Source organism: Dioscorea cayenensis, chromosome 3 (assembly GCF_009730915.1).
Source record: "Dioscorea cayenensis subsp. rotundata cultivar TDr96_F1 chromosome 3, TDr96_F1_v2_PseudoChromosome.rev07_lg8_w22 25.fasta, whole genome shotgun sequence".
In the NCBI taxonomy this organism is placed as follows: Eukaryota; Viridiplantae; Streptophyta; class Magnoliopsida; order Dioscoreales; family Dioscoreaceae; genus Dioscorea; species Dioscorea cayenensis.
The window spans coordinates 9,681,015-9,737,068 of record NC_052473.1 but is presented as its reverse complement, the minus strand read 5'-3'; the positions used below and the strand labels follow the sequence as shown (position 1 = coordinate 9,737,068).

The window sequence follows — 56,054 nt, the reverse complement described above, 5'->3', positions numbered from 1 at the left end:
AACAATCAAAGAAAGAAGAGAGAGAGCTTAAGAAGGGTTTGTTATTTTCGGTTTCATGTGCACAGTTTTTTATCAACTCTACGATTGGAGGTGCTCTCGTGGTCCGATTATGCTCAAACTTGGCCAACTTGTTCCTTACATCAAGGGCTTCATTTTGAACGGTCGAATTGTCCAGAGGTGCTCCGGTTTGGTCAAATACACTGCTTTAACAGACATGTAGTTTTTGGGTGATTTCTACACCTTTTTGCTCTATCTTCATCTCTTATTGTTCTTGGAGTTTGTTGGTGGGTTGTGAATCCTGTATTGACTGTTTTGGGGTTCCTTTGATCTCAATTTATCAATAAGAGAAGTAAAGGGTGGACTCCTTGAACGGTCCCATGGTTTTTATCCTTCACATCGAAGGGGTTTTCCACGTATAAATTGTGTGTGATGTTTGTGATTTATTTCTGCTTGTTATTGCTGTTTTTATACTGCAATATTGCTGATTCTACTTGGTAATTTGGTTGAGTGGCAATTTTGAGTTGATTGGATTGTTTAATTGGTTGGTTGTCTTGATTGTGTGACATTGTGAGTATTGTAGAAACCTCTTCCGATCTTTGCAACTTGGTATCAAAGCTGAGGTTTAACTTGTCACATTATGGAGTCGAGTAGTAGCAATTCGATGGTAAAATTGACATCAACTAATTATTCTATTTGGAGACCTATGATGGAAGACTTGTTATATTGCAAGGACTTGTATGACCCAATTGAAACTGTCACCAATTCTGATAGTAGTGTTTCTAAACCATCTAAACCGGATAAAATGGAAGAGAAAGAATGGATAAAGTTGAAAAGAAAGGCTTTAGGGACTATTAGGCAATGGGTTGATATCAGTATTTTCAACCATGTGTCACAAGAGTCTGACCCATATGATTTGTGGAAGAAATTGGAAGGTCTTTATGAGCGGAAGACTGCTCATATAAAGCTTCTTTGATTAAGAAACTTGTTAATTTGAAATTGAAAGATGGGAAGTCTGTTTCTGAGCATCTTAGTGACTTCCGGGATATATTAACATGTTGACTACCATGAAAATTTGTCTTGATGATGAGTTGCAGGCTTTGTTTCCATTGAGTTTTTTGCCAGACAGTTGGGAAACCTTGGTTATAACTATTACTAACTCTACTCCGGATGGTGTTCTATCTTTGGATGTCATCAAAGAAAGCATGTTTACTGAGGAAATTAGAATAAAGGAGATGGGAGTTGATAATTCACAGGCTCTTGTTGTTGAGAACAGAGGAAGAAGCAAAAGTAGGGGTCTCAAAGGCCACAATAACTCAAGGAGCATGTCCAAGTCCAATGATGGGAAGAATGTGCCTACATGCCATTATTGCAAGAAGCCTGGCCATATCAAGAAGTATTGTTTCCATCTGAAAAGGAAACAGAGGAAGAAGAATGACTCACATAAAGAGGGAGATGACAAAAACACTGCAGCAATAGCTTCTAAGAGTGATGATGATGTTACTTTGATTTGTGTAACTATTGAGTGTTATCATGTTGATAGTTCAGACTCAGAGTGGCTTGTAGATACAGGTGCTTCATATCATTGTGTTCCTAGAAGGGAGTACTTCATGAACTACCAAGCTGGTGATTTTGGTAGTGTTAAGATGGGTAACTAGAGCTCAGCAAGCATTGTTGGTTTAGGTGATATTCGTGTGAAGACTAGTCTTGGATGCATACTTACATTGAAAGGTGTGCGCCACATTCCTGATCTACGCCTTAATTTGCTGTCTGCTAATATGCTTGATCAAGAAGGCTTCTGACACACCTTTGGAAATGGCAAGTGGAAACTGTCCAAGGGTTCTATGACAGTTGCACGAGGCGAGTTGTGTTGCTCTTTGTACAAGACATATTTGAGTGTATGTTCTAGTGAAATTAATGCAGTGGAAGATAAGAATTCTCCTAATTTGTGGCACTGAAGATTGGGACACATGAGTGACAAGGGTTTGAAATGTCTAGCAGGTAAATCTCTCATTCCTATTAATACAACAGTTGCTCTTGACTCTTGTGATCATTGTCTGGCAGGAAAGCAGCATAGAGCTTCTTTTGCTAGGAAGTCTACTAGGAGGCAAGCTAAGCTGGAGCTTGTGCACTCCGATGTTTGTGGTCCCATTGAGGTGGAGTCAAATGGTGGCAACAAATATTTTGTTACCTTCATTGATGATGCTACTAGAAAAACTTGGGTTTACATGTTGAAGACCAAGAGCCAAGTGTTTGAGATATTCCAGAAATTTCATGCTATGGTGGAAAGGGAGACGGAAAGAAAATTGAAGTGCCTTCGTTCTGACAATGGTGATGAGTATACTTCACATGAGTTCGGGAATTATTGTTCACAGCATGGTATTCGACATGTGAAGACAGTTCCTGGCACCCCACAACATAATAGTGTCGCAGAGAGGATGAATAGAACCATTGTGGAGAAAGTGAGGTGTATGTTGAAGATGTCTGATCTACCTAAATCATTTTGGGCAGAGGCAGTGAAAACTGCAGTTTATTTGATCAACCATTCTCCATCTATTCCTTTGGGTCTTGACATTCCCGAGAGAGCATGGAAGGGATGTGATCCCACATATTCACATCTTAGAGTCCTTGGATGCAAGACATACATGCATGTGCCGAAAGATTAGAGATTGAAGCTTGATTCCAAGACTACTCCATGTGTGTTTGTTAGCTATGGTGATGAAGAGTATGGGTTCAGGCTCTATGATCCTGAGAAGCAGAAGGTAACGAGAAACAAAAGGTAACAAGAAGCAGAGATATAGTGTTCTTTAAGCACGAGATGGGAGCAGAACTTTTGAGGGCAAGGTATCATTCTAACTCAGATTCGTTTATTGATACTACTCATGTTTCTTCTGTTCCTACTTCTGTTTCTATTGAACATCCAACACATGATGATCTTGATGCAACAAATGATGGTGTCGAGGAGGTACAACCTGATTTTGATGATGATGTACCACAGTTTGATGATGCTCCTAATGATGCTCAACCAGATGATGAAGAGATTCATGAGCAGGGGGAAGAACCTATTTCGCCAGTGGATGATGTTCAGATTAGGAGGTCAACCAGAGATCGTAAACCTTCTACAAAGTGTCCAAGCACAGATTACATCTTAGTCACTAATGAAGGGTAGCCCGAGAGTTTCCAAGAAGTGTTATCTAGTGAAAATAAAGATCTTTGGCTCAAGGCTATGAAAGAAGAGATGGATTCTTTGAAGAATAATTAGACTTATGAGTTAGTGAATCTTCCTAGAGGCAAGAAAGTCATGAAAAATAGATGGGTTTTCAAGAACAAGAAAGATGGTGAGAAGATAGTGAAGCGAAAAGCTCGATTGGTGGTCAAAGGATACAACCAGAAAAAGGGCGTTGAGTATGATGAAATCTTCTCTCTTGTTGTCAAGATGACTTCTATCAGAACTGTTTTAGGGTATGTTGCAAGTCTTGATCTTGAGTTTGAGCAGCTTGATGTAAAGACTGCTTTTCTACATAGTGACTTGCATGAACAAATCTACATGGAGGAACCCGAAGGCTTTAAAGAAAAAGGGAAGGAAAAACTTGTTTGCAAGTTGAAGAAGAGTCTTTATGGGATTAAACAGGCACCAAGGCAGTGGTATCGGAAATTTGATTCGTTTATGATAAGTAATAGTTATAAGCGGACTTCTGCAGATCCTTGTGTGTATTTCAGAAAGTTCCCTGGTGACAACTTCATTATCCTTCTTTTGTATGTAGATGATATGCTGATAGTTGGGCAAGATTCAGTGATGATTAGCAACTTGAAGAAAGATTTGTCCAAGTCATTTGACATGAAAGATTTGGGTCCTGCAAAGCAAATCTTAGGCATGGAAATTGCTCGTGACCGCAAGGCTAGGAAGTTATGGCTATCTTAACCAAAGTATATTGAATGTGTGCTTGAAAGGTTCAATATGAAGTATGCTAAGCCTGTTAGCACACCACTCGCATCACATTTTAACCCAAGTAAGAGAGCTTGTCCTACAACAGAGAAGGAGAAAGCAAGTATGTCCTCTATTCCTTATTCTTTCTGTGTTGGCTCCTTGATGTATGCTATGGTATGTACAAGGCCCAATATTGCACATTCTGTCGGTTTGGTGAGCAGATACTTATCCAATCTAGGTAAGACTCACTGAATGCAGTGAAGTGAATCTTCAGATACTTGCATGGCACTTCCAAACTTTGTTTGTGTTATGGAGGTGGCAAACCTGTTCTTGAGGGATATACAGATGCAAACATGGCCAGTGATCTTGATAGTAGAAAGTCTACCTCATGTTATGTGTTCACACTTTCAGGGGGAGCCATTTCTTGGCAATCTAAGTTACAAAAGTGTGTGGCCTTATCGACTACTAAGGCATAGTATATAGCAGCTGTGGAAGCAAGTAAAAAAATGCTTTGGTTGAAGAGGTTCCTTCAAGAGTTGGGTTTGGAACAAGGTGAGTATGTAGTATTCTGTGATACTCATAGTGCTATAGATTTGAGCAAGAATTCGATGTATCACGCCTGCACCAAGCATATTGATGTTCGATATCATTGGCTGCGGAATATAATTGAAGAAAAGATGATGAAACTAAAGAAAGTTCATACAAATAAGAATGGTGCAGACATGTTAACCAAAGTGGTTCCAGGAAGCAAGCTTGATGTTTGTGTCAAGCTTGCGGAAATGAGCTTCAAGTGGTGATTGAAGAGTGTTCATCTTCCCCGTGTTGGGCTAGAGGGAGAGATTGTTATGGGTCCAGCCCATATTTGCAATATTTCATATTGCTTTTGTTGTTTATGTTGGGCCTTTATGTTGGACTCGTCATGTCTTATTTCTTGGGTCCACTTGGCATTGATATTTGGGCTTCCAAGATAAACTTTTTGGAGATGGTGTTCTTTTTTCTTTTGGCTGTACAACATTAGGCAGGTTACAGCAATCAAAGAAAGAAGAGATTACAGCAATCAAAGAAAGAAGAGAGAGCTTAAGAAGGGTTTGTTATTCTCAGTTTTATGTGCACAGTTTTTTATCAACTCTACGATCGGAGGTGCTCCCGTGGTCCGATTCTACTCAAACTTGGCCAACTTGTTCCTGACATCAAGGGCTTCATTTTGAACGGTCAAATTGTCCAGAGGTGCTCCGGTTTGGTCAAATACACTGCTTTAACAGACATGTAGTTTTGGGTGATTTCTACACCTTTTTGCTCTATCTTCATCTCTTATTGTTCTTGGAGTTTGTTGGTGGGTTGTGAATCCTTTATTGACTGTTTTGGGGTTCCTTTGCTCTCAATTTATCAATAAGAGAAGTAAAAGGTGGACTCCTTGAACGGTCCTGTGGTTTTTATCCTTCACATCGAAGGGGTTTTCCACGTATAAATTGCAAGGTTGTCAGACTCGGACCGGCCCGGCCGGTTCAACCGAAAAAACCGGGAACCGGCCATATGGTCGGCCCGGGTATACCCATTGACCCGGGTATTAAAAAACCCGGTGTTAACCCGGTGACCCGGGCAGTTCAACCGGGAACCGGTTGACCCGGCCGGGTCAATCGGGTCACAATGTTTAATTTTTTTTTTACAATATTTAATAATTTATTATTATTTTCTCATTAGAAACCACAAAATCGTGTATATTTATTAATATTAATTTATAATTTATAATTAATAAATAGAATTACAATATATATATATATATATCATAAACATCCCACCAAAAATTAACATTTAAAAACAAAATATATTAATGTATTATGTAAATACTTTCTAAAAATTTAATTTATTAAAAAAATAAAACAATAAATGAGTGTAATTTTATTATAAAAATATAAAATTAAAGTATTCTAATTAAATAAAAAATATAAGAAAATTTAAAACAAAATAAAAACTCAATTGAGATATAAGAATTAGTAAATTAAATTTCTTATTTATTTTAACAAAATCAACCAATAAACAAACAAATAAATAAATAAATAACACCAAGAGAAGTTTGATAATTATATATTAATAAATTAAATTTGTAAATTTTTAAAAAATGTAAAAATAAATGACAAAATTAGAAAACTCTACTGTATATAAGGTCATTTATCAATTTAAATATCAAATTTGAGTAGGTTTTTATAATATAATTATAGGTTTAATAATATATTTGGTAATTATTAATTATTATAATATTTTTTTTATATTTAATTATTGACTCCGGTTCAACCCCGGTTCGACCCGGTTGAACCCATTGACCCCTGAGCTTAGCCAGGTCATTGCCCAGGCCGGGTCTGACAACTTTGATAAATTGTATGTTATTTGTAATTTATTTTCACTCGTTATTGCTCTTTTCATACTGCAATATTGCTGATTCTACTTGGTAATTTGGTTGAGTGGCAATTTTAGGTTGATTGGATTGTTTAATTGGTTAATTGTCTTCATTATGTGACATTGTGAGTGTCATAGAGACCTCTTCGGATTTTTGCATAAAGCAACTTAATTTATAAACGTAATATCATTAGTGCACTGTCTGCTGCGGAAGTTCGTAAATGAAATGGCCTCATATATAAATCTATATATATAGCAACTTAATTTACCATTAAAAGATTGCCTCCTTATAAAAGAGCCATTTAAGAGGAATCAGAATCAAGACTAAACTATCAGAGTGTATGAGATAACATCCTAATAACGACATCGATGTTATAGAATTATTCTTTTATCTCTCTGAAGCACTCCAAATGACTCAAAAAATTAAAAGAACGATTATGATATAATTATTATGAAAAATCTGCATATTACATCAGTCAAATTGAAAATCTCTAAATTCAATTTGTATCTATACATCTTCAAACACAGAATTGAAATAGATTCAATTTCACATATTTTCACAATTAGTCGAAACAAAATATAATTCTACATTATAAAAATTCCAATGGCAATGGAGATTTCAAAATGCAGATCAAATTTACCATAAGAGAAGCACTTCCTGTCTGTAATTTATATTCACTATAATAAGACATCAGTCCTCACAAACCTTGAAGATTATATATATATATATATTTATAGCATAGAAAATGTTCGCTAAAGTTAACCGAAGTAGAAGACAAAAACGATATATACACGAGATTGTGTCATTAGTTCTTACAGATTTCGCTCATGAGGTTCGAGCCAAGGGAATCCAAGAGCATCAAAGACCTCCTTCTCAGTTGAGCAGCTCACACTCACCCTTGATTTCGGCCCCTGAGATTGAAAACAATGGCATTTAATTACCATGAACAAGCTCCGGAAAAATGGTCACTGCTTGCAGAAAAAAAAAAAGATAGATAAAATGCACACCCGTTTTCCGGCTGAACCCTGAGCAGCCAGAAACAGACCTGTGTCATCAAGTCGATATCCTTTTGATTCTGCTAATAACCTCAACCTGTAGTCAACAAACTTTCAGCATTTATAACCATGTGATAAAAAGAGTAATATGAGTGCAGAGTGGAGATAAGGTGATCTAAGGTGATCTAGACATAATGCACAAGGAATGCAAAAAGGTTTTGAAAAAAGAGCACTTGCAGTGTTATGTGACTGTAAAGAAAACAGAGAAGTTCAGTATACATGAGCAAAGCGAGTTTCTGATGCATAGAACTAGAACGCAAATCTTGTTCGTTTGATTCCATGTGTTATTAACATATACATATATGCATATTGTAAGTCTATATTATTATCTGTCATGACACATTCCCACTGTGCTTGAGGATTCCATGCGCAATTGGGAACTCTATATGGTTGACTCGATGTGTTCATGTGCTTTTTTTTAGACTGTTCATGGGTTCCCGGTCTGTGGATGTATACAAGCTTAACTTTTTAGCAGTAGTTGGTAGGAGTTTTTGCATGTATAACACTCAATAAACATGAAATCGGATGCATATCCCCCCATAAATTTCATATTTGTGTGTATTCCCCATGTTTTACCAATGTTGCATATATATTAATGGGATGGAATTCAAACTAAATATGGTTTTAAAAAAAATAACAAAAATGTCATAATCTTCAATATTTGTTTCTTTCCTCTAACTCCTTTACCCTCTTCTTTTCTTTCTCCTATATACTGCTTTGTTAAGAATTTTTTTCATGCAATAAAATAAGGAAAGATCCACCATCCCTCTCCTCGAAAATGGGAAGAGAAATAAGGGCAATTATGTCATTTTTAAAAGTATGTCTATGACTTTGAACCAAGGGCATATATGCAAAACCCATTGGGGATATATACTCAAGTTCATGCTTTTGACTTTTTTTTTTCTGGTTGGGGGGTGTACAAGCTAACTAATAAGCAGCAGCCAAGATTATAAGCATGACAAACAAAGCAATATACTGGCTAAATATGATTCACAACAAAAACTCATGAGACTAATATGCTGCCAGAAAGAAAAAAAAAACCATGCATACCGCCTATTCAATACGTCATTCCCTGTCCATGCTATCAGTCCAAAAGCGTATATACTTCTCGGATACACCTGCCATCATTGATATGTGAGACAGAATTATACTGATAATTTAAAATAAAAGGAGGTGGTCACTTAAAAAGAAAAATTAGCCTAAATTCATTCATTGAACTACTGAGTCTGGCTTTAAGAATGTGGCATACTTATTGCTACAATAGGATCTTGTTTTATAATTAAATATTTTAAATTATTTTTCCAGTAACAAAAACCATGGCTGCCCAAATGCGCATCATGTACCTTTAAATCAATGCGATGTCGCTGCTCTCGACCAGGGTAAGTGCATAGACCAAAGTAAGTGTCAACTCCAGAATCAGTTCCCTGAAAACCTCCTCTGGTTATATGAAGAAACCAAATTAAAAACAATCATGCAAAACAGTTGTCATACACTAATTCAAGAATCTCGAGGAAAATTTTGATTGTTTCTTCTAGAATGGGAACAAATTTATCAATCCATGATAATTAAGCAATAATCTACAGTAGGCGCACAAAAGCAAAAAAGCAGCAGCAAAACTGTCTAAAATATTAAATGACTAGAAAATTTATTCCTTTTACTTGGTGCAAAATCCAAGGAGATGACACTGAACGGTGATTAAGACATTTTCCTTTCACGGTTTCTCATTAAAATATATTGCTCAATTCAGTTTATCCGATGAGTTATTTTTATATTGTGAAAACATCAATGTAAGTTTTAGCAGCAAACTAAATGAGAACATTATCATAAAGATTTCAATGAAAGCAAGAAAAAAACCATATTAAACTGATAGAGATTATTGATGATGAAAAATGAACAATCTTTGCCTTGTTTTAAAGTCTTTGTCATCATTTAGGAGAAGGTAATTTCCAGATTACCTCCATTCTACCCAAAAAACAAAAAGCAATAAAACGATCAACAACTGACAACAATTATATCTAAAAATTTATAATCAAACTAAGAATCTTCAAGTTGCATTCACTGACGAAGTGCAAGAATGAACTAAACCTATACCATATCTACCTAAATTGTATGGTTAAGTGTTTGTGCATTCCCAATACAAACTGGAAGTTTAAGCAACCTAGGTACGTAATGCCTATACTGTCAAAGCATGGAGTAGTGCAAAAAGCATTTTCATATACATATGCTTCACATGAATTTGATGCATAAAAAACACTAAAAGAAAAAAATAAATAAAGATTTTTTTTTTTTTTAATAACAATGTGCAGGTGTGGAGGAAGAAAATGGAACAAAAGTAAAGCATACCATTACCTCTGTGCTGTGGGTAGTAAAAATCAGGTCCTCCCTCAAAAAGTTCATATCCTTTAAATGTTGAACATATCTAGGTAGAAAGCCTTTATGGCTAGACCACAGAAAAGCTAAAATGTAAGATGTCAACAAACATACCTAGAAAAAGAATTCACCAAATTATTAAAAAGTAATAAAGGGTTGTGTTTGTGGCAGGGAATCAACAATACAAAAAAGATTTCATGCACGACATATGCACCCATACCTTCTTGCAGTGCTACAAACCAAGTTTCTTCATTTCTACTCTAAATCATTCCCATATTAAATTTTACATGAAATCATTTATAGATTCATTAATAATATTAGTTTTTTCACCAGAATTTTCTACTGCTGAATTTTTACTCGCTTCCAATTTATGTAAATTCTTTCGAAAGTGAAAAAACTAAAAGAAAAGAGTTTGGCAGCAGTACCCATCTTAGTAATATTGCCATACCAAAGTTTAATACGCATTGCTTATTTTTCTGGTCATTCAGGTGTTCATTTATCAAAAATAACCACACAGCATATGGCCACCATGAAATTCATAAATTACTATGCAAAAATTTAAAAGGGACCAAGGACAAATATTGCATGGTCAATATAGCAGCAAGTGGGCATGCTAGCATTTTCCTATAAAAAATTATCAGATCTCTCTCTTGCTTAGTATTCAGGATCTCCTAACCACACACTTGGTCAAGAATATAAATATTGTATTTATCCACTTTGTGTTTTGTTCTTTTAACAAATTTGAATATCTTCAATGACATCTTGAGTAAATTCTACCGTAACAGAAATAGAAAGTGGCTCTGGATGCATTATCTGCACATAAAGAATAATTTGCAAGCTATACTCTTTTCTGGTGTATAGCAACTAAAATTTCACAATGAAAAATTTTCCCACATGCCCAATCATAGATGCAACACAGTCAAATATGTAAATTTGAATAAGCTTCTACCTGTCTCCATCAGGATGAGTGATTATTATGTCCAGGTCCCCACAGGAACTTTTACCACGCCTATATGATCCTCCACAAACAATCATTACCTTGAAAATCAGAAGGGATCAAAACAATCATGCTTAAGGAAAGACTTATAAAAGTGCTCTCTTTATGAAGGATTTCGACCATGCAAATAAAAAGGACACAGGATTTCATTGCTACAACTTAGATAAAAAAAATTTAGTGGTATACATCTTATGGTTACACTGAAAAGCCAATCTGTGTGCAAAACTTTTTGAAGGAATAGAGCAATTCAACAATTTTAAGAGGCTGTTACCATTACATTAGGTCAGTTATCAACTAGAATAATATATTCAGCATGAGTCCATCATTCACACAACAAATGGGGAATGCAAGCCACCATACCCAGCCTGATAACTGCCCACGAGCATACCAGATCACAGAATCCTAAGCGCCATTATCAAACCATAATATGGTGGTTTTCCCAGAAACTTGTTTTTGAAAATTTTGTGGCATAAACATCAAACAGAGGTTTTCCCATAAAATTGACAAGATAAAGTTCATTTGAATCTGCCAGGTCTCTTGCCAGAAACAAAAGATACCAAATTATTGCAGCAGCCAGCCTAGTCTGTATTACTTTAGAAAAGTTTTGGTACTAAAGTTACTTCAGCATTCACTATGTAATCAAAGCTTCCCACGAACTTGATTGTCAACAAATATGAGGTATTATTTTAGAGACAGACTATTATAACTTAGTCAAAATGATATGTTACCTCCATTCATATTTATAATAAAAGAAAAGCTCACCCCTGACAAAACCTGCTCTCCAGCCTTTTGCAAAAGCATCTCCATTTCTCTAACCTATACATATCACAAAAATCAAATGTTTGGACAAGGAAATCAGCATAAGAATACTCAGAAAAAATGCATCTAAAATGATGGCACCTCATGCCGTGGAATTCTTTTCTTGATGTCATGAAAGAATTGTAGTCCTATTCTCTGAGAATTGATTAATGAATCATCATTTTTCAGATCATCAAGAGTACGATGTCCTTTTTCATATAACTTTAGTGCAGTTGCTGGACCAATACCCCAGACTTCTCCAAATAGTGTGATAGCCCGCACCTCCAAAATTGCAATTTGCAGTCAGGGTTGTGTCCATAACATCATATGCATAAAAAAACCCCAAATTTATCTGAAATTGAAACCTAGTCTTTGAATCTATAAGAGTAGAAACTAAAAGCTTGAAAAATAGGTATAATTAAGTCACAGCAGAAATTTCAAGTTATGCTTCACCAAGATATAAAAGCTAAGGAAAGCAAGGTTTCTCCTTCCCGCAATATCTACTCCCTGTTTAAGTGGGAAACCAAATTAAAGTAAGTACAAAGGAACACAAATCTTGACGGTGCAGAACTTCCTACTCCAATTGAGAAAACAAATAGATCAAGCAAGAATAAGAAAATCTAGATGTTGTGGTAGATCTTACCTAAGTGACAACCAGATCAATCAAAGGAACCATTCTAGTGATCTATGCAGATCAGGACTTGTGTTAACATATAACACTGACAAAGCACTCGTGGAATTTATTTATGGAGTACAAATAGTTGAACTGAACATTTAAAAAGCTATAGAGCAAGCAAATACCTGTAGTCAAACCAGCTTTTTTAACTCAAAGGAGAATCTCCAAAAAGCCCCATCAAAAAGTACAGAAATTTTATAACAATAATCTATCCTGTGACAGTTGCTGCAAAAACTTCACCACAGGAAGCAAATGGAAGTCCAGAATAGGATGATATGAGCATCGGTTAAAACTGACATATGGATTTGCGGATGTAAATTCTCATTTTCACTTAATTTCCCCCATTAAACAAATTCCATGAAAATCAATCTAGAATTTCTTAGGTCATCCAAACAAGGAGATAAATAGCAACCCACAAAAGAATGAAAGAGCACATACATCATCCCTCAATCTTCACTAACCTAGCTAATTATAGATTAAAATTCATAAAATTTTGAATTTTCTGTCTTTGGTTCCTAATACAGAACAATCTAACTAACCCTAATGTCAGCATTTTGCGTTGAAGGATTGGCTAATTATTTTTCAAGCAAGCCTGTTAACAGACTATATAGACCAGAAAAAAGAAATGAATAATGCAAATACAATTCTTTGGCACTTATTTCTTTATGACCCTAATTATTTTAAGAAAGCCCATGTACCCAATTAAATTTTAATTTAACAGGGCATGGGAGATTTTCTTCACTTAGCAATAATCTATACCACACACTCTCAGCTTAGCCTCTTCACAATTAATAACAATAAACAGTTAGTTGGAGGATTCCTTATAGAAATTTATTTATCAACTCTACAGATATGCTAGGTACACTCAAACTCATTCATCTGCTCAGAACCTGAAACCTTGTTTTGGTCTTACTACAATCGACTTTAATTAATATGATTACAATACTCGAATCCCATAATAGGCTTACTAGAACCCAATTTGATCATTATTGTGTTGAGTTCAATTAGTTAAAAAAACTAACCCTTCAATTAAACCAAACTAAGATAACTCAGCATGTTCAAATAAAAACAAAAACTTAATTTATCAAAGTAAATAAACGTCCTTAAAATAAAAATAGTGGTCATAACATATGGTGAGAACACTGTGAAACATCAACATTCCTTAATTTGTTGTGCCTCAACTAACAACAAGGTACAATGATAAAAAAGCTATCTTTTGTAGTTTTTTACAATTATGTTCAATTAAAAGCCTTTACATTAAGAGCACCATCTTTCACAATGGCATGCTTGATTGGGATGTGATGCATATGTGGACCCCCTGCTAGTTACAACCTAAAATATGATAAGAATAAGCGTATACTTGTATAAAGTTAAAAATAATAAATAACAAATAAAAACATATCTCATTATTCTAAAACTATATAAAACAGAATTGACTAAATAATGGTCCACTGCATCACCTTTTCATCTTTCTCAAAATGCTCAAGCTTAGATAGCTTTCCAGTGGTCACAATTTCATTAATCTGCAAAAGGAGCAATTCAATTTATTTAGAAATCCAAAAAATTGCAGGGAGAGCTGAAGTACCATATTAAAAATAAAAATAAAAAGAATCATTCATATGCTTAAATTGATGAAAAAGGAATTGAAGCAGAAATTTTCACTAACTTATGGATGAATGATCACTAAGTATTTACTTTAAAACTTAATTCACTGAGTGTATACAACAATTGTTAATGCAATAAAACAAGTGAGTTGTTGAAAGAGCAAACATTAAATTCATAGACAAATTTAACAACCAAAAGAATAGTTTTTCCTCTAGATTACAATTGGTCAAAGTTTCCAAGTGAACCTAACAGACATTATCACCTTCGTACTCTAGAATCACATGTGTAATAAAACAGGACTCAAACATATAATACTGCACTACAAACATTTTCTTGAAAGAGAACACCAGATGTATGGTATATGTTATTACCGCAATGTATTGACACTTGCAAGCTTAGTGAATACCCAGAAAGGAAGTTCATACTAAACGCAAAAAACGAAACAGCAAAATGGTCAAAAATTATTGTCTAGAAACCTTTGTAATAAATTCTTATTTATCATTTATTAAATAAGTGATACTACAAAGGCTTGAAAGCAAGCATTTTACGAACAAATAGAATGCACCTTTTCCTTTTGTAAAGGAGCATAAAATGGAAAGAAGTGACTTACCAAACCTATAATCAGTTAAGTAACAAAAAAAAATGGAGCAATCACATCATGGTAAAAGGTTATAATTTGTACAAAATTAGATAGTCTATTGAATCAAGTAAGCCATAATACAAAGGCTCAAATGTAGGCATTGAAGCCACAATTACAATTTGGATGCAACTTTCCTTACAGAGAGGAGTTTTTTACTAAACCTGATCGACGAATTACAGAGAAACACAAACAATGAATCGATCACATCAAAGTAAAAAATTCATTATTTCTATGCAATTGAATATGATAGCTACCCACCCCCAATGATGGCCTATAGTCCAAAGAAAGGAGAAAGCCATTAAATAACAAATCACTGTGGAGCCAATTAAAAAGTTAGTATATGTCTTTTCAATAAATAGTTAGTTTTAGTGATAGCTACAGCGTCAATGACATACCTACAAAGTTCTACAAGCAGTTTTTGTCTCCTAAATTAATGCATAGAGCAGTGTTACTAGGACACGGATACGAGTGTCAAGTATCCAACTATCATAAAGTATTTGAAACTTGAATTTAATGAAAACTAGATATGTGGGCATAGTAAGTTGTTTTTAAAGAAATAGCACTTAAGACAAGTGCTTTAAATCATATTAAAGTTTAAATAAAATATAATAGAGTTTTCAAAATCATGAAAATCACTATTAAAAAATTTAAAAAATTTGAAACAATTCATCAATATAAAAAATAAAAAATAAATAAAAGGATAAAGTAATTAAAAAAACAAAAGACTGAGATTCAAAACTAAAAAGAACTAAGATGGGAGTAAAATGGAAAGGAGATGAAGGAAACCTGAACTCTTTTTTTTAAAATAAAGAGAAGTAAAATAAGATCATGTGGCAAACATGTGATAAAACATGCCTGCCAACTTATCATAATGTATCTTTAAAAAAGTTAAGTAACCCCCATATGGATATGTACTTTTTCCCTAAATAAGCCATATTTGAATAAAAAAAAACATAGAAAAAATAAGGCAAATTTATCTTATGAAAAAGTGTGCTAATATCAAATAAGCTTCAAAATTTCCCGCTAATTACATCAAGCTTCATGGATTTCTCAATAACACAAAATTTTGCTATACAGATGGCTAAACCATTGATTAAACTCAGCTATATTCTTATAGCCACTGTGAGGAAAACCGTGAGTCAAAAAATCATTGTCTACTTCCAAGGAGTTGGTTGTCATTCATTTAATTCTATGTTGTTTTTTATATTTGTTTAATGTTTTGCTAAGTACCTAGAATATTAAATTCTCTATGTAATTTCCTATATACAAGCTGTGTCTAGCACCTTTGAAGGATTCAAAAAAAATAGAAAATCTAATTCTTCTTTCAAAAAGTGCAGCAACACTCTATAAAATTTAAGTAATTCTACTTCTACCATTTTTGAAAGAGAAAACTATGGATATTAGGCTGATCAGATGCGTTTCTTCCTCATTGCGTGAGACTTGTGGAAGATTGTTGAAGGACATAATGATTCTTCATCAACAAGAGATGATTCAGCCTCTACCAGCAGAAGTACAGAGATCTCATTTTAGGTTTTTGCTCAAAACAAAGAAAAGATCAAAAACAACACCCTTGCCTTGAGTTACCTCCATCAAGGAATCAGTAGGACCATCTATCCACGCATTTTTGGCATTAATAAAGCCAAAGATGCATGGGAAACTCTGTAGAGAGAACTTCAAGGGAACAATAAAGTTGTCTCTATTAGAGTTCAGTCACTTTGGAAAAACCTTGATTACTTGACAATGAAAGAATCAGAAAGCATCAAGATTTTTCCTCCAGGGTTACTGAAATTGTAAATGTAAATCAATTTAGAGCTATTGGCAATCTAATTGAAGAAAGAAGAGAAGACTCTCAAAAGCCTACCACAAAAATTTGATCATGTAGCTGCAGCAATTAAACAATCAAAAGATCTCTCAATTCTGAACATATATGACCTATGTGGTTCCTTAGAATCACATAAGGAAAGAATCATCCTCTGGTCAGTCTTTGGAGCTTGCTTTTCAATCAAAGGTCAATTTGGGATAGAAAAATCAAGAGAAGGGAAACTTCCAACATCAAGATCAATTTCAATGCTGAGCTTGGAAGAGACCGAGACAGAGGTAGAAATACTCAACTTCAAAGAACCAACAGTCAGGAAAAGAATTCCATTATATGCAAGAAGTACAATCACACTTCAGCTGAAAGCTATTTTAGGTGTAAGTGTTGGACTCCAAATCATTCAGACCGAGACAGCTAGCACAAGAAGAATGAAAGTTCAGAAGCTAATTTCAACAAAAAGAATGATATAGAATAAGTGTTTTTAACTTGTCTCAATGCTGAAAGCATAAAGGACCAGGTTTGGTACCTTAACAGTGGTTGCAGCAGCCATATGACAAATGACCACGAATTATTTGTTAAAATTGATGAAAATTTCTCAAATTCTGTCATTCTTGGTGATGGAAAATCTACAAGAGTTTAAGGAAAAGGAATGACTGCAGTTCAGTCCAGACCGGGTGAGCAAAAGTTCATTCATGATGTTCTTTACATCCCAACTCTTAGTCACAATCTCGTAAGTGTTTGATAACTAATTCAGAAAGGATATCAGGCAGTCTTTGAAGAAAATAAGTGCAAAGTTGTAGACAAGAAGAACCAACTGATGGCTAAGGTTGAGACGACTCACAATAAAGTTTTTACACTCCCCATCAACTAGGCAAGTCCAGTAGCCTTGAAGGGTGAAATTTCAGACAATTCTCGACTATGGCATCTCAGATATGCCCATTTAAATTATAAGGGACTACAGCTACTTAAACAAAAAGATATGATTCGTGGTCTTCCCCAAATAAATCAAATAGGAGTTTGTGAAGGTTGTGTCTACGGCAAGATGCACCACTTCCTTCCCAAAGACTCCTTGGAGAGCCAAAGCTCCTTTGGAGCTTGTTCATGCAGATATATTTAGTCCCACAAGAACTTCATCACTTGAGAATAAAAGGCACTTCATCCATTTTGTTGATGTTTATACTAGAATGGTATGGCTGTATTTTATTAAACAAAAATCAAATGTCTTCTCAAAACTTCTGGAATTCAAAACCCTTGTTGAAAGACAAAGTAGGTTGAAAATGAAGACCTTAAGAATTGATCATGGAGGTGAATTCATCTATCAACCATTCATGGATTATTGGAAGAAAGAAGGCATGCAAAGGTAATTAACTGTGAGAAGAAGCCCTCAACAAAACGGGGTTGCTGAAAAAAAGAACAAAACTATTGTTGAGCATCTTAAAAGGTTAAGAACTTCCTAATTCTCTTTGGGTTGAAGCTGTGCATACTACTATTTACATCTTAAATTGGTCTCCAACAAAATCAATGAAAAGCAAAACTCCATATGAAGCTTGGAGTAGGAGAAAGCCAGTAGTTGGCCATCTAAAAGTGTTTGGTTGTCCAGCCTGCTCCAAATAAAGATAAGTTTGATCAGAAGGGAGAGAAGCTTCTGTTCATTGGGTGTAGCAATGAATCTACGGGCTACAAGTTGCTAAATATTATTAATAATAAGCTAACAGTGGCAAAATGTGTCATCTTTAATGAAAGAGTAGTATAGCAGTGGAATTCCAGCAGCCAAAATTCATCAAATACTCAAGATTTTGCTCTAGCTGAAGCATCAAGAACCAAATCAGCTGCTGAAACTCAGAATCTAGCAACTTCAGAAGTTGGAATTACAGCTCAGAGCTCAAAACAAGTTCAGAATCTGAAAGTCCAGATAATGAAGGAACTTCATCTTCTTCACCTATTCTAAGATCTGAAAGAGTTAGAAAACCACCAAAAAGGTATGGTGATTTTAGAAGCTACTTCTAGTCTTCTCCAACGAAAATGCAGTTTTTGCTCTTTTCTCTTGTGAGCTACAGACTTTTGAAGAAGCTGAAAAGGATGAAAAATGGCAAAAGGCCATGGAAGAAGAGTTGAACATGATTGATAAGAACAATACCTGGAATCTTGTAGATCCTCCGAAAGGCAAAGACATTATTGGCCTTAAATGGGTTTACAAGACCAAGTAGAATAAGGATGGTTCCATTTAAAAGCACAAGGCCAAGTTAGTAGCACAAGGCCAGGTTAGTGGCCAAAGGCTATTCACAACAACCTAAAGTAGATTTCAATGAGACCATTGCACCAGTTGCAAGAATTGAAACAATCCAACTTGTTCTTGCAATTGCTGCCCAATTGGAGCTGAATGTGTATCAAATGGATGTCAATTCAGCTTTTCTTAATAGAGAACTGAAAAAGAAAGTGTATGTGGAGCAACCATGTGGATATGAAGTCAAAGGTGAAGAAGAGAAGGTGTACCGGCTGAAGAAGGCATTGTATCGACTCAAACAAACTCCAAGAGCCTAGAATAGTAAGATTGATTCTTACTTTCAAAATTAAGTTTTTCATAAGAGTTCTCATGAACCAGCACTTTATTTTACGAAGAATGAAGCTGATTTTATCATTATCTACTTGTATGTTGACAATTTGATTTACCTTGGGAGCAATCATCATTTACTTGCTAATTTTAAGTACTCAATGATGAGGAACTTTGAGATGGCAAACTTAGGAATCATGAAGTACTTCCCAAGGATACAAGTGAAGCAAGAAAGAGGAGAAATTTTCATTTCCTCAAGAAAAATATGCAACTGACATCTTGAAGAAATTCTACATAAAGGATTCTGAGGCTGTAAGTACTCTTATGGCTTTAAATGAAAATTGAAATCTAATGATGGAGCTAAGATTGATGAAAATCAGTACAACAGTTTAGTTGGATCCATCATTTACTTGACTCAAACTAGACCGGATATCACTCAAGCTGTTAGTATGTTGTCAAGATTCATGCACAACCCAAGTGTGATTCATTATACAACAGCAAAATGGATATTAAGATACCTAAAAGGCACATTGAAACTTGGATTGAAGTATGGCAAAGTTTCTGGGTTCACTTTGACAAGTTTTATCAGTAGTGATTGGGCTAGATCCATTGATGATAGAAGAAGCACGGCAGCCTATATGTTCTCCCTTGGAAACAACACCATTTCATGGTGTTCTAGAAAACAAAACACTATTGCTTTGTCACCTACAAAGGCTGAATATACTTCAGCAACAGAAGCTGCTTGTGAAGGAGTTTGGTTAAGGAAATTGCTTAATGATTGAGGACTAAAGCAAGAAGGTGCTACAACTATTTATTGTGACAAAATGTCGGCAATTTCCCTGACAAAAAATTCAGTTTTTCATGCCAAATCAAAGCATATCGAACTGAGACATCATTTTTAAAGAGATGGAGCTAGGAACAACTAGCAAACACACTCACAAAACCTATTACTACTTAAAAACTTTTGAAGTTCAGACATGTTCGGGCTCACAGTTTTAGTGGGGGATTTGTGAGGAAAACCATGAGTCAAAAAGTCATTGTCTACTTCCAAGGAGTTGGTTGTCATTCATTTAATTCTCTTATGTTTTTCTAGGCTTGTTTAATGTTTTGCTAAGTCCCTAGAATGTTAAATTCTCTATATAATTTCCTATATACAACGGCTATATGAAGCTGTGTCTAGCATCTTTAAATAATGATGAAAAAATAGAAAATCATATTCTTCTTTTAAAAACTGCAGCAGCACTCTATAAAATTTCAGTAATTCTAATTCTATCTCTTTTTTACAACAACCACATCAAGTCCCCAAAAAGTTGTCCAAATTCCTACTCAAAACAACATTTTCATAAAACAATGAAAGACCAATTACTATGATTTATGTTTTAAATGTTCCCTATGAAAATAATGGTGATAAGATAGATATTACTCACATGATCCTGCATAGACTTTCCAATTGTTGGAAGGTGTTTGACCTGATCAACACTCTCAATTTTATAGGGTAATTTTTCTATCACTGGAATGGCCTTGTGGTAACTAAATGACCTGCGATCTTCTCCTAAAGCTTTACCTCTCAAAAGAAAAAGAAATCAGTATAAAAAAAAGAGAAATGCAAACTTAGTAAGATATATATGCGTAAAAAATAAAAACACCTCTGTAAATGTCAATGAGTTTGCCAAAAATCTCAGTGATATTCCTGTTTAAATCTGGTGGCCTGTAAAGGGTGGATTTATTATCATCATCCTGTTAATGAAATTGAAAATTTAAAAATTAGTTTATAAAACTATGTATTATGAAACAGAAAAAATAAAAATGTAAATGCAAAAGATAACAGTAGAAATAATTTAAATTCAAGACAAAGAACACTAATAGTAAATTGTTAAACTAAAATGTCCCACAGTAGAATCATGCCTCTTTTATTGTTTAATCAGACAAAATCATGTGGTTCTACAGCAGTGGAACTACTGACATTCAATATCACTGCTAGGTCCTTCCTTGGCAGCTTGTCTCAAAGCTTCTACATCACTGCAAATAACTCGATTACCTTATTCTTCAAATCTCCTTTATAAGTTGAGTCTTGATTATCCACGCTGCCTTCTGTTCCAACAGGTTTGGAATCCTCGCATGAAACTTTAATTCTTTTGTGGCTGAAAGAGTCCTCATCTGAAGAACATGCTTCAGGTGACTCAAGCTGCATTTCCTCCAAAATTCCAGCTGATTTATCAGATCCATCAGGTTCAAACTTTAGAATATAAGGATCTTCACTTATCCTTTTCCCTGAATGGAGGCAATTCTCCAGCCATGCATAAAGAAGCAACTTCTGGACAAGGCAGTAAAAAAGCTCCAAGTGATTTCTTCAACTCATAAACTTAATGACATGCAATTCAATCTCAAATTTCTACTACAAGAGTTAAAAATATCTCCATTTCTTTCAAGGTGAAAATAAATAAGATGAAATGTAGATCTACTTTCACCATCATTTTTTTTTAATAAACAAAAAAAGTTAAGCAGCATTTACCAAGTAGGAAGGTAGGATGATATTAATAAATTTAACCTTCATAAAAAGTTTTTAAAAAAAAATTTCAAATTGAAACTGTAAAAAAAACATGCAATATAAACTCTAACAAAAGTGCTTTAATCTTAAAATGACTATTGCACTAAAATTCTTTTAAAATTTCTAACAAGATTAAAATAATGTCAACCTTCGCAAGTGAATTGGAACAAATGGCACATATGAGCATGTTAAACCATGCACGAGCAATGGTGATTCCAATTTTTATCTCTCAAAATTTCGAATAAGATCTTTAATAATTATGTATGCCTCGTTTATGGTATTCATTAGAGTGGTGAAGGATTTGATCCTTCTTAGTAGCGTGTTTGGTTGGAAGGGTAAAAAGGTGGATCTGGGGATGCGCCTCATCTCACCCAAGTGATGGGATGAACCATTTGCCAAGGTATCATCTCTCTTCATCCCCATTTCCATAACTTCACTCATATTCCTATACCTCCCTATCCATCAAAGAAAACACAAAATGTATAAATTCATATTTTCATATCTCTCAAACCAAACACACTCAAATTCACCCATCCCCTATATCCCCACTCCAACACAAACTCATCCAACGGATTGACAAACCCTTGACTTTTTGCTCTTAAGAATAATATTATGAGAAAAAGTATAATATGACAACCAAAAAAATTTCCACTGGTACAGATAAAACCATTTGCTATCATAATTGCCTACCCAAAAAAAAGGATTTTTACCACCAAATTCAATATAACCAATGACAGAATGAATTCTACAGCATCCTGGTTTCCATTTCCTTTTACTCAATAGTTTTAGTCAAGCTCAAAAACTTTGCTTATTGTATTTATATTAAGAAATTTTAGTTAGATTACCAGATTTGGAGTTAGTTAAGACCAACTAAATTCAAAAACTTTGATTTACTTAAAGCAAAAATACAGAAAGCCAATTGACAAATGTTCCATATTGATTTAAACATTTGTGTTAGATCGAAAAAAATAATTTCCAAAACACTAATGCCAGGACTAGTCATTGTTGTTAAAGGCGTGACTCATAAACGCCTCAAGCTCCAGCCTAGATGCCTTGGAGCCTCAAAGACGAGAGACATTAAAGAGTTGACTTAAGGCACAAGTCTTATCTCAAGGCTCAAGGCGATTTGAGAGTGCAACATTTTTTATTTTTTATTTTTTTAGTTTTCAAGATATAGGCAAATATGAGCCATCAAATAATCTTAAAATTAAATCTCAACCCTTAAAAACAAAAGGTTTTTTAGATCAATTGCTTAGTGTCCACTATGTAGAGTTTTAGCCTATAGGCAATTTCAAAAAAACAAAAAAAGGAAAGAAGTAGAGGAGGGTAGTGATGAAGAAAACAATGGAGCAATTGAACTTGATAGCAATTAGGATTTTCTAACATGATAGTATTTCATAGTAGTGGCAGAGCAATAATAGTGTGGTGATCTTTTTTGCTAAGTTGATAATATGCTATTTCAGTCTGTGCATATTTTATACAAGTTTGAACTTTAAATTATGATTTTCATTATTTTATGTAATTTTATTATGTATGAATTTTATGATTTTTGTTTTTAATTTTTTTCAAATTTTTGTGCACCTTACTTCGGAAAGGCATGCGCTTGAGCCTGCACTTTGCGCTTTGTGCCTTGAGTCTAGGCAATTTAAACCCAGCACCTTGATATACCTTTCTCTTTTAATTACTTTGGGACTAGTACCAAAAGATATTTGGACCTGAAAATGATATGGTACAGAATAAAAACTTTGTAACTTACATAAATTGGATACTTTTAGTATTATAGGTTTTTTTATCTATTTAAGAGTAAATTCTTCTCAGAAAATTTTATACGCACTACAAACCTTCATTTTTAATGAAATTGAAAAATGACAAAGAACAACTTAATCTTCAAGGTCGTCTTTGGTTGGGTTTAGAAAGCATTGGTTAAGTTCGGTTGAAGTTCAATTGATTGAATTTATTTTTGAAGGGACAACTTTTATAAGAACCTTGACCAAACTTGGATTTAATTGATATCAATTAAAAAAAAAAAAACTTTAAGACTACAATTAAAGTTTTATAATTAATCAAATGTATCCATTACTAACTATATTAATATAAATTAATGAAATATATATATATATATATTTAAAAAATTAAATCTTGCACACACACTCACAAAAATAATGAGATTATCTAAGCCCTAACTTGGGTGTTCAGTTGGAAGATCCCAGGCTAACCACCGCCTCCAACCAAACACCACCCATAGGACTAGTTTGTGAAAGTAAACAATAACATTTTTCCTATTGCATTAGCTACAACCCTAACATTTTTGCACAACAGTTCTGATCAGATGAACTCGGAGCTGATCAGATCCTATAAAAATAATATTAAATTCCACATATAAAAAAGCAAAGTTCTCATGGAAAAGACAAAAGAATATAGAACATAATTCTATTAGCAGGATATCTAATTCACATCCAATTAGGGACCTTTTCTCGCCAAGTTAAGGATGATGGATTTGATAAATTAAATTGTTGAAAATCTGATGGATGACCATAGTCTGTAAGAAATGAATTTAGATCAAAATGCACACAATTCATCTATTGAGGCAGAAAACAAGATAAATCATATTACAATGCTATGGTCTATAAAAATATAGCAGATGGAAGCACTCGATCATGGTTTAAACTACAGCCAATAGTTTCATGCAAGAGAGTCTGTCTTCAATGAAGCTACAACAATTGATTTTGATCTCTAACAACAATTTCTATGCAAAAAAAAAAGTGACATGGTCTTAATAGCAAGGTGGTGATCTTCAGGTATTCTCAAGCTTTCAGCAATTTGAATAGGAGAGCCTGCCTCCATGACCATGAGACCAAAAGTAACAGCTATTTCTTACGCTGCCAGCTATAGTTTGATCTCTATCTCCCCACTCAAATTGAACATCACATGATTTGTGTCCACAAAAAAACCCACTTTTTTATTACAGTACTTAAGCTTTTGGTATATCTATATATAATGTCAATGTGGAGCCTATCATCAAATAGAAATTTATGGACAACATCGTCTCCCTCTTCCTTTCACTGGTCAACCGAAGTTGCATTTGTGAGAGTTTATCAGTATTGCAAAGTTTTGGAAGAAGCTAATGATCCGACTACACACTCTGAATTCTGCCTACAAGGAAGCAACTTATGCACCAAGATAGTTGGAAAGGGTCCTACTTAACTTCTTTGACAGATAAATAGAAAATCAATAACTAATCCAAAAGAAAGGGAGTAAAAATCAAAAGAGGTTACAAAGTAGGAGGACTAGAAACCACTAGTAACTACCACATAAACTAAAAGAATTATCATTAAAACAGTAACACAACCTTCAATATGGAAATCAATAAAAAGAGGCCCAAATGTAAACTGATAATATCCCTAGAAGTTGAATTACAGAACTCACAATCATAAAATAAGTCACTTCACTGAGGGTAAAGCTTAAACCAAATAGAGTACATACATTAAGTACTCTGCACAACAAATGAACCAATTGAAATATCTCACAAAATGTAACCTAAAACTCTCCGATTATCAAAAGCACAATCACACCTTTCATTCACTTATGTATTAAGCAACAACTGAGGCGGAAATGTTCATCACCAACAAATAGTAAGAAAAAAGAACTATAAAAAAGAAAATCAAAGGAAGCACTCACTCCTTCAAACTGTTTTAAATAATCACGGTCGACTTCAAGAAGAGAACTCGAGTTTGCAGCAAGAATATGAGTAGTTCTCTTGCCAACACCATCATCAACTACAGCTCCCATCTGGAGCAGCTTCTGTTTCCATATCTACATACAAAATAGGAGTCTTTTCAGTCAAAAGCTATCAACTTTATTATCCAAAATCGCTGAAAAAATCGAATCAGTGATTGAATTACAAGTTATCAATCCATAGTATTGAATGGCTATGATATCTACATGAAAGAGGGTTTACCTGCAACCTTCGAGGTTGGATGCCCGTGGGGCAGAGGAAGACAACCATGCCACGGAAAATACCATGGGGATCGATGGAAGGAGAGGCTTGCCTCTTGCTCTTCGCGGCCCTGGGCGCCATTGCGGAGGAAAACCTCGCCCCAGAGAGCGTTCTTCTCTCTCACTCTCTCTCTCTCTCTCTCTCTCTCTCGCACAATATATATATATATATTATATTGTGATCCTTTTGGCCGTCTAATGTGTCTTGGGATCTGCAACGGTGATAATCTAGATTGCTCTCCATTTCGATTTGTAGTTTTATGTTTCCAATTTTTTTTCCAATAATTATAAAAATTTGTTGGGAACCATGTTTACTAATCTGTTTTTGTAAAAACTAGATTTTTATAAAGAGATGGGTCGTATTTTTCCTGTTCTACAAAACTCCTAAAACCATTTTTCAAACAAATATATTTTTTTTATGAAAAAACTTCAATGATGTGGTTTTTAAAGAATTAACATCAATGAGATTTGAATATTATTTTTTATATTTTTAAAGAGTAATGCTATACATGCCTACCAGATTTCCCGAAATGTTATTTCCAAATGGCATGGTGGCTAATGTGGTGTCCACATCACTAGATAATCTTTCCTAATCAGTGGCATTTATAAAAATAATAATAACAATAATAATAATAATAATAATAATAAAACTAGGTAAGTTTCCCGAAATAAAACCCTAAATCATCTCCCCTCTCATGGTTATAAGCCCGTCTCCCCCTCTCACCGTAGTCGTCACTGTCTCAATCCTGGCTACTCCTCACGTCATCGTTGTTCTAACTCACGCCGTCTCCGTCCTGGCTCACACCGTCACCGTCCCTCCTGCGGCCTATTGTGGCCGCCTTTCCTTCTTCTTCTCACCTCATCCTCTTCTCAATCCCTCCCTATCGCATCTCTTGGCCCCATGTCTCTTTTCCCCTTCTTTGGACCAGGCGGAGATGGAGCTTGAAGGTTCCACAGGCTGAGAACATCGCCAACAAAGCTGAGCCTATGCCTCCAAATGGCAATCTAGTGCATTTTCTCTCTTACTGCTTTGGCCTCTCTTCGTTGTGATTTTTTTAGCTTTATCTATTGCTTGGTGTTTTTCATAATCGATTGGGAGTGCATGTGATGGGATTGCGCTTGACCTCCAGATCTATCTCCGCTCTGTTCTCTATGTTTTCAAGTGTGTTTCGACACACTACGCTGGTTTACAATTTGAAATTTCAATATGTCTTGTTTTCGTAGCTTTGATTTGTAGGCATTGTTTCTTTCTTGGTTTCAATGTTCATATGGATTTTATTGGCATGTTACTTTACAGTTTGGGTAATATAAATAGTGAAAGCAAGAACGTTGACATGAGTGTTTTGTGTTTCTATAGATGTTGGGTGTTTCTTCGATGCTAAAGATCCATTACCAATTTGTTGGCATGAGTGTTCTGTGTTCCTGCAATGTTATGTGTTTCTGTAGATGATGGCATAAGCGTTCTATGTTTCTACAAATGTTGGGATGAAGAACCCATATACATTCTAGTAACCCCATGAGCAACCATTCCTGGGGTATGGTTGTTCTTCAAACAATTATAGTAAATTTTTCCTCATAGCATTATCCAATTTCAGTACATCACTTCCATGAACCCCATACCAAACTTTCGGTTCACTAAAATGCATGTAATTCAGAAAATAAAGGTGATGATCTTCCACTTGCTATTGTCATACAAAAAGCAAGGATGGTAACATGTAAATCAAGAAAACAAACAGAATAATGAGCTAGAGAATAAATAACAGAATATTGAACTTAATATGTCATATGTTAAATCAGTAGAAAAACATCATCAATCAATCTAGTTACATGTATTTAGCATCTTGTATCAGTTTGTAAAAATAACAAAATGACAATACAAGAGACAAACCAAAAATATAAATCACAAACATTTTAATCATTGCACAACAAATAAACAAACAAACAAAACCCACATTGCATCTCATACCTAACAACTCTTCAAAACAAAACCCACACTACATCTCAAGCTTAACAACTCTTCAAAACAAAATCCACACTACATCTCAAGCTCTTTAAACTTGTTTCACAGTCTGAAGGCTGAAGCTCTATAGTCTAACTCTTTAAACATTATAATAAGCTCTTTAAACTTTCCTCCACTACTTCAGGTGTAGATATAATATCCTGCAAGAACAACAAAGCATGGTTAAGTACCTCCTCCTGCTCTAATTGAATACATGGATGTGGAAGATGGATCATTGTTAAAATTGAATACAATTTAAATATCTAAAAGGAAACCTTTTGAAGTACATCATGTCCAAGAATTTCATTAGTTCTTGGTGATACACGATCAGTAACACCATCCTCAGCAAAAAGTAACATGACCAAACTCCCCCCGTGATACAATCTGAAAATAAATAAATAAATAAATAAATTGATAAATATAAATCTTCAACTTTGGAAGAAGGGCATTATACAACTTAATCACATATCATATAGGGTTCCTTTTAGTTACCTGCAACGAAGCATCAATGCCTATATTTTGCAAAGTTAAGCTCTCAACATGTATATTCAATGTGTTTGGAAGAATATTTGAAATTGCCTAAGATGAAAAATTTTAATTGTATTGTATTTAAAAATTATGTGAAATACCATAACAAATATAAATGTTAAATACCAAACATTACCACACTTTCTTGAGTACAAAGTTCAACTTGTGTGGCATTTGGAGTTTGTGCATCTCCCTTTGTTTGTTTTTTCTGATAATTTAAAAATTAACGTTATAGCCAAGAAATTATTATAGAAGTGACAAAATTTAATGTAGAGTATGATTATCTTTCTTTTATTTCTAGTGATTATTTCTTCAACTTTTGACTTCTTTCTTTTTTATGGTGGTCGACCCTTACTTCACACTTTTAAAGGAGTTAGAAATTTTGTAGTTGAAGAGGTTGTTTGGTGTTGTTCATGATTTTCTTCCCACAAAACCAGTAGTAGAAGTTGCTCTGAATGACTCTCCCAAGAAATTGTATTATCCATCAGCTTCTCTATTGCCCCATCAACACATTTCATTAAAAAATTATATCTCTCCATGGATTGTATTCCAATTCAGAAACTTTAAAAAAATGAGCAAATAAGCTGTTGTATCGCACTTTCTACTCACAAGTTTCTATGTCACCATAGTAATTCATCAAATAAGTATGCATGCGCTTGATATCCTTTTCTCCAATAGGATAAAATATATTGAGATGGAATGTCTTTTACATTCCTTTTCATAAAAACCATGCATATATGCCTGCAAATAATTTCTCTAAACCCAAATAAACGGCATGAGCACTTGGTGTCAAATTCAATTTCATTATGAGAAACAATGAACACAACTTTTTTTTTCTAAGTCTGCCTTCTTTTCCTTTGAAAATATTTGTCACCTGAAAATGTTGATATTGGCTCATTTGAATTAACAAGTGTAAGATTACGATATAGTATTCCTCTCAATTCATCTTGAAATAACTTGAAATTTTCCATTTGTATAAGCTTATTGTACTTACCTCTCAAAATAACAATCTATTAACATTGGAAAGCACGTGTTAAAAAAAGAAAAATCAGCTTTGTTTTCCTTTTCGATCTTACTTTTCAATGCATTGTCATATTGCTCCACAAATTACTTTAATGATGTTGTAGGACAGCCATCAAAAAATCATTTATGTTCACTTTTTTTGAGTGGTAGACATTCCTGCCCAAAAAAACTCCTGTGACATAAACTAGAGCGCAACAATACCAATTTTGATATAAAAAAAATCAGCCATTCATTTTTTTTTCAATACTGTAGACTTTTATCATCTTCAACCAAATGTCTTTGAATTTTTTATTATCCACATTGCCTCATAAACAATGCTTTTCAAAATCTTCTTTATTGCCTTATACCCATTGAATCCTCCAAGCTTCTCAGGAACCTTCTTCATTATATGCCAAAGACAAAGCTGGTGATGAGAATTCGAAAAAATAATCTTAATCGCACCTTGAATTGTCATGCATTGATTAGTAATTATTGCCTTTGGGGCCTTACCGAACATACATTCTAACCATGTCTTAAATAGCTAAATATAAGTCGTCGTATCTTCCTTTGATAACAAACCACATCCAAATAATATGGTTTATCCATGATGGTTTACACCAACAAAAGGAGTAAAAGGCAGGTCATACTTATCTGTTAAGTATGTTGTGTCAAATGATACCACATCACCAAAAGTCTCGTAAGCTACTTTGGACCTTGCATTTGCCCAAAAAACATTTCTCAAATGACCTTCTTCATCCATATCAATCATATAAAAAAAAAATTGAATTTTTTTGGTGCATACGAGAGAAATAATTCTCAAGTGCTTCAGTGTCCCCAACTCCAAACCTAAGATGCCTTGCTTTTGTATTATAGTTCCTGCAGTCCTTCTTAGTGTATGCTAAGTTCTCATAACCGCCACTTTCAACAGCTAAAGAATGAAAATTCTTACTCAAACCTATACCCGCTTGATCATTTAATTCAAGCCCCCGCCACATATCCATCCATTTTTTTATTGCACTTTTGAAAACTAGATTTATGTGGATTAAGTGCATGATTATGCTCCAAATTAACATGGGATATAGTACATCATCAATGATTACCAATTGTAACATTGATCTTGGCTTGACAATTCATTTTGGTGGATACCATTGGGTTGAAAGCATTTTTTGCGGTGGATATCGTTTTGCCACCTCTTACACATGAAAGTGTGTAATATTTTAATTTTCATCTTCTCCCAATCTTGTGCTTTGTTTTGTATTGCCAAAACCTTCTTGCCGAGTAAACTCAATGTAGAGATTGTAAACTTCTTCTTTGGAATTAAGCATCATTCCTGCCTTTGGAACAACTTTGCCATGTAGTGAATCCTCTGGTTGTAATATTTTTTTCTTTCTCTTTCGTTAGTATTTCCAAACTAGAAGATCTAGCTTTTGCCCCATTTTTGCTCGGTTCAGAAGATACATGTTCCAATTCCACCATACTGTTCTTGATTTAGATCTATATTGATTAAAAAAATTATAAAATAAGTGTAGTATAATTAAATATACTATCATAACAATCAAAGAAGTATCATTAGATAATAAACAAACTAAAAGTGGCTTTGCCTGAATAAACACAAAAACAGAAATTATTCCTCTCAAATTGTCAAATTTGATAAATAAACAAGCAAGGCTTCAGCTTTCTTGATGCTATGGCTAAAAACAATCAATCCAAAGAAAATTCATAAGCAAGAAACTCTTCCATTCTTTGGCATTATGACAATCTGAGAGCCATTCATTGCAAGTTGATATTTTATTACTTACCTTCAAAATATTTTGCCTTTTTTGCGCCCTATCTTCCACCAAACCACAAATCCTACTATTAGTAGAAGAGCACCTACCACAGAGACTGGTATTATCTAGGGAAGGTCACTATCACTTGAACATTCAAAAGGCTATTAATCAGCAAAGGGCAAAACAAACACAAGAAGGAACATGGCTATAGCATCTAATAGAACCAATATGTAAAAACATAAACATTTTATACAATGGAACTAACTGACAACTCTACTCTGCAACATCAGAATGAAAGGCCAATCACTACAAGCAAACAGTCCAATGCCGATGGAGCTTTTCCGATGAACTACTTTCCATCAGTAATATTTTCTTTTATCAATGGAATTACCGACAAAATACCGATGGAGTTTTTTATTGTTGAAATTTTTAGAAGTGACCACATTACCAATGACAACATCGATAGATTTCCATCACTACATTACCCGCCATATTTTTCCCTTGGCGCCAAAGGATAACCGACACAATTTTTTTATTACTAACGACGGGATTTCATTGGTCTAATTTAATACTTTTACCGATGGATTGTTACCAACTGAAGTCCATTGGCATTGTATGGTTCATGCTAAATTTTTAGGGCTAAAGTTTAACCGACAAATATGTTAATGTTATTAGCAACGGAATTGAGTCGATATAAATTTCTTATAAGTACCGACGTATCAATCGAGACAAAATTCCATCAGTAATAAGTTTTAATATTACCAACAATAGTATACCGACAGAATTCCATCAGTATACTACGTTGGATATTTTTCTTGTAGTACTGACTTAGGATTACCGACGGAAGTTCGTCGGTATTTTAATAATACTTATTATCTAAAAATTATTTATATTAATTATTATTTATGTTAATAAATTATTATTTATATAACTTATTATAAAAAATAACTTTAAATAATTTTATGATAATAAAAAAATAATAATTTATTTATATCAATCATTAGTGTTAAATTAATATTTAAATTATAAAATATTAAGTTGAACAACTTTTTGTTTCCAGTTTTGATTTGATTAACTATATCTTAAAAATTAGTGTAAATTACTTTTTCAAATTTTTCATGAGGTGCGCCCTTTATTTTTGCGAGTAATTAATGGGGGCAATGCACATGAAACTTAATAGAGGTAAAATCATCAAAGTAAGTTTTTTCTTATCAACCTATTTATTTATTTATTTACTTTAATATTAGTTGGAGATTATATATTTATTAGTTTGAGCATGCGCAAAAAGACTAATGCACATTATGATCAATAAGAAGGTAAAAGGTTTTAATTGATAAATATTAAAAATTCAATTTTTTATTATCTTAAAATTTAAGAGATAAATTATTAGTTTGAAATAATATCCACCATTAATTGTCATGATCAATGGTGGAGATTGTCCATGGTAAAGAAACCTAACCCTCATCTCCCAAAACTTTCCTTAATCTCCAAGGCTGCCTCTTCAAACCTCTCTAGCCTCCTCCTACTCCTCCTCATCTGCGCCGGATCCCACACTCAGATTTGTCCACCCTCATTTGCATTGGTGCTGCCACCTCCTCCTCCTCCTCATCTGCGCCAGATCCCACTTTTAGATCTGTCCGTCCTTATCTGCGCTAGTGCCGTCGCCGCCGAATCCTGCTCTCTCTCTCGCTCTCACTCTTTGGATTTCAAAGCTGTGAATTCAGTTCGTCGGACGAGGAATCTGCAGCTCTGATCACTTCTGAAGGTTATTCAAATTAATCTCATTTCAATTGTTTTGTTTCTGTGACCGAGTTGGTTCTATGCCATTTGGCTTTAGAACATGTTTCCCCCTCTCTTTTTTATTTATAATTCTAAGTGCTTAATTTTGTAGAGCTTTTCATTCGAATTATATAAATTGCAAATGGGTTATTTAGAGCTTAAATTATTTATTTGTGTATGTATGTATAAAGTTATAAATGTTTTTTTTTCTTCTTCTTCAATTCGGATGTTCTGATCATCTTCCCCCCTATTTTGGTTTGAAATTTCAATTCTTTTCTTTCTTTTTGGATTGTTGGAGTTCTTTTTAATTCATCCAATTGTTTGATTTCTTGTTTTATTTCCTGAAATCTTGTTCTTCTTTTATCATAGGCCCTAGGTTGTTAATTCTATGATTTTGTGTTCTGATTGCTATGTTCCCTTTTTTTCTTTTTTTTTTCAGTCATTTCTTAGGAATTTTGGTGTTTTGATTCATAGTGTGTTTTTTTTTTCTGAATTAGAGTTTCTTTTTATATGTATGTTATTGTCATATGAATTTGATTCCTTTGTGTACAAAAATGAGCTATTTTTATCATTATAAATATCAAGTTGAGAGCTTGGATTGGTTATCTACTATACTAGGGTTTGTGAAATTGATGTTTGCTTTTGGGGCTTGTCATTGTTTGCTATAGATTGATTTGGAGGCTTAGATTGGATACTCAAAATGCATGTTCATTTTATCAAGAGTTACTTCATTTGATTTTGGCTCTTGGCCTATAACATGCATTTTTTTCTCGTTTGGAGATAAAGAAAGATGCATTCTCTGGCATTTCTTTTGCATGATTGTATCTTTTGAATTGAATGGACGTGCCTGTAATTTGTCATGTTTACTCATTAGATTCTATGGGTGAAACTAAAATGTAAGGAAGTCCTTGGTTCTGGGGCTAGATTAAATTTAAGAGGAAAGAGACTTTAGTTCTTCAAGATTTAGTAATGCCTGAGTATCTTAAATCTTACCAGATGTACCATTTGTGGTTTGCTACTTATCAGGAGATTTGGATTGATTTGTTTTGTTCATTCAACTGTAGACCAAGTTTAATTTTTTGCTTGAAGAAAGTCAATTCTTAGTGCTTCTACTTTGAGTGTGCTTACACATATTATGAATTTGAGTTTTTTTTTCTATTTTTAATTTTAATTTGGGATAAGATTCTATCTATTTTTTACTTTATTTTCCCGATAATATTTTTTTTATAAGCCATTTTGACTTATCTAAATTTTCATATTTATATTATAGTAATATTATATTAAATTTTTTGTATAATTTGAAGATATGAAATTTTGACATACACCCAATTTAATGAATCAAAGATAAGATTAATAACTTTTTTGTGCTTGTTTTTGCAGTGAACTTTTTGGGTTGGACCTTTCATTGGAACTGCAATTTATCACCGGATAGTGATTAAAGCAATGCCATTCAAGAGTAGGTCTTAAGCAAGAACTTATGAAGATGATGACGGGGTTTATTGTTGTTGTGTTCATCTTGTTTATAGTTGTGGTTTTCATGCCTTGTGTATCTTTGTTTCTAAACACTTGGGATTTGTTGTTGTGAATGATATAAACTATGAATAGATATATATATTTACAAATATAATAATAATAATATGTTTGATTGCATCATTTTAAAGATGACAACTTAATATATTTATTACTAAGATATATCTTAGTGTTTCACGGATTTATGTGTTTATGTGGTTATGAATGATAGGGATTTGTTTATTGTGTTATGGAAATGTGAATGTGTGTTAGGTGTCTATATAAGTATAGTTAACAAGTTTAACAAGTTTCATATTTGACTCTAGAGTCTAGACCAACCAAACTCTCCCCCTGTTCAAATCTTTCATAAATATATATAGATATATGATTGTTTTGTTGTTTATTTATTTATGTATTTTTTAACAATATTCTTTTTAGGAGTATTGTGAATGGAACCTTGAACATAACTGTAAAATCAAAAATGTGTTTGATAAGACTGGTAAAACACGATTAAGGGACATGCTAGCAGATGAGAGGATGAAGGCAGTGAAAGAAGTTGGTGCTACTAACATTAAAGAATGCAAAGGAATGGAAAAGGAGTGGATCACAAAGGATGTGTGGGATGCCCTCATTGATAATGAATGGGGAATGGATGCATGACAATCCAAATCAGGAAAAGCAAAGGCAAACCGCTTAACAAAGAAAGAAGGAAGTATTACAAAGCACACGGGCGGTTCACGACCTTTCGCTGTTTATAGTATCAAGTTAGTATGTATTTATATTTTATAAATATCCCTGTGATATCTTAATAGTACCCTATGATCCTTCTAAAGATGGGTTCCTACTTAAGGGTTATACTTCAAGGGTTAGCTTTCGCTCAACTTACCATGTACAAGGTAGTCTCATTAGCCGTAATACAATAATAATCCCTTAACTATATCATTATGAACAAGGTAGTCTCTAAACCATATATTACAATAAAATTTTCGTTGAACATGGCATGATTAGTGATAGTAATTTTCGTTGATGATGAGTACCAATTCACCTCAAGTTTCATAAAATCTACTTAAAATGCTTTATTAATCTTTGTTTGAACATGGCATGGTTAATGATAGTTATTATTTTATTACTTTATTATTTTTAATCTTTGTTTAATGTTTTATTTTATTATTTATTCTTATATTCAAATTTCTCAAATTTGAAACTCATGCATGCATGAACATTCTCCAAATGAAGACATAATTACTATATAACTTTTTTAAATAAAATGTGCATCTTATTCATTATAATATTTATATTTATTATGATTATAATAAATGAGTAAACTTGCATTGGCATTGACCATGAGTGCATTCTAGAAATAAGCGAGGAGCCACACACAACAATATTAAACTAATAAAGCTACCAAATAAATAAATACTTTATTTGTTTTGAAGAGAGGAATAAAATATTTGTTTTGTTTTCCCCATTGTTATGCAATAAGATCTGTTTGGATTTGTTGGTGGGCCTTGATGTTTTTGCATTATTCTGAGTTCAAATAAAATAAACGAAAGGTGAATGAATGAAAAAGACATGGACTGTGATGCTTTTGGGAAAGTGGAGCATTACTTAAATATTAGTTCATTTCACCTACTCCAACAAGAAAACCCAGCTCTTATTTATACTTGTTCTTGTTGCTATTACACCCAAAATGGCAGCAGAAAAAGAAAAATTAAAAAATACCTTACATATTTGTTTTTTTTTTTTTAACTTTGAAGTTTGTCTTTATTTTTATCATTCGAATCATTATAGAACTCAAGCTTTATACTTTTGTTGTTGAAAGGAGTTAGGTTTACGTTATAGCACTAGTACTATGCTGTTGTTATTTTTTTTTTTTCTCATTTTGAAATGAAGTGCTTTGTGTCTCTTTTGTTACATTATTAGTACTTATAATGAACAATCTATTTCTTTTATTTATGTCTTTCTACACTTTAAATTAAAATACAAGATGAGAAGTTAGGTAGGGAGGTAGGATATTTAGAAATTTTTCATGCTACAGACAAGCGCAAGGGTGGAGAGGGTGAATTTATAAACAACAAGTCAAGAGTTGTCAATGTAAGTGAATTTGAGTCATTTTTCATTTTTTTTAATTGTTATCATTAAAGTTTTTATTCACAAGTGTGATGGAAATGTTTGTTTCATATATACTTTCTTGGTTATAATGTTAATTTTTAGTTACCATTGTTTAAGTGTATTAGATGTTATTTGCATGAAACCATAAAAGTTAATGAGTTTTCCTTTTTATCGTTCATTTTTATTGAATGAGTTATAAATGTTAATATATACTTTTAAACATGTTATAGGAAAAGTATAATGCTACATTGACCGACAAATATGGTGATGATATCTCTTCCCATCCAAGTTTCGATGGTCAGTCATGGTATGATGCAATTGGGGGATTGAAGACTACACGCACAAGTGTATATTGTTTTGGGAGTAAGGTAGACTAGAGCAGTTGTTTAGTGCGGCATCTACATGTCCTTCCACATATGATTCAGCATGTGGACCTTCAACCTATCAACCTTTTGCAACAAATGAATATATGTTGCAAACCTAGCAACTTGAGGAGAAAGTCGAGAATTTAGAAAGTACAGTTCTTGATATTCAACAAGGTCAAGCAGGTTTACAAAGTGAATTGAATAAAATCTTGGAGTTGGTGAAAAGCGGTCATCCAACATTATTTTCTCAAGCAAGCCAATCGGGAATTAATGCAAGGGATGCCACTACCAGAGATGGTGGAGAAGATGCATAAATAGATTGAAATGGCCTTTAGAATGGTGTTGTTAACATTTGTTTTGTTGGAGTACCTTTAAAACTATTTTAATATTTTTGTTGATTGCTTGCAACTTTACAACTTCATATACTTTACATGTGTTGCTGGATTGTATTATGAATTTATGTTTTTTTTTGTAGTGATGAACAAGTGATTGTATTATGGTTTGTAGGATTGTTAAATGGATATGGTATTATGTTCATATTTATGCATAATACAGGTTTAATGTGTAAAATATGTATATACAATGAATTAATAATAGTATTCCCGATGGAAAAGTATATTATTTACTGACGGAATCGCAATTATTACCGACGGGGCAATTAATTTTTGGTGAATATAAAATATATTTACCGACGGAATTCCTAAATTTTAATATTTATTACTAACGAAAAAATACAATACCGACACAAATTATAGTAATGATATTATGCTTCACCGACTAGTAACAATATTTGCTCCAACAGAACTATAATTTTTACCGATGAATAGTATTTAATTAATATTTTTTACCGATAAAATACTTTCTACCAACGGAAAGCTTTCTTCACTGACATATTTTTCATTAAAAAATTATTTTTAGCGACGAAAAATAATACCTTTTACCGATAGAAATTTGCCATTTACCGAAAGAATTATCATTACTTAATATTTTTCACCAATGAAAAAAATACTTTTTACCTACCAAAACATTCAATTAACAACGAACAACACTGACAAAATGAATTAAATTTTTATATTTAAATAATTATTACCGAAGGAAATGTAATCATTACCAACCAAGGTAGTCAAATCAAGATTCGAATCGTGAATCGAAATTCTAAATTTATGAATCAAGAATCGAATTGAATCATAAGATTCGGTTCAACATTTCAAAATCATATATATATAACATGATTATACCAAAAAATAATAATAATAATAAATTCTAAGTCATGTATTAAACATAAAATATATAATTAAAAACAACTTAGTTCAAAACACTTATCCACCAATCAAGTTAATATTTTAAAAACTAAAAAACGCTCAAAAGCCCAAACTTAGTTGCTCAAACTATCAAATTATAAGTTTCATATCCATGATGCAATATCAACACTTATTCAAATTTGTAACCCTTCATCGTCATCATCGTCATCATCATCATCATCATCATCATCATCTTCTACCATAACATCTTCTTGCTCCTCTTCCTTTGTATTAGCTTCTTCATCATCTTCTGCCTCCTCTTCATCTACAAGGGCTTTCCTTTTCTTTGCCTATCAAGTTTTAAGTTTCTTGGTCCTATATAAAATACATTATACATTATATAAAATATTAGAATTCAATATTTTAAATAATGAATGCTTATGCATTTAGAGAGTGAGTTATTTACCTCGTTTTCTTTTGTTATTCGATCCAAGCCCTCCATCATCTTCAAAACATTCATTCATATCCATCCATGAATTGTCTTGGGGTAAACAAGCGTCTTCTACTTCGGTGATCCACTCATCATCTGACTACATATCACTCAAACAAATTGGATCATATGTTTCACCTCTTTTCTCCCTTTTTTCTTGTCTTAATTCAAGTTGAACGTTGTACTTGACAAACACAAGAGCATTTAATCTTTGTTGCTCCAAACAATTTCTCTTTTTGGAATGCACATGCTCAAATATACTCCAATTTATTTCGCATCCTGTGGTGCTACATGTAAGGCTTAGAACCCGAATGGCAAGATTTTGAAGCTCTTTGCATTCTTCCCCATAACTTTCCCACCATAAAGCTAGATTACATAAGATAGGTAGTTAGATTTTTTATTTTGGAAGAACTAAAACTAAAACAAAAATTCACAATCCATCTACAAAATTAAAAAAAAAATTACCAGGTTGCTTCTTTTCTCGCGTTAAAATAGCCATGCTCATGCCAAATAATCCCTCCGCTTTCTTAAACTTTTCTAATTGTTGATCAATTTTGATTCTTGTTGCAAGATCGGGATACATTTTCTCTATTGTTTTGTACAATCCCATTTTTACTTCCATGCCCGCATTGAAAGAATTACTATATTAGAACCTATAATATTATAAAATTCAATGCAATGCAAGTAAAAATTAGGCAAACTTGAAAATGAAAATTAACAAAATAACATTGTAAATTTACTTGGGATTGAGAAAATAGCCCGCCGCATGAAGTGGCCTATGGAGTTGCAAATCCCATCTTGTGTCAATAATATGTCAAATGCGTTCATATCTTGCCTTTTGGCAATTAAAATTTTGAGCCATTTGTTCTTTTGCTCTATCCATGGCTTCATATATGCAACCCATTGCAGGTTTTGCATCACCGTCCACAAGTCTTAAAACTTTAATGAGAGGACTTGCACAAACAATACTTAATAGATTTCCAAAACTTGTCATCCAATAATAAGATTGCGTCTACTTTCTTTGCCTCCATCTTAGAAGAATAAGAACATCTAGCCCACTCTTCCGATGCAAACATTGCCCTAAGAGCAAGTTTAGAGTCATCAATATTTTTCAAAGTGAGAAATGATGTAGCAAATCTTGTAACCCCCGACCTCTTCAATTCTTTCTTCTTGGAGTACTTTCTAAACATGTTAAGAACCCAAACATGTCGATAGATGTAAACACACACTTCCTTTGTTTTTTTTATAGCATCTCTAAAAATTGGCAATCACCATGTCATTCAAAATCAGATTATTGCAATGTGCAGCACAAGGAGACAAAAATAATTTTGTCCTATTCTGCATTAACAAATCACCAACATCCACATAAGCAAAAGCACTATCAATCACCACATGCACAACATTTTCCTCCCCAATTTCCTCCACAATTGAATCAAGCAACTCAAACAACTTCTGAGCATCTTTTACTACATCTAAGGTATCGATAGATTTAAGGAAAACAGTTCCACTCGGGCTATTAACCAAAAAAATTAGTGAGAGATCTATTTTTCCGATCGCTCCATCCATCAGACATCAAAGTACAACCTGTCCTTTTCCACTCCTTTTTATACTTCTCCATCATTGAGTTCACATTATCAACTTCTTTTTTCAAAAATGAAACTCTAGCTTCATGATAGGAAGGAAGTTTTAACCCTCTCCCATATTCACCAACCATCTCCATCATTGAAGAAAATAGTGGACTTTTTGCCAAAGTAAAGGGCAAAGCATGCCCATACAAAAATCTGCAAATGCTCTGGACAACCGGTACTCTTTTTTTAACCATTACATTTATAGTTTGTTGCTTGACTCCCTTCTCTTTGATGATAAAGGCATCCATAGCTTTTCCTTTTCCTTTTCCTCCTACACATTGAACATCTTCTTCCACTTGTCCTTGAAAGCATTCATTCCCATCTAAATTTTTTTGACTTTCCATTTCCTTTAAAAGCTTGGTATAATTTTCTCTCACATTCTAGACATTGTTTGCAAGGAGCAACGTTATCATGAATGCCGGCTAAATGATGTTTCATTCGAATTATCCCTCCCCACTCTTCAAGTCCACAATAATTGCATTTCAAATGCATTCTATTATCTCCAATTCGAGAGCAATGTTCCCAAGTCAGATCAATTTTCTTAGTTTGAGATCCTTTTTTAAGCATGGAAGACATTTTCAAGTATTAGGCAAACCTATAAATATTTTAAAAACACATTAGTTATTTCAAAAATAGTTAAGATTTAAAAATAATGAAATAATATTAAATTATGTTAAAGATTAGTTTTTTAATTAAAAAAGATTTCTTCTATAACAAGATTTAAAATTAAAAAAAAACATTACCTTTTAAAACAAATTTAAAGATTAATTAAATAAAAACTAATTTAAAGAACTTTTAAATAACTAAAATAGTCAATTGTATATATTATAATAAAGATTTTTTTTTTTTTAAAAAAAAAGAAGAATAGCAAGAAAGATGAAGAGATGATGAAAAATACCTTCTATTGAGGATGTTGGAATAAAACCACAAATTTCTCCTTAGTCCTTTCTCTTTCTATGCTTCTTTCTCTTTTTAGTCTTCCTTTTGCTTTGATTTTTTTCCTTCATCTATGCTTTTTTCTCTGTTTAGTCTTCCTTTTGAATTTTTTTTTTTTTTAATTTTGGTATCTAGATCGTCGGGCTCTTCGTTTTCTACAAGGGCAAATTTGTCATTTTCTTTTTTTAAAAGGACTGATTTGTATTTTTCTTTTTAAAATTCAAAATTCAGGAAATCAATAATTGAAATCATTGATCTTCTCGATTCATGTCGATTCGACCGATTCAAAACTGACTCAAATGATTCATTCATGATTCTGGATTAATTTCGATTCTTCTATAAGATTCGAACTGTTACGGATGGAAAATGATATGAATCGTACGATTCTAACTACAGTGTTACCAACACATAGTTCAATCGGTAATTATTTATTTTTACCGACAGAATTTATTATTACCGACGGAAGAGCATTACCAACATGAGATTTAGTGACGGATTATTTCCGACCAACTTTCCGTCAGTAATGGTATCTATAGACTGAATGTCTACTATTACTGACAAAAATTTCTCTCGGTATTGGACTATTTTCTTGTAGTGAATCTAGCTAGTATTATCATAGCTCTCTGACAATCAAATTTAAATCTAACAAATCCAAATGAAATTGTGCTATGATAGAAGAAGAAACAAAACAAAATGCAACTTAATTTTTTTATCAATTAAAAACCAAGTAAAGATTGAAAATTTACTTTTTCTCACATTATACCTGAAAAAAGAAATTGGTCTGATACATATTCCAAAAAAGGAGCTAGAATAACGAATGAAGCAACCAACAAAAAGCGTCTGACCTTCCAGCGCAAGAGCACTCCCGAGCATTAAGGCAATTAGGCAGGAGTTACAAAGGATTTATTCAAGGCCAGCACTGTGCAATCACATAGACAGTAGTACCGGAGTTGGAAGTAGAGTTGTTATGACAGTGTGAGTCGGGATGGGGTCGGGGACGGTGTGAGTCAGAATAGTGATGTTGTGAGAGAGAGCCGGTATAGGGACAGTGATAGTGTGAGACAAAATGGCGAGGACGACGGTGAAAAGGGGAGATGGCAAGTGACCGAGAGAGGGGAGATGATTTAGGGCTTCATTTCGGGAAACTTATCTTGTTTTATTTTATTTTATTTTTTTTTAATTTGGCTGATTAGGAAAGAGATTATCTGGTGATGTGGATGCCATATCAGCTACCATGTCATTCATAATAGCATTTCAGGAAATCTATTAGGCATGTATAGCATTACTCATTATTGAACTTGACATCTCAAAAGCACATTAATGTCCACCAAAGATTATTTTTATCACTTTTTTTATATATAGATTTTGTGAGTTCATGATTTTTATTAAAAGCAAGCCACTAATTTTAATTACCATGGATAGGAATCACCTGTGTCACGCGTCATACCCAGCTAAGCTAAATCTAATGCACGGACAAAAGGCCGCAGTCCCACAAGGCCTAGACCCGGCGGGCCTGCAAAGCCTCAAAACCCTATCTTATAACAGAAATACAAACCAACTACTAAAGTACAAATTTATCGAATATAGAAATACAACACAATAAAAGGATACATGAATCCAAAATACAGAATACAAGGTTTTTAGGGTTCATACAAATAATTAAAAACAAACAGCAATAAGGGTGGCACACCTCTAGGTAACCTGATAGCTAGAGACTTCATCAGTCTATTACTCCTAATCTAAAAAAGATTTAACAACAACCACATGAGCTCAGTAGCTCAGTAAGTAATTTACTAATAAAGTAAATATGAATGAGTTCCAAATAATAATATAAACAAGATACAGAGTATAATATTCTAATAAAGAATATTTTCAAATATTCCAATCGCCAAATTTAATAAAACTAAGAAATATGATCTTAAAAATACAAAAATTTTAGGGCAGGATTTAAAAAGAAATGTCTCTAAATTTACTATAGATATCAGAGGTCATTTAATTATACCCTCAATGACCAAAGCCAAAATATCAGATGGTCGTTATTATTTTACTGATGGAGTGATGTGAAACTATAGTTTCATTTTTTTCAGAAATTATTGTCGAGAAAGTCAGTGTTTAACCCCCACTGATAGGATTAGGTATAGTACAAATGGAGACTAAACTTTCATACACAAAATACTTACAAAGTACAAGTTCAGAAAGTTCTCAAATATTTTCCGATCTCATACACTCAGAAATACAAAATCTCAAGATTCCACTTTAGGCAAAATAAATAGATAAAAAGAAATTAATTATAAATTTAAATAATTAAATCACTAAATCATTAATAAATATCAATCACTCTCCAAATAAAATAAAACAATCATATAAATAAATAATAACTAAATGAAAATAATTTAATCAAAGCAACACAACAGTAATAAAAAAAGGAAAATACACATTCCAATACATAAATACACAATTAATAATTTCATAATAACAAATAATTATACAAATAAAATAAAATACTACAAGTATAATTAATAGCAAAATAAAATAAATAATTATTTTTCTCAATAAATCTTGTTTAGACACATAGCCAGAAATAGCACATTTAACCATGCATAAATTTCAGAATTTCTCATAATACTCCGAAAATATATGGAGTTCTCAGTGGATTACTTACCGTGAAATTTCCTTACTCTATTACTCAAGTCCTGAAGCTAAGGTCACCCTGTTGAAGATATCCTATAATAAAATAAAATTCACCTTTAACCCAAATTTTCAAACCGAAACTAACCATAATACTAAAGAATTGAAGTGGGTCAAGCTATAAACAACTAGTATACTGGCCTAGCTTACTTAAAAAGAACAAGTTTGCAATGACAGCGTATACTTATACAATAGTAACTAATAATAATAATAGAACATCTGAACATATATATATATATATATATATATATACTATACAAAGTTTTACACATATCATAGGGCTATCAAGAAGTGCTGGAAAACATTCAAGTAATGAAGTATATGTATATATACTTTTACCCAAAGGCTGCAAGTCAAAAGTATGAATATCTATATGTATATACTTATGGTTGCACACAACATATCTAATTACATGCATAACTGTACTAGAGGGTTGTAGATTCAACATGGTATTGTGGTATCAAAAATACGCTTCTGGCATCATGAAAAAGACACCAGATGATACATCGAAGCACAAATATCATATTTGTTTTGTGTGGGTTCTTTTATTCCTAATAGAGACAAGCCTCTATTATTAATTACCCCTGATTAGTATCTCAGGAACCTCCGATTAAGGGCAAAAGTACAAGTAAAGAGACAAGAGAATTTGCGAATTATAAATTTTGTTATTTTATTATATAAACATATTTATTACATCACTTATATGTGTATATATATTTTTTTATCATTGCCGCTGCCTGTGCCTTGTCACATGTTGCATTTGCCTTATCGACGCTTTCTAAATGCCATTTTGAAATAAGTCATCGCCGCATGTGCCTTATTACTGCGTTGCATATTTGGCTAGCTGTTGTATGCAATATGCATCTTGTTATCACTTTGAAATTCGTCATTGTCTTTGGGACATGAATTTTAATCATTGACTAACCCATAGTGCTGCTTTTGGATCGAAAGAAATATTGTTCAAATACCACACTTGATATATATCCATACTCATATTGTCTCTCCTATGGTGAGCTATGGTTTTTTTTTATTTATGTGTATGCATGTATTTCATTATTTATGAAGAGAGGTCTAAGTGTATCTCTTGTGTGGTGGAACCCATATATATATATTTTTTTTTATTGCATACTCTTTCTCCTCTTCTTCTTTTTTTTTATATATTTTTTATTTCTTAATTTTTTTATCTCATGCACGTGGGTATGCTTTTTCATTCTTTTATTTTCTCTTATTTTTATTATTATTTTTTAAAAAAAAAATTTCATGCAAGTATACTATGCATGCTTTTTATATATATTTATTTTTAATGGTGGCCACCTCTTTAAGTCATGAACATGCATGATTTTATATATATATATATATATTATTATGCATGTCTACACGCTTGAATGGCCATATGTATGCATGACATGTTTCTCAAAAATATTTAATGTTTCTCATTTCATTTATTTTTTATATATCACACTATATTGCATCATTTCCCATTTTTTCTATTTGTTTCCATGCTACTTCAACAAATACGCGGTATCATTTCTCATTTTCATTTATTATTATTATTATTATTATTTTTATTTAATTTTTTTTGTTTGCATGCATACATATAATCATTCCATGTATATCTCTCCATGGTTGGGCCCACGTGAATATATGCATCCTTTTCATTATTTTATTATTATTATTATTATTTATTTATTTTTTTAACACATAAATATGCATCCTTGTCAATAGTTGTTCTTGGGTGTTGACCGTCATGTTGAGTGTCTTGATTTATATATTTTGATCCTCTTAAAGCTTGACCCTGTCTTCTGTACTTAGTTTGTTTTTAATTGGCAGAGCTATAACATTCTAGAATGCACTTTTGCATTTCTCCCTTTGCCTATGCGAACATGTACCCAAATTTCAGGCGTGCATTCTTCTCACAATTTTTTTATATTATTTCGATAGATTTTTTTTTACACCCTCTCTCTCTTATTACTCACACTTATCCCTTTTTTTTTCATGCTTATCTCTTCCTCATGGTTGACCCATTCTCTTAAAAATTTATGCAGAATCACGTGACTCATGCATGCATGGGCCATGTATATCATTACTATATTTTTTTTACCCTTTATTCATCATGAATAGTAACATAGGTTCCTTCTTTACAACTTTGAGGTTGAATTAGATTAATTTGCGCCTCCTCATCTTCAGATACCTTCTAGTTCTGCTCTTCCTCTTTTTGGGATTTTGGTGGTTGCTCTTCTTTGACAGTTTGGGTTACTCTTTCGCTTCCTTGACCTCATCTCCTTCTTCTTGTTGGACTCCAGGGCGGTGAGGCACATCAAGCTACCAAAAACATGGATATAAATGAGCCTAGGTCGCGTTCTCTTGCTTCTTCTTGTGAGGCACTCCTGGTGGGGGTGCAATGTAGTCTTTGGATAATGACACCATATTTGAAGTGCAAATGGACTGCTTGTAGTACAGTGGCTTTTTTTGGCACCAAGAATAGTATCCTTTGTTATAGGCGACTTGTAGGCTTGCGAAATAACAGGGTTCAGGTGGACATCGTAAAGATATCTGAGATCACGTAGAAGGTGACCTCGAGGAGGCTGGGACGTGGAGAAGACCTTCTCGAACTCCTTAGTAATGAGATCGACGAACTCGCGCTTCTAGCTTTCCATATAAAGCACCGGGTTCCTCTTGCTCCTCTCGATAGTATATCCACGGTTCGTAACACTTTGTTAGTACTCCCGACGTTAATGCCAGCGTTAATAATAGGATTGAAGTGATTCGGCCATGGTTGGTAGAGCTTTGGATTCATGTATAGATTCCTCTTCTTTCTTCCTCTTGCTATTCCTCATTATCAACAGTTTTGAGACCAGATAAAGTACTCAGCTTACTATTATCACCATCTTTAAAAGCCTGAACAAGAGCATCCATCAATCCGGGCTGCACATCCCGCAGAAGTCTTCATTACTAGCTATAGGAATCTGGTCACATAAGGAACTTAAGGGGTGTCCATTTGCTTTGAGGTGGTGGATGTGGAAGAACCGGGCCGAGCGAACCAGAGAAGACATGAATACGCAGTTAGCACCCATGGTGACAGTCATGCGAAGAATATCATTACATTGGGCAGGTCCAATGGAGACAGCGACGACTTCGGACGCAACACCGGCTTTACAGGTCCGTAGAGCCTCTTCCACCGCAATCTCAGTATCGGATTTTCACTCGGACCTTCACGGCATAATTGATGACGTGCTTCACTACCACCATAATCTTCACCTTCTTCTCTGTATCGCTCAGAGGTAGTGGCAGCGATAGCAACAATGGCGACAGGAAGCTTTAGACACGATTGGCGGCGGCGGCATGCTTGGCGGCATTATCTCAGCCAATCAAGCATGCCGCGACGGTGAACGAGCAGCGGCGGCGCCGACGAGTGGTGGCGGCGGCGATCATCGAGCGGCGAGCGGAGAAGCGAGTGGGTATCGGACATGGGTTGGCGACATTATTTCGACTATTCAACCATGTCTCGCGATCTCTTTGATAAGCGCAGACGATTTTTATACATGCGAATTGTGAGAGAGAGATTTGCACATTTCTTTTCCTCCTTCGTCTTCCTTTTTTTCCTCCGAAAAATTTGTTTTTCTTCTTTTTTTAAAAAAATCTCTCTAAAAAAAGACCCTCTCACTTCGCCGATCCCTCCCCACTTTTAAAGAAAACCTTATATCTTATCCTCTCCTACGTCAAATCCTAACCAAGTCAGCATGAAGATAAAACCAAATCAAAAATTCAAAATTTTAAAATTGTAATTAATTAATATTTATTATTATTTTTTAGTTAAAAAAAAAATCTTATCAAAAATTTTATCTTTTCAACCAACCCTCTCTGTAATCACAACGAAGTGACCAATTTTTTTTAAATTTATATATATTTTATTATTATTATTTTTTCGTTTTATTTTTTTATTTTATTATTTTATTTTATTTTTTATTTTTTTATTTATTTATTTATTTTATATAAATAATAATAATAATAATTTGCCTCGGGATATGTGCTTAGGTGCCTCAAGATTTGCACTTCTCAAATTGCCTCGAGATCCGTTCATCGTTATTATCTTAAGATTTTAGATTGCCTCGAGATATGTATTCTTGAAGGCAATTTTGTAATTTGCATTTTGCCTTGAGATATGTTCTCAAGGGCGATTTTGTAAATTTTGCATTTATGCCTCGAGATATGTTCTCAAGGGCAATTTTGTAAATTTCATTTTTTTGCCTCGAGATATCAAGGGCAATTTTGTAATTTTCTTGCATTTATGCCTCGAGGTATGTTCTCTAGGGCAATTTTTTTTATTGTAATTTTCATTTTACCTCGAGATATGTCCTCAAGGATATTTTTTTTGTATTTTTGCATTTATGCCTTGAGATATGTTCTCAAAGGCAATTTTGTAATTTGGTATTTTGCCTTGAGATACGTTCTCAAGGGTAATTTTGCGATTTAAATGTTTTAGATCGTCTCGAGATCTGTGCTCTTGGATAATCTTGCGATTTAAATATTTTAGATCACCTCGAGATCTGTGCTCTCGGCTGATCTTATGATTTAAATATTTTAGATCGCCTCGAGATCTGTGCTCTCGGATGATCTTGTGATTTAAATATTTTGATCGCCTCGAGATCTGTGCTCTCGGCTGATCTTGTGATTTAAATATTTTAGATCACCTCGAGATCTGTGCTCTCGGCTTATCTTGTGATTTAAATATTTAGATCGCCTCGAGATCTGTGCTCTCTCGCCTGATCTTGTGATTTAAATATTTTAAATTATCACAAAAATGTCTTCTGGACTTATCTTGAATATATCCAAATATAATGAGATTTATTTCTTTTAACAATATGTTGTCCCAATTCGATTATGATTTGACTGTGTGTAATTTTTTTTAAATTTTTATTCGATTTGAATCAGGACATGTAATTTTTTTACATAAACAAATGCCCCCTTCGTACTTTTCTCACAAAGAATTTTAGTGAGATTGTGTGAGAGAAGTACGAATCCTATGTTTTTTTTTTTATTTTTTTTATAGAAATCAGCTATTTTATATCATTGTTAGCTTAATCCGATAAACGAAATAAATTCAATGTTGTTATAGTCCTTTCCTTAGTAACGGATATCTCGAGCTTGGCATAGAACCTTCTCCATCTTTCTCTCTCTTTTTCTTTTGAATGAGGGCCTTGTATTTGTAAACATTTTTAGCCAAATTTTTGATAATTTTATAAGCCATTCATCCACTCGATAGCACCATGGGCGAACTGGGAAATAGACAGACATGGTTATTGAACCCAATTTTTTTTATGATGATCGAATGAGCTCAAATTCTAATCTCCACCGTTTCTTTTAGAGATAAGGACCTTATAAATGACTGTAAAAATTTTCACCAAAATTGAATATGATTTGATATGGTGATACTTGACTTGATGATGAGGTAGATGGGTAGGAATTTGGGCAAATTCTGCTTCTAAATGTCCAAATTTTTTATAATGGACATATGAACTTAGAATTCAATCGTGACCGTTAATATTGAAGATCAAAACGCCTTGATCATATAGAAAAAATTTCAAGAGGATTGAAACTATTTTGATGATCTGATCTTAAGCTAGAATTTGAATATAGTGTAATGACAATCATTAATGAATTTCATGCTTGATTTGTGATTTTATTTTGATAATTGATGGACTTGAGGCTCAATCACAACCGTTCACATTGAGAATTATCAAGGCTGGAGTTTTCATAAAAAATTTCAGACCAATCCGAATTTTTGGCATTGTCCGATTAACACATTGATCAACATTGAACATAGAGAAGCGGTGTCCTGCATCATGGCCCACAGTCCTACTCTCTTCAATAAATCATGTAATCTTCAAATCAAATTTCAACCGTTCAGATTGAAGACTAAACATGTATTCATAATTTGAAAGAAATTTTAAGGCAATCAAAGATAATTTAGTTACCCGATGAAGACCTTGATCGGAACAACACTATCAAGGAAACTTCCAATTTCAACACTTCAACATACATAAGTTTTTATTTTATTTTATTATTATTATTATTATTATTTTTATTATTTTTTTATTTTTTTTGGGAAAATCACAGGGACTGATGTATTTGCCTCAGGAAGCACACTTAACTATGCATGACCGGTCTACATGGAGCCGGACGTTCCTTCATAGACAAACACATGTCTCCTTATTTCATTGAACTAATTTTTATTACAAAAATGATTTTAGTACATAAACGCATGAAAATAAATGTTTTGCCTCGAGAAGCACATTTAATTGTACATGACTAGTCAACCCTTGTGAGGGACCAGACGTTCTGTCATAGGCAAACATTTTTACATTAGACATAATATTTCTTTAAGAAACGGCCGTTGATGGGTGGCATCGGTCTTTCTCCATTGGCATCAATAAGTTGATATGCACCTCCTTCGTAGACGATCTCCACAACATAAGGGCCTTCCCAATTTGCTTTGAATTTGCCCCGGCCTTTTTGTTGGTGATGATGGGTCTTCTGAGGACAAGGACCATCTCTCCTTTAGTAAAAGTCCAAAAACGAGCCATTTTGTTGTATGCTTGAGACATTTGTGCTTTGTAGACTTCGAGATTTTGTTGCACCCCTAATCTTTTTTCATCAAGAGAGTCCAACTCATCCAAGCGGAGCCGAACATTATCTTCATTAGAAATTTCATTTTTGCAATGCCATTCTCGTGGGAGGGTATCCGGATTTCGAGAGGTAAGACGACTTCGGCCCAAACACCAAAGAATATGGTGTGCACTGTGTCGGAGTCCTATAGGTAGTGCGATATGCCCATAGCATCTTCGGGAGTCTTTCATGCCAATCTCTTGTTTTTTTAGACAACGCTTTCTTCAATGACTTTGAGAGGGTTTTTATTGAATGCTTACGCCAATCCATTTGCTCTAGCGTTATAGATGGAGGTATATCTCCAATCTATTTTATGATGCTGCGCAAATCTCCCGACTTTGAAGCTTCTGAAAGCGGGGCCGTTGTCTGAAATAATTCTTCTTAGAGTCCCAAATCTATATAAGATGTTTTCCCTAAAGAATTTGAGGATATTCTCAGTCTTGACTTCTCTAAGTGGGATTGCTTCTGCCCATCTGGAGAAATAATCTATTGCAGCCAATATGAATCGATGTCCCAAAGATGATGGTGGTTTAATAGGACCGATTACATCCGTTCCCCATATCTCAAAGGGCCATGAAGAGGCTGTAGGGTGTAAAGGATTTGGATGTTGATGAATAAAGTCTCCATGTATCTGACATAGATGACATTTTCTAGCATAATTAATGCAATCACCGACCATGGTTGGCCAGTAATACCCCAAGCGTTTGATCTTGAGTCGCATCTTGGGTCCGGATTGGTGCGCACCACATATCCCAGAATACACATCATGCATAACTTCTTGGGCTTCTTCATATGAGAGGCACCGCAGGAACAGTTGATCATAGGACCTGCGGTATAATATATCATTTATGAGGGTAAATCTTAGGGCTCTTCGCTTTATCTGAAGACCTTTTGATTTATCCTCAGGGAGTTTATCATATTTCAAATATTCCATGAACGGTTGTCTCCAATCTTCCTTTGGCATTTCGAGAGTGAAGACTTCCGCATTGCCCCCAGCACTTTCCTCTTCGACTTTGTCGGGGATCGTACTAATGGGTCTCTATTTTTTATGGTTATATGGATTTCTTCATAATTTGGATTCGCCAGTTCCTTTGCTACTTTCGCCAAAGAATCAGCTTCTCCATTTTCTGATCTTGAAACCCTCCTCAATTGCACTTGGGGGATTTTCTTTATCAGATTTTTGACCTTCTTATAATATTTAAGAAGTTCAGGTTTGTATATCTTGTAGTCCCCTTCGACTTGCTTGATAATGAGTTGTGAGTCTCCAAATATGTGTATGTCTTGGATTCCCATTTTGATTACCAGTTCCAAACCAGCTATGAGGGCTTCATATTCTGTCTCATTGTTTGTACATGGTTCCGTGAGGGAGAGAGCATATCTGAGGATTCCCCCTTCCGTTGTAACGAATAAGAGTCCTATTCCAGCTTTGATTTGTGGCATTTGGGACATGAGTGCCAGTTTTATAGATGACGCTCCATCAAAGTATAGTTGGCACCTTGCTTCTTCCACCATTAATGTCTCTTCATCAGGGAGTTCAAGATTAAGCGGTGAATCATCAAGGAGAGGATGTGCTGCTAGAAAGTCTGCCAGAGCCTGCCCTTTAATTGCCTTCTGTGGAGTATACGTTATATCAAATTCCATCAGAATCAATGCCCATTTTGCTAATCTTCCTGTAAGCAACGGCCTCGTCATAAGGTATTTAAGTGGGTCTATTTTTTATATGAGTATTACTTTATGCGCTAGCATGTAGTGTCTCAACTTCTTGACTACAAACACCAAAGCTAGGCAATGCTTTTCAATTGGCGTATATTTACTCTCAGCTCCTACCAACATCCTGCTAAGATAATATAAAGCATTTTCTTTGCCTTCTTCATTATTCTGAGCTAACATATCCCCCAAAGATCCTTCCAATGCAGCCGTATATAAGATCAGAGGCTTTCCATGAATTGGGGCTGCCAGCACTGGTGGATTCAACAAGTACTATTTAATGTCATCGAAAGCTCTCTGACATACATCATCCCATTTGAAAGGAGCATTTTTCTTGACCAATTTAGATAAGGGCTTGCATCTTCCAAAGAGGTTGGAGATAAATCTCCTGATATATGCTAAACGACCTTGGAAGGAGCGCTGCTGCTTCAATGTCCGAGGAGGTGGCATTTCCAGGATGGCCTTTATCTTGGAGGGATCTATCTCTATTCCCCTGTGCCTTACGATGAAGCCTAGGAATTTTCCAGAGAGGACTCCAAAAGCACACTTCATGGGATTCATTTTCAACTTGTATTGTCTAATCCGTGTAAAGACTGTCCTCAAGTCATCAAGATGCTTGTCTTTGGAATTTGTTTTAACCACAAGATCGTCTACATAGCATTCGACAACTTTGTGAATTAAATCATCAAATATTCTGGTCATAGCCTTTTGATATGTCACTCCTGCATTCTTCAGTCCGAACGGCATTACCCTATAGCAATAGATTCCCATGGGTGTTCGAAAAGCAGTATTCTTTTAATCCTTTGGATGCATTTTAATTTGATTGTATCCAGAATATCCATCCATAAAGGAGAACATCTCGTACCCTGAGGTGTTGTCAATCATGAGCTCCATAACTGGGAGGGGAAAATCATCCTTGGGACAGGCTTTATTCAGGTCCCTGAAGTCTACACATATCCGTATTTACCCATTCTTCTTTTTCACAGGGACTATGCTAGCTATCCAATCAGGGTATGTTTCTTCTCTGATAAAATTTGCTTCAATCAGCTTCTTGGTCACTTCTATCACCTTTTCTTCTAGGTCAAACTTCATCTTTCTTGGTGCCTGTTTGACTGGAGTAGCATTAGGATCAATGGTCAGTCTGTGAACAGCCACCTCATCATCCAATCCTGGCATTTCATTATAGTTCCAAGCAAAGCAGTCAATATGCTCCTTTAAGAGAGCCTTGAATGATGTTTTTTCTTCTTCTGATAGTTGTGCACTTAGGAAAGTCGGCCTCGGGTCCCCATCGCTTCCCAAGTCAATTTCAACCAACTCATAAATTGTTGCTTTCCCCTCGTCTTCTAGTTCGAGTGGTGCATTCTTCATCTTTATTTCTTCTTCCTCCTCCTGCAATGTTAGCATGTAACATGAGTGCTTGGAAAACTCAGAATAACCTATCCTTTTCTTGTCTATCTGTGTAGGATGCCACAATCTACGAAAGCCCTGACGCGACTTGCTTGACCACTTGATTTTGCTCCCAAACCTCTCAACTATTGTCTTGAGCTTGTTGGGGTAATGGCTTGGGAAGTTTATGGGTTGAGCTTCATCATCTTCTATTTCTTTAATATTTATGATATCATCATTCAAGATCTTTTTACTTTTGTCCTTATAAAAGAAAATACTTCTTTCCTTTTCATGTCGAGCTGGCACATAAAATGTCTTTAGATGCTCAACTGTTTTTACATTCAAGTTATGCAGGGATTTGTGTAGACCATCAGGAATCCTCGTAATGTATAATGCATTTTCTTCAGTAGATCTTTCAATTTGACCCTTACTTTGGTGTATATCTGCATCGCTCTCATCTTCTGATGACTCAGTGTCACTACCAAAGTGAGGTGGCGCTGATTCTCTTTTCTGGAGCACAAGAGTAGTTTTGGCTGTCTTGATCAAAGACACTTCTTCTGGGCACGGCAATTTGCCCCCTTTGGTTAACTTGGATGCGTTAAGATAATACCTCGCATCCTCATAGTGTATTTCATGGATGCCAAAGGGTTGGATCTCTCCATCAATTCTGAACTCTTCCCCATCTACCAAATACTTTGCGCATTGATGCAGTGTTGAAGGAACCAACTGGTTTTCATGAATCCATGGCCTTCCTAAGAGGGCTTTATAGGAAGCATCAGTATCAATTACATGGAATTTCACGTTAGATGATATTTTTCCAAATTTGAGGGGAAGAGTGATCGATCCCAATGCCTTTTGGCTGTGTTGATTGAAGCCCTGGATAATGATCTTCTCTGAAGATAAGTGGCATACTTCAAGAGCCAACGCTCGAAGAGTGTTGAGGGTCATTCAATTCAAAGAAGACCTTGGATCAAATCAAAAACCGGTTGATCTTTACTCCATCACAAAATCCTGTCACATATAATGGTCTGTTGTGTGCAGTAGTCCCAAGTAATAGGTCCTCATTTGTGAAGGACACTGAAGATGTATGAGATGCATATAAGGCTTCTTTTATGTTGACTTCGGCGAAGTATGCTTGATACTCCTCAGGATTTCGTAGGGTATGTATTAAAGATTCCCTGACTTCAGCTGACATCATCAATGCATCGTACATACTGAGGAGTGCTGGGACTTTCTTCAAGTGTGCCAAAATGTTGTAGTTTGGCTTTTTCGAGGGTTTCCCGGGGGAGACATTCTCTTCTTTAATCATCTTCCCTTTATCTCAGTTATTTGAACTAGGAACCTGTCTTGGCTGAAGTGTCTTCCCAGTTCTAAGCTGCATTTGATGTACATGTGGTGGTGCATCATCTTCCTCCTGATGGAAGTTTAGCTCATCTTCTGAATCATCATGAGCAACTATAGCATAACATTCGCCTTTTTCTTCAAAGTAATCCTCAGTGAGTGTCAAATTTCCCAGAGAAACCTGTCCTTGCAACCATTTTTGGAAAGCGTGACATTCTTCTATGGTGTGTCCTGTAAGCCGGTGATATTGGCAGTAGTTTGGATGTCTACCAAGATGCATCAGGCGTCGCCTTTTGGGTTTAGGCAAATCCAATCCATTTTCTATTGCTTGATCAAAAAGCTCTTTCCTTTTATCTTTCTTTAGTATTTGCTGCTTTAGCAGGGGTTGGAGAATCCACGACTTCTGAAATAAAATTTTGTCCTGATGATTCTGGAGGATATGTCCCAGATTCATCCCTACTCAGCATCTTCAATATGTAACTACCGTAGCCTATTAGCTAACTCCTCTGTCACCCTTTGAATGAAAGCAAGGATGTCTTCAGCAGGCATGACTTTCTTCAAGACCTTATATTTTAGGGTCTTCGGGGTGTAATATGGTTCTCTGGACTTTACTACTGGGTAAGGCTCCAAGAGCTTGCCGTTCGCCTTCTTTACTCTCTCCCTGAATGCTATCTTCTTTCTCTGCTTCTTACTGACATAGGGCCGGCCGTAACGATCATATGACTTTTCTGGATCAGAGAAGCTATCATATTCGTCATCATCTTCTGGGTTATATAGAGGTTCCCTCCCCGAAATAACCCTACAAGTCTCCACTTGCACATTTTCTTTCATTTTCAATTTTTCTCGCTTAATTCCCCGAGTAATTCTTCAACTTCTTCGAAAATAATCTCTCGAGGGTAATCGTAACTCTTTCCTTCCGCTCATATTCTTCAAGAGTCTCTATATACTCCCTCAATAATGGTTTTTCTTGCGCTTTTGATTGTTCGCGCTTTTGCTTTCTTTTCTTGTTATTCTTTTTGACCTGCTTTTGTCTCGGTGACCTTTATGAGGTTGCTCGAGAGCGCTTCCAAATGATCCCCGCAGCTCAGCCCAACTTCTTCAACATCTTCATTGATCTGTTGGATATAAATACTTCCCATAAATCTTCTGGAACAGCACAAGGTTTGTCATCCTCTGTTGATGTAAATATCACTTTGTTACCAACCACCGTGACTTTCCCTTTTGGGATGACCCTTCCGGGTTTAGGGTAGTCACGTGAGCGTATATGTTCAGCTTGGTTGCTCTGGACAAAACATTCTTTGAGAGTGTGATTTTTGCCCTCTTGGTATTGTCGCCGACCCTCGCCCCTGAAAAACGTAATAATCTTCTATTGTATGTCCCAACACCCTATGATATGGGACATGAATTGGGATGATCTGTCTTGCTTTTGCTCTTCAAGTCTTTTTGTATTCGTGGAGTCAGCACCCTCTCTCACAAAGATCTTTTGAAGATTTTATGTACTTTATCTCTTTTGAAGGAATACTTTATTCATCCTAC

At 34.3% G+C, this 56,054-nt stretch overlaps 3 protein-coding genes across 10 annotated transcripts; all 3 read right to left on the bottom strand.

Moving 5' to 3' along the window:
* Window positions 1-6,893: 6,893 nt before the first annotated feature.
* On the bottom strand, window positions 6,894-25,504 carry LOC120251919 (DNA polymerase lambda). Of its 8 annotated transcripts, none has more exons than XM_039260571.1 (16): window positions 25,335-25,504; window positions 25,055-25,189; window positions 22,963-23,091; window positions 20,867-21,142; window positions 20,475-20,565; window positions 20,256-20,386; window positions 13,677-13,739; window positions 11,994-12,047; window positions 11,643-11,822; window positions 11,505-11,558; window positions 10,695-10,783; window positions 9,719-9,815; window positions 8,719-8,799; window positions 8,426-8,493; window positions 7,328-7,412; window positions 6,895-7,231 (listed from the first exon to the last, which is right to left on the bottom strand). In XM_039260571.1, the coding sequence occupies exons 1-16, from the start codon at window positions 25,452-25,454 to the stop codon at window positions 7,133-7,135; spliced, it is 1,752 nt and encodes a 583-aa protein (XP_039116505.1). In that variant the 5' UTR covers window positions 25,455-25,504; the 3' UTR covers window positions 6,895-7,132. The 8 variants fall into 8 exon arrangements, 7 of the variants coding, with proteins under 7 accessions (XP_039116532.1, XP_039116505.1, XP_039116548.1 ...); XM_039260579.1 differs by having other exon boundaries at window positions 6,898-7,231; window positions 9,725-9,815; XM_039260598.1 differs by lacking the exon at window positions 9,719-9,815 and having other exon boundaries at window positions 6,894-7,231; window positions 8,719-8,812.
* A 12,366-nt stretch (window positions 25,505-37,870) lies between these two features.
* On the bottom strand, window positions 37,871-39,732 carry LOC120250074 (protein FAM50A-like). The gene is made up of 2 exons (XM_039258839.1): window positions 39,439-39,732; window positions 37,871-38,026 (listed from the first exon to the last, which is right to left on the bottom strand). Exons 1-2 carry the CDS (start codon window positions 39,730-39,732, stop codon window positions 37,871-37,873), a joined length of 450 nt encoding a protein of 149 aa, XP_039114773.1.
* Window positions 39,733-46,244: 6,512 nt separating this feature from the next.
* Window positions 46,245-54,125, bottom strand: LOC120250065. The gene is made up of 4 exons (XM_039258828.1): window positions 53,609-54,125; window positions 52,860-52,960; window positions 51,594-51,695; window positions 46,245-46,343 (listed from the first exon to the last, which is right to left on the bottom strand). Exons 1-4 carry the CDS (start codon window positions 54,123-54,125, stop codon window positions 46,245-46,247), a joined length of 819 nt encoding a protein of 272 aa, XP_039114762.1.
* Between the last annotated feature and the right edge of the window lie 1,929 nt (window positions 54,126-56,054).

Bases quoted from the DNA above. Each gene is read 5' to 3' on its own strand.
- LOC120250074 (XM_039258839.1), bottom strand. From the start codon at position 39,732: ATGGATGGAGCGATCGGAAAAATAGATCTCTCACTAATTTTTTTGGTT. The intron at 38,027-39,438 runs GTGATTGCCAAT...AAAACTTGATAG, and splicing joins ATCTGATTTTGAATGACATG to GCAAAGAAAAGGAAAGCCCT.
- LOC120250065 (XM_039258828.1), bottom strand. From the start codon at position 54,125: ATGACCCTCAACACTCTTCGAGCGTTGGCTCTTGAAGTATGCCACTTA. The intron at 52,961-53,608 runs GTAAGGGTCAAA...ATGAAATGCCAG, and splicing joins CGATGCAGATATACACCAAA to GATTGGATGATGAGGTGGCT. The intron at 46,344-51,593 runs GTGGAAGAAGCA...CGGGATGTGCAG, and splicing joins CTGATGAAGAGACATTAATG to CCCGGATTGATGGATGCTCT.
- LOC120251919 (XM_039260571.1), bottom strand. From the start codon at position 25,454: ATGGCGCCCAGGGCCGCGAAGAGCAAGAGGCAAGCCTCTCCTTCCATC. The intron at 11,823-11,993 runs GTGAAGCATAAC...GCAATTTTGGAG, and splicing joins TCCTTAGCTTTTATATCTTG to GTGCGGGCTATCACACTATT. The intron at 7,413-8,425 runs GTATGCATGGTT...TGTTGACTACAG, and splicing joins AATGACGTATTGAATAGGCG to GTTGAGGTTATTAGCAGAAT.